This window comes from Sinohyriopsis cumingii, chromosome 7 (assembly GCF_028554795.1).
Source record: "Sinohyriopsis cumingii isolate HCF-2022 chromosome 7, ASM2855479v2, whole genome shotgun sequence".
NCBI classification, from domain to species: domain Eukaryota; kingdom Metazoa; phylum Mollusca; class Bivalvia; order Unionida; family Unionidae; genus Sinohyriopsis; species Sinohyriopsis cumingii.
In genome coordinates, this window is record NC_142967.1 from 110,028,207 (window position 1) to 110,100,295 (window position 72,089).

Here is a 72,089-nt window from a genome sequence, read left to right on the forward strand (position 1 = left end):
GTCTCTTCCATCGTTGTGTTCGGTTTGAGAGTGAAATGAATAGTGAAAGGACAAGACACACACCCTTTTTATATACGCTGGTTTGCCATGACTATAAATTAGTCTATGGTGTTTAAACTTGAGTCACTTGACGTTTTGCACTCAAGATGAAACGATCCTATTCATTCGAGAAGAAAGAAGAAGAAAGTAAGAGGCAGAAACGTGATCTATCGCCTCGTACCAGGGCTGACGTCTTGGCACAAATTCATGCCAGTGATTTTGAAGAGGACATGAGTGAACCAGAATCCGAACCCTCTAAACAAAGTTCACCACCCTTAGTCAACGACTGAAAAGTACTATTCCATTCGAGAGACGGAAAAGCGCTCCTCTAGAAAATTTAGAACCACGGCTTACACCTACACAGTGAAGTTTAAAGTTTTCAAGTCCGACGTACCATTGGAGAAAGCAGAAGGGTTTATCACCGAGATGTGGGATTCTTTGCTCACCGCACTCAAGCGACAATGTCAACCCAAAGAAGACGATCGCTTGACACTATCCATAGATCACGACAGCTTGAAATCCCTTGTTTGGATCGAGTTTAGCAGACCCGCAGAACTAACCCCTTCCAAAGTCATGGGCAAGGTTCAACACGTACAACAATCTAATGACCAGTTTGACATCACCGACGGTAAAGACACACTGAAAAATGGCCCACGTCCCTCCTCCTCAAGGGACCGGACAACGCAATAAGGTGTTATTGGTGAACGACCTTCGCAACACCAAAAAGAGTCTCGTCCAAATTCACAATTCTCAAGACCAGATGTGTTTAGCCCGAGCCATCGTGGTGGGACGAACCTATGCCAACAAGAACGACACGGTAGAATGGAAAAGAGCCTGGAAAACTATTCAACGATCCGACCGAGCCAAACAACGAAACGAAGCAGAACTCCTGTTACAACAAGCCGGACTGTCCAAAGACACACCCTGTGGCATTCTTGAGATGCAGAAATTGCAAGATGTCCTAGCTCCACTCTACACCTTGAAAGTGCACCCTCAAGAAATGCGCGGACCTCTGTTGTTTCGAGGGAAAGACTTTAAGGACGTAAAATACATTCATGTCTATTATCACGATGACCATTTCGATACCATTGCCACTATCACTGGATTCCTGGGATACAGTTATTACTGTGAGAAATGTGACTATGGCTATAACAATCGAGAGCAACACAAACATTGCGGATGGAAATGCCCAGGATGTTTGGCCTCTCCACCCTGTCTGAGCGAAGGACAAGAAAGAGTACATTGTCCTGCTTGTCTGCGCGCGTTTGTCAGCCCTACCTGTTACCAACAACATCTGAAGACGCAAGGTTCACAGCAGAAATGTGCTTGTCAGCTGCTGAGATTGTGCCCTACGTGTCGACAAGGCCTACGTACCAACAGTACCAAGACACACGTATGTTCAGGAAAAAAAAAATGTCACATTTGTCACCACATCGTGGACCTGCAACACGAATGCTACGTGCAAAAATACCAACCCCAACCAGAGAAAGAGGACGGTCACAAGAAGAAAGGCAATTTCATCTTTTTCGATTTCGAATGCATGCAAGAAACTGGCATTCACATTCCTAATTTCTGCGTGGCTCATCGAGCGTGCGAGAAGTGCATTCAAGAACCTATCTTCAGTCATTGCCCTCACTGCAGCATGAATCCCGGAGGGCGTGAAAAAATCTTTCGAGGACCGAACACGTTAGCCGATTTTGCCCAATGGGTCTTAGATCCCATCGACAAGACCTGGAGCCCAGAGGACATCGAACTTTACGGAGATTGTCATCGTCATGCCACAGTGATGGCTCACAATTTCTCCGGATACGATGGACAGTTTCTTCTCAGATACTATACGGAACAAGGCACCGAACGTCCTAAAGTCACTTTAAACGGAGCCAAAATCATTTTCATGCAAGTGGGACAAGTACAGTTTAAAGATTCGATGAGCTATTTGGCCATGCCTTTGAGTCGAATGCCTTAAACGTTTGGAATGACAGAAATGGCTAAAGGGTACTTTCCACACTTTTTCAATACGGAAGCCAATCAACACGCCGTTCTATCCCATTTGCCTGAGGCTCACTATTACGACCCCGACAACATGCATACCGAACAACGAGAAGCTTTCTACGCTTGGTACCAGACTCACGCCTTAGACCCTTTCGACTTTCAGGAAGAAATGCTAAAGTATTGTCGTTCCGACGTGGACATTTCACGGCGTTACTGTGGAAAATTTCGAGAACTGTTCATGGAACACGGAGGGGTCGATCCTTTGAAAGAAGCTTGCACCATTGCCAAAGCCTGTTCCTTAGTGTATCGACAACGATTCATGCCTGAAAACACCGTGGCTGTCATCAGTCCTCAAACGACCCACTATGTCAAACGTCAATACTCGATCAAAGCCCTACGTTGGTTACATTACTTGTGCGACAAGGAAGACAAATGGATTCAGCATGCCCGCAACGGAGGAGGCGAAAAGACCATCGGAACGTATTCGGTCGATGGCTGGGACTTAGAAAACCCCAAGATCGTGTACGAGTTTAACGGTTGCTTATTTCACGGATGTCCCGTCTGTTACCCTGACCGTAGCACTAAAAATCAGTTTTTACAACGAACCATGGAAGACTTGTACCAGGACACTTGTCAGCGACGCCTAAAGTTAGAACAGCAAGGATACCAAGTGGTGGAAATGTGGGAACACGAGTACGATCACCGTATGAAAACCGATCCCGAGTTTAAACGTGCCGTGGAAAGTTACAAGCTGATGGACCCCCTAAACCCGAGGGATAGTTTGTACGGAGGAAGGACCAATGCCACCTGTTTGCTGTACCAAGCCGACGAAGAGAAAGGAGAAGAAATCAAATATTTGGACGTGTGCTCGCCGTATCCTTACGTGTGCAAATATTGTCGCTTTCCTGCAGGGCAACCACAATTGTTGACGGAACACATCGACCTGAAAAACATTCGACAATACGAAGGTTTGATCAAGTGTAAAGTTTTGCCTCCCACGAACCTATACCATCCCGTCTTCCCTCACCATTGCCAAGGCAAACTGATGTTTCCTTTGTGCCGTACTTGTGCCGAAACGTGCAACCAAGACCAACCTTGTCAGCACACCCAGGAAGAACGGGCCTTGACGGGAACCTGGGTCAGCGTAGAATTGTTCAAAGCTCTGAACATGGGATACCAACTGTTTGAAGTGTACGAAATTTGCCACTTTCATAAGACACAACAATACCACAAGGGTGACCCCAGTCAGAAAGGCATTTTCGCCGACTACGTGGATGCCTTTTTGAAACTGAAGCAAGAAGCCAGCGGCTATCCTTCCTGGTGTCACACTTCCGAAGACGAAAAGACATTCAAAGAGAAATACTATGAACAAGAAGGCATCTCTTTAGACCACATCGAGAGGCGATCGTTTACCAAAGTGATGTTAAATTGCTTGTGGGGTAAAATGGCACAACGACCGTGTTTACCCAAGACGGAATATTTGACAGAACCTTCCCGCTACTTCCAGATGATTCACGACAAAACCAAATACATGAAACACGTGGACGTCGTTCGCGAGGATTTGATCTTGGTCAATTACGAAGAGGATCTGGACTTTGTACAAGACGACCCCTTTGGAAATGTCATCATTGCGGCTTGCGTGACAGCTCATGCTCGCTTAAAATTGTACGAAGCTTTAGAACTGTTAGGGGAACGTGTCCTGTACTTTGACACGGACAGTTGCATTTACATCCATCACCCGAGTCAACAGCACCCTGACATCGAAGGAGACCGTTTAGGAGCCTGGACAGACGAGCATCCCGACGACAAGATTCTAAGTTTCGTCAGTGGTGGTCCCAAAAATTACGGCTACGAATACCGGGACCTACAAGGATAAGTGCACACGACGTGCAAAGTGAAAGGACTGACTCTGAATTATCGTACCAGTCGTGTGGTGAACTTTGGGGTATTGAAAGAAGCCTTGCAATCGGGAGAGGATGGAAACTGTAAAGTGACCACCTATCAACCCAACAAGATTGTACGTTTACCCATTCACCACATCGTCAGTCGACCCTTGGAAAAAGTCTATCAAATCGTGTACCAGAAGCGAGTGCGACTTTCCAATCATTTCACCTTACCGTATGGACACGTCGGTATTGGTCTGTATATAAAAAGGAACCCTAGGCAAGATCGATAGTTCATTGTGACTACCAAGACCGTGCGAACAAGATGAATACTTTCTGAGAAACACAAAACAAGTTTAGACAGGCACAATTCAAGTGTGGGGCTTCTGAATTGAATGCGATTGTGAGCCTTGCGACTTTTCAACCTGTGTTAGTGACGGTGCTAGAAGAACCCGTCACCCAGGACAGGACTGTCGTGGACAGGCCTGAAAGACCCTTTCGGGAGGACACTTGTGTGACCTTACCCCCTATAGAACTGGTCAGAACATTACCCAAAACATGTTGTACAGACACTTGTGTTTATTCCATGTTGATGTTTATCATGTGCCTTTTATCCTTGTACTTAAGGCTTTGGCTTTTATGTATTTTTTTTTTTTTTTTTTTTGTCTTTCGTATTCATGTTTGAAACATTCAATAAACGTGTTTTGAAAAAAGTATATAAACTCTCGTCTTGTTTGTTTTCGTGTCACAAGTGACATTCCAGACACTATGGCTACCTCTGCTGTCTCTGCTCCCTCTTCCTCTACTGTCAAAGTCATCGACGAACACTTAGATCGTGCCAGTTGGGAGGCTTTGTATCTTCGCCATCCCTTTAACATGCTCATTGCAGGACCTAGGGGTTCAGGCAAAACCGAATTCGTCAAACGTTTGATCGAACATAAACATCATTTGATCGATCGACCTCCTCAGCGGATCGTGTGGTGTTACAAAGAGTGGCAATCGGCGTACAGCCTCTTGCGAGAAAGTCAAGGCGATTCCATCGTGTTTATGGAAGGCATTCCTAAAGAAGACGACGGTATCGTCTCTGACTCCCGTCAAACCCATTTTTTCATTTTTGACGATATGTTAGGAGAAGACGAAGAAGAAATTAAACTGTGGTTCACGCGCAAAGGGCATCATCGTAATGCCAGTGTCGTTTACATCACCCAAAATTTGTTTCAACAAAGTAAAGCCCATCGCACCATCAGTCTCAATGCGCATTACGTGGTCTTGTTTAAAAGCCCTCGACATATATCACAAGTGCAAGTCTTAGCCAAACAGTTAGGGACACCTTGGCTGACTCAGGCGTACGACGATGCCACTCAAACTCCACACGCCTATTTACTCGTCGATTTGAAACCTACGACCACCGAGGATTTGCGATTTCGTACCCACTTGTTTCACCACTGGTGCCAAGACGGAGGGCCTGTCGTGTACACGTCTCCGTCCTCGACTTAATTTCACTCCACAAAAAAAATCTATAAAAACCTCAGACCCTTTTCGTCTGTCTCACACACATTTTGAACATGACGTCCCTTCAGTCGCATCTTCCCGTCAAATTGATTCGTGCCTTGTATGGCATCAGTCGAGAAAAAAATCCACAAATACGAGCTCGTGTCTTAGAAGCTAGTCTCAAAGAAGTCTTACGATGGTTCACGGTGACGGCACGTCAAGTACTCCAAGGAATCATTTAGATTCCTCATCAAACCAAACGCTTTTTTAATCGAAACAAAGTCACTTTGACCCAACTGGCCGATCCCCGCATCGACACTCAAACCAAAAAACAAATCATTTTGAAACCTGGAGGGAGCGGTACTCTAGGAGGGATCATCATTCGCTCTCTCTTAAGATGGGATCCTAATGCCCCCAAACTTCTCCCCAAGAAAAAAGTCAAACGAAGCTCCAAGACGAAGAAAAAGACCAGGTCCCCAAGGAGAACTTCTCCAGTGGAGGGACCCTCCTCTGACCAGACGCCACCCCGGAAAAAGAAAAGAAGCCCCCAGAAAAAGAAAAGTCCACAGAAGAAAACTAGTCGCAAGAGAGGCACTTCGGCCAGGACGCAACTTTCCACTCGCAAACCACGACCTGCCACGGCGGTGACTGCGTCTCCGGCAGCCTCACGTTCATCCACTTCTCCGTTGATGACACCAAGAACTGAAGAGTACTTGGAGACGTTGATCGCACCATGAACATCTCCGTTGATGACCCCAAAAAGAACTTCCCCAGTGGCAGGACCCTCCAATTTAGTGGCAGTGGCTGCTGCTCACAAAGTACCTTCTTCCAAAATCAAAGTCCAAGAAAGATCGGGCATGTTACAAAGTTTACTGGATTTGTCCAAGCAAGAACTGGCTCGATTTAGTCCGTTGCGTACCTCTGCACGACGTGTCATGCCTGTCCTCAAACTGATCCGACGTAAAGACAATCAGTGGCGACGCGTTCCAGTATAAAAAAGGTCTGTGACTAAGTAGGGGTATCAGTGTTTTTGGCGCTGAAGACTCAAAGATGTCACCCTCCAGAAAACATCCCTCTTCTAAACAGCCCTTAGGAAAGAAAACAAAAGGTCTGCCTTCTCGTTTAGTTAAACATGGGGACATGTTATCTGTCCTGTCCAAAGCTTCTCCACCCCTACGAAAAAAATCATTCGATCGGCCTCCAAAGAGGTCATCGACACCATGTGCGAATGCTGTTTGAACGTCTTGAAAGGCATGATCCCTTTATCCAAACACCAGAAACAATGCTTAGGTAAACATCGTCACGTTCTTCGCCAAATGGTTCAAAAGAAAATTGCCATTCGTCAAAAGAAGAAGATGTTGGTCCAACGTGGAGGCATTTTACCCCTCTTGTTAGGTCCCTTACTGAAAGGACTCTTGGGAACCATGTTGGGAGGACTGGTGGGAGCAAGATAAAAAGGCCCTCGGAAGTCCCAAGATCTCAGAATCGACCCTGACAACCCCATGGAAGGACGAAAACTAGCTTTAATGCCTTACAAACGATGGATGGAATACCATCGGTGGCAAGAACAACGCACCCCGCATTTACCTCCCAATCCCCATTTGAGCGAGATGTCCCAGTTACAACACGAATTGCAGTCCTTGATGGATCGCCAAGATTTGTCCGAAACAGAAAAATCGCAAAAGTACGGTCAACTCTTGCAACGACTGCAACTCTTTCACCAGAAAGCTTTAGACGAAACAGCTCTACACACTCTGAAAGATTTTAAGACCTTGATGAAAAGTCCAGCACCATCACCAGTACCACCACTACCAGTGACCAAGACAGAAAATGGAGAAGAAGAAGAAGAAGAAGAAGAAGAAGAAGGGTTTCAAACTTCACCAGAAAAAGTACGCAAGTTAACAACAACACCTACCTCCAGAATTGGATGGATTAAAAAGATGATGGCCACCCCTTCTTCATCACAAGAGAAAAAGAAAGTGAAGACAGAAGTGAAACAAGAACCGATATCTCCCGCTCAGACATCCTCCTCTTCAACACCTATTGCCGGTCGCACATGCAAAGCATCGCAATCCAAGAAAGTATCCCAAGAGAAAAAGAGTAGCATCCTCCAAGAGTGGGTGTCTTATTAACACACAAACACAAAAAAAAAATGGAAAAAGTCTTAGCCAGCATTTACTACGATCCCTCTCATCCTGCAGGTTACGCAGGAGTTCAAAAATTGTATCGTGCTGCCAAAACTCGATTGAAAAGTCTCAGTTTACCTCAAGTGCAACGAAGATTACAAGAACAAGCTACCTACACTTTACACAAACCCATTCGACGCAAGTTTGCCAGAAGTCGCACCCGAGTGGAAGGCATCGATCATCAATGGCAAGCCGATTTAGCCGATGTCTCTCATTTGGCCAGCTGCAATCGTGGCTACAAATATTTGTTTTGTGTCATCGACGTTTTTTCCAAATTTGCCTGGGTCGTGCCCTTGACTTCCAAATCGAGCAGCGAGTTAGTGCGAGCCCTGCAACGAGTGTTGAAACAAAGTGGCCGTCACCCTCTTCGATTGTAAACGGACAAAGGCACCGAATTTCTGAACCAAGCTTTCCAAAAAGAATTAAAGAAACGTGACATTCATTTCTTTTACCACCGAGAATCCCGAAACCAAAGCCAGCATTGTGGAACGTTTTCAACGCACTTTGAAAGAACGCATGTGGAAATATTTTACGCATCACCACACTCTGAAGTACATCGACATCTTACCGCACCTGGTGCAAGCGTACAACCAATCTTACCATCGAAGCATCGGACGTGCCCCGCAAGAAGTGACTCCCGAGAACGAAGTGTTGGTGTTTGAGCGCCTGTTTGGTACGTCCCCGACGAGGGCTGTCCCCAAGAAAAGTGGAGAGTTGGCCGTAGGAGATTGGGTGCGCATTCGCAAAACCAAACGCACTTTCGACAAAGGTTACTTACCTAACTGGACGACCGAATTGTTTCGTGTCACTCGACGAGTGCATGGCCGACATCCTGCCGTCTATAAATTGGAAGACATGAACGGAGAAGTGCTCAAAGGAATGTTTTATTTGCCCGAGTTACAACGTGTCACCAAAAAAGAAGACGACGTGTATGACATCGAAAGCATTCTCGAACGCAGAACCCGTAAAGTGGGCGAACGACGTGTCAAAGAAATCAAGGTACGTTGGAAAGGATATCCACCCAGTTTTGATTCTTGGATCGACGCTTCGCAAGTCATCGACTATAAAAAGAAGTGACCATCATGCCCTTTCACATAGACGCAGCTACGTCGACCACTCCTTCACCCAGTTCTTCTGTGCAAGATTTACAAAATCAACCTTTGTGGGTGTGGTGTGGAGAACGTGTACCTAAAACACAAATCGTCTTTTTCTGCCAAATCTTCGTGGTGTATTGTGTCATCGGGGCAGCCATTGCCAATTTGAGTTTGCAACAAGGAGACAAACAATTGTGGACCATTTTATTGAGCAGTTGCATCGGTTACCTGCTTCCCAATCCCTCCCTGAAATTCTCTTCCAACGGGAACCACGGGAACCTTGTGTCCAGTGCCAGTGACAGTCACCACTCCAACCACAACCAGAACCCCATTTTGAGCGGAGACACGCCTCTGACGTCCAGTAACCCCTTGGATAGCCACAGAACTCTGGAATTATGAGTCACCAAAACCAATTTTACTTAACCTTACCCAGTGACAGTTCCATGGAGGTGTTTCCCCACAACACGTTGTGCTGTTACACGGCCAAATTACCTCAGGCCATCCCCTTAGATCACGAAGCCCATTGGGAAGTGGCTTTGGTAGAAATGATTCACCCAACACAAATCAAAAACATCACTGAAACTCAAAACACTTTTGACGTCAAAATTCTGGACCCAACAGTGCAGCAAACCATGACGACCACTTCTCAACATAAATCACTTCCCAAGACTCAACAGTGACACTTCTCCTCCTTTTAACATTTATCACATTAAAATTAACTCAGGCCATTATTTTAGTGGTCAACATCTGGTGGAGGCCATCACTGACAAATTCTATGCAGCATTTGACAAAGTTCTGACCGGACTAAAAAAACTTGTCACCATTGAGTACCACAAACTGTCTCACTGTCTACTCATCAAATTTGAAAGTGAGGAAAAAAGTATACGTATTAAATTTTGCCCTGGATTGTATGACATTTTGGGTGGAGACCTCAATATGGTCACGGATAAGCAGACCAAAAAAATTGAGAAAGCAGAGATTGACAACAACGGGCATTTTGCAAGGTATTTTCGTTACCCGGTAGAACTGAACCAAGGACTGAATTTGATCTTCGTGTACTCCGATGTGGTAGAGTACAACGTGGTGGGACACACCTCCGTGCCGTTACTGCGTGTCATTCCTTTCAAAGTAAATTCTGCCACGGTAACTCACGAGGAAGGTGGAAACACTTATCACGTCCACCGCGAATTTGTACATCCTCACTATTTGCCTGTCAGGAAGTCGTATTTGGACACGGTCAACATTGCTATAAAAGGAGATTTGGGACAAAATATTCCATTCACCAAAGGAAAAGTCACGGTGAAACTCCATTTTCGAAAACGGTTCTCTCACGACTCGGAAGTCATGTATCCAGTGTACCGAGGGGTTGCTCGACAGCGAGGACACGGTTTAGGAGATATCTTAAAATCCGCCTTTCGTTCGGTGGCTCCGGTGTTGAAACCGATGGTGACACGCGGATTGCACGCCTTGAAAGATGCGGCACTGACGCAAGGCAAAGAATTTCTCCAAAATGTCATCATCGACAAACAAAACCCTAAAGAAGCTTTCATGACGGCAGGCAAAAATGTCTTGCTGCAAATGGGTAAAGACCTTTTGGGCCAACGAGACACACCTATAAATGCCCTGCACGCTACCGAGTCGCATTCAGCAAGGACAAGGCAGAAAGAGACGACGAAGAAAACACCCTTTCACCAGACTTCACACTTCTAAAACTAGAAAGGCCAAGAAAAGAAGAACCGTTCGAGACTTAGACGTTTTCGATTATTGAGACACAGCAACAAAAAAATGATGCACCGAGAGTCATGCGCCTGTTCCAAGATGAACTCCCTCATCGCAAACCTCAAGACCATCAAGCTTATGTCATCAACACGGACGACAGTCACCTCCCAGGAACCCACTGGGTAGCCGTCTACTTTCCTCAAGAAGGATGTGTGGAATATTTCGATTCGTATGGATTGCCCCCTTTGGAAGACGATATCATCGACTTTATGAGAAGAAATGCTCAAACCACCCGATTCAATAATGTGAAATTACAAGGCACAGATTCCTTGGTGTGTGGACAGTACTGTGTGTATTTTCTGCATCATTGCAGCCTGGGTTATTCCTTAGAACATTTAGTGACTCATTTTGATCCTCGTTCTTCTTCTAGAAACGATGTGAAAGTAGATAGATGGTTTTGTGACCATTATGCTTATCTTTTGTCTCAAGCTAGGAAACATAGTGTCCATCAATGGCCTAATGACTTCCAACAGTGGAAATCACAACGTTGTCAGCCCTGTTTAAAGTAGAGTGTGAATTGAACAAAAAATGTTTGTGATTAGAAAAAAATGTTTGATGTTATAGGGTTGGATTACTGTTAAAAAATGTTAGAGTTGTTGGTTAGTGTTAAGTGATTTTTGAATAAAAAATGTTGTGTTTTGAAAAAAATGCCTTTGTCTTTTGTTTGGCTATAAGAATGTTTGATTCATGCTCTTTGACTTCTTACTATCAATCTCATGACACTCATTGAACGTTGCGGCTCGAAAACCGTGGAGGGATGTTTTCCTTCACGTCCGCGCTTTGACTTTAAGAACCAGGGTAGTTTCCAGTCTAACCATCCATTGTCGACTCATCCTCCTACGAAGATGTGCTCCAAACTAGCTAAGCTAAACGAAGCCTACGTGAATTTGCATAGGGTCAGACAGAGTCTGATACCGAAGCCAGAAGAGATAGAGAATGTGAGAATGTTAAAAGTTACTGAAGACCTGATAGAAGAGCTCTTCAGAGAAGAAGTGAACAGGGAGAAAGAAGAATGGACAGAGAAATAGACTTCAGAGACAGCAGCAGAAACAGCAACAACAACAGCAGCAGCAACCTGAACCTGACAGAGGCTTTGTCGATTGTCGTATCGACACCAGAGTTCTTCTTCTCTTTTCGAAGAAGCAGACCTATCGCCAGAAAGTCTATTCTCAGAGGACATCGCATTCTTAGAAACTAAAAGATTGCCATAGCAAACAAAAAAAGACAAAAAAAACAGCCCTTTTCAGGGCTACCAAATACTCTAGAAAAGAAATAACCATCGATTTGCCAATGTGTGTAGGTAGAGTAGTGTGAATATAAACACTAGCTCTTTTTTATAGTGTGAGGGTATGTGTTTGTGTATAGGATTGTGTGTTTGTAAGTGCTCACGTACATTGGTGTGGATAGTAGATTAAGATCATGTCTTTTTTTTTTGTTTTGGTGTTTGAGGTGTGGGGAGAGTAGATTTGGGGTTGGATTACTTTGCGTATGTGGATAGTATATTGAAGTGATTAATGAAAAATTTTTTTAGAATAGTGATGAGCAGTATAAAAAAGTGAGTGAGTGTTTCTTTTAGGTCCGCGCGTTGTTTGGTCATGATCTAGGTAAGATCAATTTTATGTTTTTAGGGGGGATGTTTTCCTTCACGTCTGCGCTTTCACTATAAACTGAGACTCGCTGGGCAGTCTAGCTACCCTGTTCATTCGTTGACAAAACAATGAATACCAGAATTGTGAAACTGCTAGAACTCCAGATGCACCTGCAATATGCCAGGCGCAATACTGAATGAACTGGCCGCGGAGGCCATTGTCGAAGAAGCAAGGATGAAAGAGGAGGAGGAAAGAAGAAAAAAAGAAGAGGAGGAGAGAAGAAACAAAGAAGAGGAGAGAGGAAATTTCAGAATCCCAGAGACAGAAAATTGGGATTCTGAAGCCACATATCCCGCCTCTGCACTCCCAAGAAGAAAGGTGAAAGGAGACTGGGGAAGAAGATGCGTGTGTGGCGCCAGGCCAGGAAGGTGCCAGCATTAGATAGGTGCATCTGGAGTTTAAAAAAAACCCAACAGCCCTTTTCAGGGCTACCCAATACTCTAGAAAAGAAATAACCATCAATTTGCCAATGTGTGTAGGTAGAGTAGTGTGAATATAAACACTGACTCTTTTTAGTGTGAGGGTATGTGTTTGTGTGTTTGTGTGAATAGTAGATTATGGGTTTGTTTATTGTTTCTTAGCATATGTGGAGAGTATAGTTAGGGTTTTGTAACCGCTCACGTACGACTGTGTGGATAGTAGATTATGGATTTTGTTTTAATGATTTGCGTGTGTAAATAGTAGATTTGGGGTTTGTTTATTGTTGCTTCACTTATGTGGATAGTATATTATATGAAATGAGAAAAGTAGGGATGTTTTCCTTCACGTCCGCGCGTTGTTTGGTCATGATCTAGGTAAGATCAATTTTATGTCTTAGGGGGATGTTTTCCATCACGTCCGCGCTTTTAGTATAAAACTAACAGTGTTTGCCATTGGAGCCCATTCTACGGAATAAGCAAACAAGAAGATGCCAGCAGCTTCAGCTTTGTATAACAACCTTATGGGAAGTTAGTATTGGATGGTGGATGGATTCAATGTAGCAGAAAGGCTTGAACAGGAATGGAGGCATGCAGTGACAAAAGACTTCGTCTCAAGACAAGTAACCAGCCTCCACTTAGCCATCAATATTGTAAAAGAAATGATAGAGGATGAGGAGAAGAGAATCAGAGGTTTAATTAACCCACCGTATGTGAAAGTGGGCAAGTTGAAAGAAGTCATAGTTTATCTGACGAGTGTAAGGTGTTTTTTTAGAAGACATTGTAGAATGGACAGATTGGTCTTTTGTGAAGTGGGGCTTAGACAAGCTTAAGAAAGCGGAAGAAGTAATGAGGAATGTGCTGACCGAAGAGGTCAAGAAGATCAAAGAAAAGTGGTCAAAGGAAAGAAAAGAAGAAGAAAATAGAAAGAAAAAGGAAGAACTAGAAAAACTAAACTCAAACTGGATGAAAATCCAAGAGAAGTTCCGAGCCATGGGTCACCCGGACTGGATGCCGGAAACAGAAAAGAAGAAAGGAATGATGGAACAAATAAGAGGATGAAGGAAGAAGTTAAGGAGTTAGAAGAAGAAGAAGAAGAAGAAGAAGAAGAAAAAACCCAAAGGCCCTTTTCAGGGCCACCCACATTTCTCGAAAAGAGAATGACTTTCGATTGCCTACCCCTTTTTAATTTTTTTAAAAAAAAAAAATCCCATGTTCAATTCCCCTTGTCCCTAAAGTAGTTTTTTTTTTTTCTAACATGTTCAATTCCCCTTTGTCCCTAGACAAACCCAAACTCTATTCCCATGTTCAATTCCCCTTGTCCCTAGACAGACCCAAACTCTATTCCCCATGTTCAATTGCCTCTGTCCCTAGAATCATTATTTTTTTTCCATTGTTCGAATGCCTTTGTTGCTAAAATGGATATTTCCTTTTTTTTCTTTTCTCCAATGTTAAATTCCATTGTCGCTAATCTTACCCAGGTTTTTTTTGCCCATGTTAAATTTCCATTGTCGCTAATCTTACCCAGGGTGGTTAATGTTAAATTTCCATTGTCGCTAATCTTACCCAGGGGGGTGTTTTTAATGCTAATTCCCATTGTCGCTAATCTCACCCCATTCACTACTTACATAGTTTTTTTCCCTAACATTTTATTTCCATCCTGGCAGGTTGCCGCATCTCCTGGCCTTGTACTTTAGTAAGATTTATATTGAGGTTTTTTAGCTGTCAAATTTTATTTTAAGGTTTGTTGATTAATTGATTTTACATATCTGAGTGTACTGGCCCTGTGTCAGATCCTTTGTTATTTAACTCATTTTTTATTTCCTCCTCATTTATATTTATGTTGTTTGTTTCATCATTGTCTGTTCCCATTTTTGTTTCATCTATATCTATTATAATGTCATTTTCATTGTCATTGTCATTTTCTTTTTCTGTCCTTTCCATCATCCGTTTCATGTGTGTCTGTATCTGTTAGAAATGTCTCCCCCTTCTTTTTCTTGATTCCTATTATTGTGGTTTCCACCAGCGGAATCACTGTTTGGGATGTTTTGTTCCCATTGTCCATTTCCTGCGTTAGTGTTGTTTTACATGTCTGTGCGGAGCTAAAGGCAGATGTTTTTTCCCCATCTCTTTATTTCTTAATTTAGGCATCGGTGTGGACATAAGAGGAATCAAGCCAATTAGACCCACCAGACCTTTTTCTGCTGCGGTAATTCTTTTTCCTCTTCATCTTGGGAACTTCCCTCTTCCCCTGTAGGTTATGGTAGAACGAATTTTTCTCCAGAATGTTCTCCTTTTTCTTTGTGGTCTGTACCTTCCCTGCTTTATTGGGACTTAGGAAGTTCTCCCATTCCAAGTCTTTTTGGAAAGTGTTTTCCTTATCTCCCAGTATTGCAGTAAAGTGGATACTGGGGATTTGGATGTTGTAAGTGCCTTCCATAGTGAGCTCCATGCTGTCTGTATGTTTTGCATCTATGTTGGCTGTACCTGTACTAGGCGCTTGTGTTCCATAGGGTTCTTCCCCGTTTAAGTTTTGGTTTTCCCCTGAATCTGACTTGTCTATGATAGGTATTTGCTCCTCGTTTTTGTTTTGTGTTATTTTGTTTTGTGGTAAGCTATCCATTTTACTTTGTTCAATTAGCTTATTTATCTCTAACTGTCTTGCTTCGTTCATCCCAAGCTTTCTTCTTCATTCATTTTAGTGCATTTGCTTGCTGCCTTACTTTTGTATGTTGCCGCTATTGGCTGATTCTCGAAGTCTTTTGGACCGTGGCCAGTTTGTTTGCATCGGGGCATATTCTATCTAGCTCACATCCCCTAGAAGTATGCTGAAATGTGCTTAGCCTCGTCTTTAAGAACTGTGATAACTCGCACTCCTGATTTTACATTTCTGAAGCCCCACACAGTTGCCATTTTACTGGCTTTGACTTTTTAGGCTTTTTTTCTCCATCTCTCTGCTATCACTCTCGAGAGGTAGTACAGAGACAAAGATGTCTGTCACCGTGGCCTCGACCTCTCTGATTTTTTGTGGTGCATTATCTACTTCAGCCTTTAGACTTTAATATCATATTGGTCAAGGATCAGTTTTTCTTGACTTTTGGGATCTATGATAAATGTATGCATCTCTCCATTCTGTAGGCCATCGATTGTACTTGTGTCTATCCCTTGGGTTTTTAAGGCCATTAAGATTTCTGATAGTCACGGACAATCTTTAAAATTCCCAAAATTTTCGATCTGGCATCCCTGGGTGTGGTAGGCTAAAAGCCTTTGGTTTTCTCCACCACCCCCCTCTAAGTTTATTTGAAAAAAAGCATTTATCGGTTGAGCGGTATTTTTCACCGCTTGTGGCATTGAGTCCATGACTGAGGAGTAGAGCTCACTACTAAACTGAAAATGTATAGGATCTTAATAGTCCTCATTGAATTTAGTAGGCTCACTTATACCATTTTTTGCTTTAGCACACAGCTGTGAAGTATTACCTGGGTAGGCAATATTGAATAAACACAATTTAGCAACATGCAGTATTAAAGAAAGAAAAAAAAAGCAAAAGACAACAAAAAGGGAAAAGAAACAAGAAAAGTGAGATCGGTTATATAATAGGGGTGCACAACCCGTGGCCCAGATCTGGCCCGCGAACGCGTTCTCTCTGGCCTTCAGGACAAATTAAAACAACACAGAAATCTGGCCTGTGAACAGTAATTATATTAAAGAAATTAGTGTTTGTGCCCTCGAATGGTATTAGGAAATGCAATCTGGCCCTTGGCCAAAAAAAGGTTGAGCACCAATGTTATAGAATAAGAAATGAAAGGGCGTGCAGGTGTGTTTAACTTACAATCCTAGACTTACGCGCCGACTGTTTTGTTTGTGCCTTGGCTGGTCAATATTTGACAGACCTTACTTCTCAAGAATTAGTGTCAGATTTGGTACTGCTTGCAATGAAATTTCCAGAATTAACAAGTTAAGATGGCACTCAAAAGTTTCATATTTTGCATAGGGATAGAATTTTAAAGAAAAAGAATTCCCCGGCTTTCCTCACTGGTTATACTGACTATTTAAAAAAGATCTTGTATATCTTATGTATAGTTCAAAGATCCTTTAATTCCTTTTATTTAGGCGTATGATTGATGGGTGTAATATGGGTTATAGAGTATATAGCTTGGTCTTACTCCAGATGTGCACCTTTCAAAAAAGTGCTAGCTCCACTTGGTCATTTTCACTTCCTGAACTTCTGAGGTAAATTGTATCAAAAAGAGCCAATAACTTTTTTTTAATACATTTTATATATTTGGTAATTCATTCATTGCACTTTCTGAAGCTGGTAATGTCTAGTCTGGCAAAATTCATTTTCCGTATTTTAATAGCTGCTACGGACAGTGTAACTTTAGACTACTTCATGCTGATTTTTTCAGCACAAGGGAGCAGTCATTTTAGTTAGTACTATGCTTAGATCATGTACAATTTCCAAAAGTATAATATCCACCGAAATGTCAGCCACATTAAAGTAGCATAGAGGTATGCCAACATTCTCTCCACTGTGCATGGTTTATATGCAAACATCTTCACTTTACATACGTCACTCTTTCAAAAAGTACATAATATCTGGTGAGCACCCCTTTAAAGAGAACATAGGTATTATTATTTAATGATTTAATTTTGATTGTATGGTTGAAACATACAAGTCACAAGCATCAAAACAGTTCTTTTGCATATTTCTCCTGTATCTCCCCTGCCGAACAGTATTTATTAGTGCCATAATCTCTAACAAGTCCTGCCCCCCCACCTCCTTATGATAAAAAGTGTGCTATTTTAAAAATGTACATTACATTTTGTCAATACAGCAACCAATGTTATGTTGAAAGACAGGAACATGAAACTAGCCAGAATTATTCCTGAGATGTCAGCAATAAATTTTAGTTTGAAAAGGGATGGAACAGAGGAAGTTCATAAAGGTCAAAAGGTAAAATATTTACATATTGTTTAATATGGAAGAAGCGAAATTGCTTTTTCATCATTTATTTTTTTAATTTCATTCAAACAAATGAAAAAAAAATATTTGCACTATATGTTTCTTTTACTTAATGCAACAGTTTTAAATTTAAGTTGACTCTATTCCTATAATCTAAGACTTCTAATTTCCCCATAATTAAGGTCACTACTCACATAAACATGCCTCATGGCAAACTATGTAAGCAAGAGCAAAATTATCATAATTAGCTTATTTTCATGCTTAACATCAATATGAATGTACCATTTTATATAGAACATTATACATAATGATACTACAATAAGAAAAATAATTACATACATTTTTATGTTTCTTTTAAGGTGGCGCTCTACAGTTTCATATTTTGCACAGGGTTAGAAATTTAAAGAAAAAGAATTTCCCCGGCTTTCCTCACTGGTTATACTGGCTATTTAAAAAGACCTTGTATATCTTAGGTATAATACAAAGAACCTTCAATTCCCTTTTTGATTATGACTGATGGGTGTAATATAGGTTATAGAGTATATAGCCTGGCCTTACTCCATATGTGCACCTTTCAAAAAAGTGCTAGCTCCACTTGGTCATTTTCACTTCCTGAACTTCAGAGGTAAATTGTATAAAAAAAAGAGCTAATAACTTTTTTTTTACATTTTACATATTTGGTAATTCATTCATTGCACTTTCAGAAGCTGCTATTGTCTAGTCTGGCAAAATTCATTTTCCCCATTCTGCTATGGATAGTGTACTTTAGACTAATTCAGGCTGATTTTTTGAGCACAAGGGAGTAGTCATTTTAGTTAGCAGTGTGCTTAGATCATGTACAATTTCCAAAAGTACAATAACCAAAGAAATGTCAGCCACATTAGATTAAAGTAGCATAGAGTTATGCCAACATTCTCTCCACTGTGCATATTTTAAATGCAAACAGCTTCACCTTACATACATCACTCCTAAAAAGTACATAACTGGTGAGCACCCCCTAAATTGTGACAGTCTGATTTTGAAAATGGATCCTCTTTGAAACTGAGGCTGCATTTTGTTTTTGACTCAGATATGTTCTATGCAGATCTGAATTCGTTGTTGTTGTTGTAGTGTTTAACACCATTTTCAGCACAAAATAGGCTATACATGGCGGCCAGTATAATTGATGGGGGAAGAACCCTGGAAAACCCCGGAAAGAACCACCGACCCAAGCTACTGGCAGGCTTTCTCACATACCCACGTTAGCCAGGCCTGAGACTCGAACCCACGCAGACAGAGGTGAGGTAGCAGTGATCTGGAACGGTGAGCACTTTAGACTACTCGGATACTCAGGGCCCCTCTAAATTTGTAAACTTGTCCCAAGGCTAAAAGCAAAGGAAGTAACTGCCACTTAGATCTCAATGGTGAAATAGGTCTCTTGCAGAAAACCACATTTCTTCTTGCGTGATTTTATTATTTGACCTCTTTGTAATAAAAAATCATGAATCTTAACTCCTTACAGATAGCTTGCAGAATAGGATATCTCTCTCTCTCTCTCTTTCAGAAAACAATAATTATATACATTTTAAGTTTTTATCTAGTATAGAAAGAACTGCCAATGATTTTTTTTCTTCTGGCAGCAGATATTAGTATTAATAATAATAATAATGATAATATTTCACCAATTTTTCCTTCTGGCAGCAGATAATAAAAACAATTTTAATAATAATCATTATCATTGTATCACTTTATTTACAACAACACTTACAATAATAACAGGGACACATAATATATATGATGATAGCAAAAGCTTAAGAACAATTGAATTTTATCAATAATGGTTGGTTTTTCCCTCTTTTTTGATAAAAAAATCTTATTATTTAAGCATTGATATTGTATGGAAATGTATGATGACAAGAAATAAAATCATCCATTTACTTAGCTTGCATCTGTAAATAATGGAGTTGTTTATTATTATTATAAGTTTTGATATTTACTACATTAAAGAATGTATAAATCTGATAATATTAAATATAAGAAAATGTAATTGCTCGAAATTAAATAATCTGCATTATTAAATTAACTGAGGTCATCTTCAGCATAACATTATTTCCTGTATATTTGCTGTCTTAAATTGTTTAAAAGTTATTCACAGTTTATATGTATATAACATGCAATGAACGAAATTTCTCTAAGAAATTGGATCTGGAGATAAAAGGAAGCTTCTGAATTGTGCAAACACGCAATAAGTGTAAGCTTGCAGACACTGGTAAGAAAATGACCAGAAATGGTGCCATGCTTGAGCAAGCTAACAAATATTTATTTGCAAGCTTATTTGGATGATACAAGCTTGCTGCAACCTTGTGGCCAGCTAATTGCAAGGATGCATTTTGGTTTGGGACAAATGACCCTTACAATCTACATTCATGAACAAATGTTAAACACACAATATAGACGTAAATAACAATATACAAATGAAGTTGATTTATACAAGGAATTTATCATGCATGATTTGGATATAGATGTAGATATATATAAAAAACTTCATTTAAAAATGTGATGATTAATGACAGGTAGAGAAAATTTTTATATTTTACAAAAAGGAAATTTTACTACCTAGAACTGTTGATTGGGAAAACGGTGAATGTGAATTTGTGAAGAAATCAGGAGGGAAAACACCTAGCTATAACAAGTCAGATGAATTCGCACGAGTGTGAAAAGAATCTCTCAATGCAGTTACACCAACAGCTAATCAAAGGTATAAAAACTGATTTAAATTAAATAGAATGGATTTTTTTTTTGTGTTGTTGTTGTAGGGTTTAACGCCATTTTTCAGCACGCGATAGGCTATACATGGCGGCCAGTATTAATGTTGGAGGAAGAAACCGGAAAATCCCTGGAAAGAACCACCGACCCTCGAGAAGCTACTGGCAAGCTTTCTCACATATCCACATTGGCCGAATCCGAGACTCGAACCCACGCAGACAGAGGTGAGATGACAGTGATCCGTAACGGAGAGCACTTTAGACTACTCGGCCACTCGGGGCCCCAAAATGGAATGGAAACGCTTACTGAGCAAGTAGCCAAGATTTTAACAGATGAGAAAAATTAACTTCCAGATTCATTTCTCTAAAATAAGAACCATAATTATTAAAGCTGTAAATAAAAGTTAGATCCAAGGAATACTTACTTATCAATATAGAATATAAATGTGAGATATAAAAATGACATTTCAAAAAAAGAAAAAAGAATCAAAAACAGAAAATTATGATGTACTACCAAGATGAAAAACAAAGAAAGTAACATAAAACAAATAAATGTATTTATCAGCCTATTTAGCTTAGATATGGTGACTTGCATCCCACAATATAAGCAATGTAATAGTGGTAGGTAATGTACTACTGCTATTGTAAATAGCTGTTTACTGGTATAATATTTATAATTCAGGTACTCTTATATTAAAACCAAGTTTCAATGTACTAAAATATATCAATGCCAACCCACAAAAGGTATAAGCATAATTACTGCTGTGATAAGTGGCCAAAAACCTGTAATTTGGGCATAAAAAGTGTAATCTATATATTACATGCCGGAATTACAGCACCTATGAAAAAGATACATTTTCACTAATAACCTGGTTATGAAGCAATTGTTAAAATTCTTGACAAAAAGAGCAATATCCATATGGAGTATAAACACAAAATATACTGAAAAATGATTGATGTTGAGCACTTAATTCAAATAGTGTACATGTGTAACTTCTGCTGAATTATTTTGAACTGGAATTCTGCAATGAGCATGATCATGTGCTCCGAGTGCTGTATTACATTACTCTCATATTTCAGTGTTGATTTGTCCTTTTCCCTAACCTGATATGTTTTGAAGTTTGAAAATTTTGTGCCAAAAGTGTAATAATTATGCCAAAAGTGTAATGGTTGGCATGTATGAGAATGTGATGTGTTATAGACAAGTGATACTTTGTTAAATGCAAACTGGATAACGACATGTGTGAATTGCAAGTAGCGATATATACACCTTGACATTCCATTACTGGTTCTAGACAATAATGTAACTTGATCCTAAACATGCTCAGAACCAGCATCTAATATAAAATCTGAGTTCGTCATATATATTTCATGCATGGGATGATTCATTTTTAATTCAAGGAAATTCATGTACAGCACTCTTCTTAAAATGGTAATACATTTTTTCAAGAACCTTTTCATTTGCTCATGCTAGATGTGTCTTAACAAGAGAGTTTCCACTGAGAAGTATACTTGATCCAATCCTGTGGAATCCCATGGTCAGTCTAGCAGCTGCAAATGTAGGTGGCCACCACTTTCACTGCAAAATTTCAGAATCGTAGATCAAATAGTTCGTCTGAAGAACACCACTGTAAAGCTATGCAAGTGCTTCTTCTTGAGCTATAAAAACCTCCTTCTACTTGACAAATCAAAAGACCTTGTTTCAACAAATAGTCATCATCCTGAAGTTTCATAAGTCAAAATTTTTCCTTATACTAAAAACAAACAAGAATTGCATCCTGTCATGGGATATACATAAAGCAACACTTTGAGTATGTTGTCTTTTTCTTATATTGTGACACTTTAGCATGCCTTGTATTTTGCATGCACGTTTTAAAACATTTAACTTGCACAGCTTCGAATTATTCATCTACTTTTTGAGTATTGACGTCCATAAACAATCCAGAGAACTTTTCAATATGTAATTCAGTATGTTACCATTAGACCCACCATTGTTAATTATTTATACTGTAAATATAATGTATACGATATTACCTGTATGCTATGCACTATTTGCTCTCAATGCTTTGCTGCTGTACTAAGTACTGAACTTGTCACTTTTTTATTTAAGATATAATGCCCCCATAAGTATGTCATGGATATTCAAGTCCATATTAAACTATTTTAAACTGTGCTCTGCATTTGCATAAAATTTCATGAGGGAAATGTAAGACATGCAAACCATAAATCTTCAAAATGGCTTTCAGCTTTCTTCAATAAATCAAAAATGATTAAAAGAATAACTGACAACTTGATCAGAGACATCTTCAATCACAGCACATGTTCTTCCTCTGTGCAAACATTCTTGTATTGTTCATTGCTGATCACTCCTTGTTGACCTAAAATTCAGACAAACAGGACAAAGTTTAGTTCCTTTTCATATGTGTGTACACTACTGTGCAATGGTGATTGCTAATATTAAATCTGGGTCTTTTCTAGGGTGACTTGGGCTGATCATTTTGGGAAAGAATTTGACCAATTGGTAACACAATTCATAAGGGCACATTTTTAGTCTACATTTAAAGCTGATGTCTAATAAATGTCAATGTCCGTGCAGGTACAGGTAATTTCTTTTTCTGGCACCAAGATAAGATAGAAAAGCTTGAAAAGACAGAACCATGAAACAACAAGCTTCAAGCTGATTTTGATTCCAGAAATACAGAGAACTGAACTAAATTATAGGTGAAATAATACTTCTGGTCTAGTTTATGTACTCTTCTGTGCCTTATCACAAAACCAATTATGACAAGTGCAGATCAAATGGAATAAATTCCACATATGATGCCAGGTGTCATAAGATACTGAACCAAATAACAAATTAGCCTTAGATCTAACCAAGAAGATACAAATTTTTGTTGTTGTTGTTGTAGGGGGTTTAACGCCATTTTTCGGCATATGATAGGCTATACATAGTGGCCAGTATTAATGGTAGAGCAAGAACCCAGGAAAACCCTGGAAAGAACCACCCACCCACAAGAAGCTACTGGCAAGCTTTCTCACATACCCACATTGTCTGCGTGGGTTTGAGTCTTGGATTCAGCCAGAGATGAGATGGTACTGATCCATAACGGAGAGCGCTTTGGGCCCCAGATACAAATTAAAACATTATGTCCAGTTGGACCTGTGATTGTGCACCTGACTGGTCACAGACAAGAGCTGATGGAATGGTCTGCTGTCTGTCTGTTGGTTTGCAAACGTTTGTTTTGATCACTATTCCTCCTAAACTACTCGATGGACTTCCATGAAATTTAATAACCACACACATTCATCCCATAGTCTAGTTGGCGGTGTAAGAAAATGATGTTACTCTGACATCCAGTAGAGTCCAGGGCAGTCATCTTGAAAATCTTGTTATTACTGATCAGATGATTAAATCAACATGGGGTATACAATAAACGACTTATGAATTCTAGTTGGTCCTAAATAAAGATGGTGCCATTCTGATGTAGAATACAGTCACCACAGCAGCCATCTTTAATATCTTGCTATTGCTACTCCACCTATTGGTTGGTAAAATCAAATTTTCTCTAAAAGTCTTCTACATGGTCCTAAATGAAAATGGTGCCAATCTGACATCCAATCTTGCTGCTTCAACCGCCATACTGAACGTTTTGTTATCCATCCTGAAAATCTTATTACTGCATCTCCTTCTCCTAATTGCAGAAATATATTCACATCAAAATAGTTTTCACTAAAAGACTTATGTCAAGTTGGTCATACAAAATGGGTGCCAATCTGATATCCAATATGGTCATCAAAACAATTATCTTGAAATTCTTGTTGTCACTGCTCCTACATGGATGGTCCAATCAACATGGGATTTTTACTAAAAGACTTGAGATGCTATCTAGTCTGTCAAAAATGAACACAGTACCTATCTGATGTCCATTATGGCCACCAGAGTGGCCACCTTGAAACTATCATTATTGTTATATTTTCTAAATATATGGTCATACCAACATGGAATTTTCAGTAAACGACTTCTTGTGATGTCTAGCTGGTCCGAAACAAAACTGTGCCAATCTTACATCTAATATGGCACCAAAGTAATCATCTTAAAAAATGTATCACAACCGTACCTGAACAAAAAGTCATATTAACATGGGGATTTCATCTGATGACCTTTTATGATGTTCAATTGGTCTTAACTGAGAATGGTGCCAATCTGACAAGCAATATAGCTGCCATACAGTGGCCATCATGAAAACCTTGTTGCAACTTCAGAATGGAAAGCCATATCTTAAAAGTATTGTTATCTCTACTTCTCACAAATAAATGGCTTTATTAACATTGGATTTTCAGCAGTAGAATTATTATGATACCTAGTTAATCATATAGGAAAATGGTGCCAATCATACATCCAATAATGCTGAAATGACTGTTTAAAAATCTTCCTGTTATTAACTATCCCCCTTTAGTCGATGATTATTATGACAAGGGGATTTCACTAAAACACTTCTAATGGTGTCTGCTTTCTTATTAATGAAAATGTTGCCAAGCTGACATCCAATATGTGCACCACAGCAGTTGATTTGAAAATATTGTTGTCGCTAAGGAATATCAGAGATAGTCTGAACACCTGCTAGTTAAAAGGAAGATATGGTCTTCTCACCCAGTCAAGCATCAGTCTCTTCGTGGGACTCTTGTTTTGGATATCCACTAGCTAGGCATATGAATAGCATAGAGAAACAAGAGTCCCTCAAAGGAAGTGATGATCCAATGTCCAATTTTTTGTTGTTGAGGAATTCATAATAAATCTATATCTTCTTTTTAAATTAAGTAAGCAGAAGCCATCTCTAATATTCCTGAGAAGTAGTGATAAAAAGATTTTCACAATTCACAATTCCACTGGGGTGGGCTGACAGTCATTGCATGTAAGTGCATAAGACCTTCATGTGAGATAGATAACGTTACTGCATTCTAATATGGACTGAGATAACATGTACTGCATTCTAATATGGACTGAGATAACATTACTGCATTCTAATATGGACTGAGATAACATTTACTGCATTCTAATATGGACTGAGATAATGAGAGAACACTTACTGCATTGTAATATGGACTGAGAAATGCAAAAAGATTAAGTTGTTATATTTTCATGTAAAATCGGTTTCTAGCTATATATAAAGCTTATTTGTACATGTATTTTATTAGATTCACACAGCCACATATATCTATAATCTGTTTAACAAAAGCTCTAAACTACTGGATTTAAAAAAAAAAATGCATCTTCCATATCTTTGTAACAAAATATATCTGCAGAAATGAGAGAGAGAGAGAGAGAGAGAGAGAGAGAGAGAGAAACAGAGAGAGAGAAACAGAGACACAGAAAGAGAGATATAAAGATCAATGATTATGCATCATAACCCATAGGTTTATCCACAGACTAAGAAAGTTATATTATTAGTAGACAATATAGCAAGGTTAAGAACTTGCTGCAAATTATCTTCATTTTATGGAATTCATCTACTGACAAAATGCTGAAATGAACTTGTACTACAACTTTCATGCAAAATAAAAACATAAATTGCTGCTCAGTAATGCTGTGTATTTTTAAAAAGAATATTTAATTAATTAGGTAATTAACATTAAATCATTATGCTTTTCTCCTTTTCTAATTATTTCCAGTTTGGTTCTATATTCCAACATAGTCATTATTTACATAAATGAACACAAGCTTCAGAAAAGGAATAGTTTGAAAGTTAGATCAGCCAATATTGCTGCAATAAAAAAATTAACCCAATGACAGTATTTGGAATTAACCTAGAATTAATACCAAAGGTTTCCCACCTCCAGTTCAGAGAAGATAAAGAAGTTCCACCATGATTGCCTGTTTAAAGCCATTAAAAATTTGAAGCCACATATTAGGAGAAACTGATGAAAGAACAATTAGAGATAGATTATATATCCTTGGTAAATATATGTCTTAGAAGTTTGGGGTGATACACAATGTGTATCTGATAGACATGTGTTCAATTTAGGCATAGTACTGTATGGTCACACTGCAATGACCAGTTGTTGTTGTTGTAGGGTTTAGCACCATTTTTCAGCACCTGATAAGCTTTACATGGTGTCAGTATTAACTGTGGAGGAAGTATCCGGGACAACCAAGGAAAGAACTGCCGACCTATAAGAAGCTACTGGCAAGCTTTCTTACATATGTACATTGGCTGAACCCGAGACTTGAACCCACAATGACAGGTGAGATGGCAGTGATCCGTAACGGTGAGTACTTTAGACCACTCAGGGCCCCTCATCTGACCGGAAAGGAAAACCAGGAATCATTGACAAGTCCAGTTTCTTTTAAACTTTATAAAGATTCTGTTACATGATGTGAGGCCCTAAAGTGCTATCCTGTACCGATAACTGCAATCACACCTCTGGGTTTAAGTCTCAGGATTGGCCAATGTGGGTTTGTGAGAAAACTGCCAGTAGCTTCGTCCAGATTGGTGTTTTCTCAGACCCTTCCTCCACCAAATATACTGACAACCATGTATAGCCTATCTTGCAATGAGAAATGGCATTAACCCACCCCCCCGGGGCCAAACAAAACAAACTGTTACGTGATATATGTATATAGTACATATGACCTGTCCTGAGTCTAAAACTTTGGAAATCCCTATGAACTGCCTGGTCCACCTGTTGTTTACACATTTTGTGTTATAATTTGTTTGTGTGTGTGTGTGTGTGTGTGTGTGATTTTGATTTTTAATGTAGCTTTAACAATTTTGCCATCATCATCGCTACAATGTCTGCAGTGTGACAGTTTATAGTGATCCTGACATCAGCCTGACTAGTCCTAATACTAGCCTCTTAATGGTGAGCACCTTGCGAGGCAGCTATTAGTACCATTTTTAAAAGTTTACTGTATGACTCGGCCGGTATAATTTTTGTAATAAATATATAATTATAACTATGATTTTATCTTCTAAACAATAAGAAATTTCTAGAAGATTATTTCCCATTAGGTATCAATTTTTCATTAGAAAATGCTAGTTGTGAGGACTATATTATCGTAAAAATTATTCATTCATGCTTTAACGTATGAACAGAATCAAGTCATCATTGTTTTCTACAGTATTTGATTTGGAATTATCCAAATTATTTTTCCTCTGGAAATATAGAATGGTGATAAAAAATGAATGTAGTATTGTTGGACAGAGACATTCATTGGGATTTAAGGTGAATTCAAACCTGGAATTATATTAATGCGATTCAACAAAATACTGTTGGTGCAAAATCACAATATGGGCCACCATAGGCACATCAACACCTTCTGCATACATATGCCAACCCTAAGAGAGGTTTAAGCATAATTTTAGCTAATACAAGGGGTAACAAAGTGCAATCTGAGCACAAAAAGTGTATTCTTTATAAGGTACCAATGTTAGTATCCCTACTTCACTGAGATTACGAATTCACAGCCAAATATGTATCTGTTTATTTTTACTATTAACCTGGATCTGTAGGTCAAAATACTTGGGACAATAAGCAAATTCCGTGTGGATTAAAACAAGAATACCAAAACAAAGCATACTGAAAAATTATTTATATTCAACACTCACTAGTCTACATGTCTAACTTTTGCCTAATCATGAGGAGGTCTACAAATGATGAAATGCTCAACCCGAGCGCTGTATTGCATCCCTCACGTATACTTTTCTTATATACAAATTTATAATGCTGTGCTGATTTGTCCTTTCTCTGATCTGAGTTTAAAAAGACCCATCTGCTCAAAGAAGTTTCAGCCACAAGTAACACCGTAAGCCTGTTTGCTGAAAAAAGCAGTTGCCATTTCCTTTAAAAGTACAGACTAGTCTGCTACCTAACTCGAATGCCAACATAATCAATCAGCAAGGTTAGTTTCAAATGAAAGAAACATGATTTTTTTTATTGAAAATGGGTCAATTACAGTTGCTATATATAGAAAATTACATCTAGGTCTATGCTTAACAAATTAGCTCTATTCTCACTCAGCAGTCTTTCTTCTTAGAATATTCTCAAGTTTTTAAGATGAGTGGAATTAAAAAGATATAAATATAAATGACAAACACATCTATTGCTTAATTTTTATTTTTATTTTTAATGTACCTGTAAAGCATGCTCCATACACAGGTGAGCGTAAGAAATAATTTGGTGAAAAAAAGTGTAATGATTATGCCCAAAGCATAATGGTTGGCATGTATGCTGCATTTCATTTGGATACATGTATCTACTAAATTTTATTCAGGACTTTAATTATTAGGACTTGTGTCCATAATTAGGATTATTTGGGATTTAATTAACAATAGCGTAAGTTCTTTTTTAATACATTTTCAGTAGAAAAAATGATTTATTCAAATTTATAAAGCTTACTGTTCTTCACTTGTTTCTATTACTTATTTTAAGACCACAGAGTGTAATACCTCTAAAAATTAGAGCAAGATTATATCTGTCAACCTATCTGAATGGCAGACATTTTTTTTTAAAAAGACCACACCCCTATCCAGCCCAATCAGTATGCACGGAAGATTATTCTGTGTTTTCTTTCTGTTCATAAATATACAACAGTGATACAAAAAGTAGTTCATTCATTATCAGGACCACAACATGATAGAAGCATCGTGAGCACACACCATGTGCCTGGCACCAGACACAGTCATGAAGTAATGAATGAATATCATGTCTTAAGGGCACTATCTTCAGTTGGCACGAACAAGAAACCTGGTAGAGACATCTGGTTCATAACTGATGTGATCGATCATGCATTTGTTAATATTTGTGTTTTGATTATCAATGGAATAATTGATTATGCATAAGAGAGGTCAAAATTGAAGAGAAAAAAAGTGAAATCCATAGAATGCGGAAGCTGGATTCTGGATGACAGTACAACTGTTATCAGATCCTACCATTAGAATTAAACTTGTTGTTGTTGTAGGGTTTAACGCCATTTTTCAGCACACAACAGGCTATACATGGCAGCCAGTATTAATGGTAGAGGAAGAACCCGGAAAGAACCACCGACCAACAAGAAGCTACTGACAAGCTTTCTCACATACCCACATGAGCCGAAATCCGAGACTCAAACCCACGCAGACAGAAGTGAAATGGCAGAGATCCATAATGGAGAGTGCTTTAGACCACTTGGCCACTCAGGGCCCCAGATCCAAATCAAAACATGATGTCCAGTTGGACCTGAGATTGTGCACCTGACTGTTAAGTTTATCAGATCCTACCATTAGAAGTAAACTACAAAGTAATATATAAATTTTTAAAAAAACCTGTCAAAACAGAAAATGTAACTGTAATCTGGCAGCAAATACATATAAAAATACCTGGTATAATTAATGTATGGTGCAGGTGCATAATATTAAAATATTCAACTCACTTAAGTGACATATACATAGATGAAAGTCAATAAGTTGGAGAGTAACCTCATTCTCAGCTGAGCTTTTTTCAACATGGCTGTGCGACACTTTTAACATAAATTATTATGTATCATGTTTATTTAGGACAAACTACTAATGATAACAAGTCTTTTTAGGAAACTTCATTGCATTATGTCAACCCATTCATGAGCAGTAGCTACTGCAAAAATATCAAAATGCTAGTCATACCGGATGTCAGCTCAGCATCATTTTCATTTCAGCTTGACACCATAAAAAAATGTCTGGTAAAAACCTCATGTTCATGTTCCAGTTAGGAGTAGCAACAAGATTTTCATGTTTGATCAGCATCATTTTCACTTTCGACCAACTAGTCAGCATAAAAAATATTGTAGTGATGACAATACTGATATGGCCATCCATCTAGGAGTAACAATAACATGATTTTCAAAATGGAAACAATGACGGCCATAGTGGAGATCCTGCTGGTACTACTTTAATTTAGGACCAAGAAATCCTATAATAAGAACCCTGCAATCCTCTTGTCTACCATATTTACCATATATATTGGGACACAATAAAATATTTAATATTTTTCCCATTGTAAAACTTCTTATAAGCTAGGTCAAATATCCAGAGCCTTAAGAAACAAAACAAATTTTTATGTTAAATTTGCACCCCTCCTCGTCACTGCATGTTGCAAAGAAAACAGATAAACAAAATGCTTATTTGATAATAAAATCAAATAAAACAATCTTGTTTTGTTATCATTTATTCCAAATTTATTTCATCATGAGCATTAAAAAAACTTTATCCACAACTCTGTATATGTAGTGTATGGATTCGTACTGTATTGTGAATCACTTACGTCAGAAAACACAAAATACACTACTGATTGACTTTAATATGGAGAAATGAATCATGTTTGGCTGTACTCAAAAGTTAGAATATGTTGTCCAGCTGAAAACTAGATCCAACAAAATTGCAAACAAGAGATAGAGAGCAAGGGGGGGGGGGGGAGAATATCAACCAACTGCTTGAAGACACCTGCCATTCAAGCATGACACGGTGTTAGGTACAACATAACCAAGATTGTATTATATCCAGGTTAACTATGTGACAGTATCTCACAAATAAATATCAATATCTGAAAATACACATATGACAATCTTTTCTCTACACGGGTTACAGAATGTATTATTAAAGCAGGTTATTGCTGTGTATACTATTTACCCTGTAAACATCAATGCCTGTTTATATCAATTATGATTACAGATGGCAAGCAAATAAGCTCATCATTTGAACATACCAGCACGATATTTATTACCAAGCAAGCTGACTTCAGAAGCCAACTTTGGATTCTTTTAAGTGTGTCACTTTTTTTGTAAAAAGGCGGCCAACATAGAGCAGCTAGCTTTGGTTCCTTTTTACCAGTATTCAATATATTTTTTGAAAACAATAGAAACAATGAAAAAGTTTTTAAGTGACACAATCTGGAACTTCATGCATGATCAAGTGTCCCCCGGAAGTTTTCGAGAAGAAAATTAAATCTTTCCATGAATTCATGTAGGCCAGAAGAGAAAATGATTTCTCCAACAATATAATCTGCAGTATTGGTGACTTCTAGGATGGACTGATGTCAAAAATTCAAATTATAATGTTGTTGAATTTTTGTTTATTAGATGGCACATAGAATCTCATGTAGAAACAGAAAATCAGTGAATTCATTTTCACATCCATGCGACTTGAAGAAAATTGGTGCTTGGTTATTGCGTGTGTTACAGTGTGACATAAACTAGTTTGAACATACAAAACAAGACCACAGTTTAAGACCTTTGCTATAATTCAAATAGTAGAAATATTTGGAGGAAAATGTTTTACTACTACCCATGTAATTTCTTGTGTGTGTGTGTGTGTGTGTGTGTGTGTGTGTGTTTGTGTGTGTGTGTGTAAATCATATTTTGAAAATATATGTGAATGGTATTAAGTTTTTCTTTTTTAGCTGCACTCAATATGATGGATGGTGTCAATGTTACATTTGACAGTTGCAGCGCTACATGTGACCAGCCGAATAAATGAAGAAGGTGGCAGAAAAACACATCACAACTGTGTAATTTTAAATGTATTTTATTTTTTCAAACTCAGTGGAACACTCTACTGGCCATATGGGCCATACCAAGATGGCCAAGAATGTCAGCATGCACATATTTCCCATCCTTTTGGCAGAGATACCACACCTCAAGATCATCTTCCTGGACCTGAAGCACCTGCAATATGTGGCTCAAGCATGGATCTTACCCATAACCATGTTCATCAAAAATGTTGATAACATAACCTGTACCAAGTATAATCACAATTTTACCAAACATTCAATGCATAAAATGCTAACAAACTCAGCATGTTAGAGTCAAGATCACCTCATGCTCATACAATGTACATAGCTACTCATCCAACATTTCGATTACGCAGCACTCCGTTGCTATAAGGTCCTTCATTATAAAACATAGCTCCTGTTTTAAGGCATGCATAGCCATGGATCTCATATCGCTATGTGGTAATGAAATTACATGCATCGTGAACTTTATCATAAAGCAATCTCACTATGAGGTGATATACTCTATGGTTCCCATGGATAACATTATAATGAAGGAGTAATGTATCAAGCACTTCATAATAAGGTATTCCCACTATAAGGCAGTATACTACATGACTTCCACAGACAGCATTATAATGATAGAGCACAGTCATAATCTTGTTCATACTAAAGCTCATTGCACATCTTAACCCTTGTTAGTAAGGAAGCTATACATTTATGGGTGACATCACCCAGCTATGTATGCAGGAAGCATATATTTATGGTCAAACGTCACCTAGCTGTGTGTGGATGCCATATTTTTATGGCACAGGACAGTGACGTCTACGGATGTCCAATCAAGGCCATCCATTGATCGTGTGCTAATAACAGGGAGAAAGCATATGTAATTGCCTCTAAGATCATGGCTCTGCATCACTGTAACAAAATCAGTGAAACAAATATTCAAACCGACTTATTTGGCCAGGAAAGTCTGTTGTCAACAGTGGATGTTTTTGTAAACAATATGGTGGTTGTTAAGCAGTTGAAGTCTTGCAGCTGTCCCATAACCAGTTACCGCTGATTACTGTATATATGTATGGGACAGTATACACTATATTTAATTTGATAGAACAGATTACATTATATTTGATGTTTTGGGTCAAAAATTACTTTTCCACCCTATTTCTCTATTTGGTTCCTATGGTAACCATGAACACATCAATTTCACCGACATTTTTAGTACTAGCAGACTGCATGTATATATGCCTTATTCTGTACAATTTCACTGCAATCTGTTTATAAATAATAGTTCTGAAGCTGTGATATGGCATGCACAGACGGTGCAGTTAGAAAAAAATCAGCACTGGTTTCAAGGTCAAGCAAAACAACAAAGCACTACCAGGGTTAATAAAACAAGCCTTTTCAATTGTCTGATAAAAATGTATATAGAAACCCAAGAATGTTATAGACTGCTGCTTTCCTACTAAATAGGAGCTTGATAAAAATGAGTAGACACATTTCAGGCAATGAAATGGCCATGCACATCAATATGAAAAAGACTAAAACTTACCTTTCTTCTTGCAAGCCGCTGTTCTTTTACATGCCAAAACAACAAGACAAATAACGACACAGACACAACTGATAATGATAGCTATGACAAATGTGAGATCTAGAGTGCCTGAACTGCTGTCACCTTCAGAAGAATCTTTCGAAGACTCTGGAAAAGAAACAGATTGTATTATTTGAGATCAATTTCTTCATCTATCACTAACTGAATGTATCTGTATAGTACCTTTTATACATCTATAGGTATACCAGCAGTATCTACAACTATATCTTGGGGGGCCCCCGATTGGCCAAGTGGTCTAAAGTGCTCACCGTTACGGATCACTGCCATCTCACCTCTGTCTGTGTGAGTTCAAGTCTCAGACTCAGCTAACGTTGATACATGAGAAAGCCTACCAGTAGCTTCTCATGGGTTGGTGATTCTTCCCGGGCTTTTCCAGGGTTCTTCCTCCACCAATTATACAGGCTGCCATGTATAGCCTATCTTGTGCTTAAAAATGGCATTAAACTCTACAACAACAACTGTATCTTGTATATCTACATTTACATGTGGGTTTTTTTATCTCTCTTTAGAGAATAATATGTTTAAGCATTATAACCAAAACTAAAGCTATCAGTCATAAGTGCATTGCAATGAACCCTGCTAATTTCAATTTGCTTCATGGGACATGAACAAGTGATAAAATATTGACATTCCTGACTTTGTAAATGATGACATGAAATGCTTAAAATCTACTACCCCCCTACTAGCAATATCCAGGTAAAGATATTCACCAGACCAACACCATTCTATCCAAAGCGAGTAGATGAAAAAAAAAAAAAAAAAAAAAAAAAAACCCTAATAGGTAAATTTAGGTCTATGACACAATGCTCACATCAAAACTGCTTTAATATGTTAAATGCTTCTTAAGGCATGGAAATTAAAAGCAATGTCCCATAAAAATATAGAAAATTGATTGACAAGGGTTATAACTATGCCCTAAATGGGGTAGAAAAGAGAAAACCTGTGAAAGACATGTATCTGTCTATTAAGAGACAATGTGCTTACAATATTCCATCAGAATGTGTTGAATGCTTCTTGGGCTACACTGATCACAATCAACATTCCAAATCTCTATATTAGAACAAGAATTTGCAATGGCAAATGTGTATGTGTTTGGATTTTTAATATACCTTTAACAATGATGCTTATCTGTTGCAGTTCCAACCCCCCAAATGACTTTGGTTACCTGCTATGAGATGCACGAGTCCTATGGCAATCACCTTCCTGTCCATCTATTCTCACATTTTGTGACCACCACAGCCTTGCAGTCCTTACCATTTAATGCTGGTTAAATGAACTGCCTATTATATAGAGTGCATTTTAAAGGTTTTAAGGACTGATTCTGACATATATTGACTTTTTTCAGTAAATTTTAAATCATCTCTGTGGCAGATCCTTTTAACCAGCATCACTTGGTAACTATTCACCATATTAGCAATCTGTTGTTTATATTGTTTCACAGACTTAGGGGAGACTTTTATGGGGTTAGTCTTGTCTGCACAAAGTAGAATTCTACTTAAATGTTAAAACTTTCTTCATCCAAGATCCCTGGGGTTTAATTATTATTGATTTCAACCTGATTAAGTACATAACTTTTTAAGGTCATATAACTGTAAAGGCCTCTGCTATTATAATGCCAATTCAATACTGAATGTCTTTTGTTGACAGCATTTAAGAGCCATCTTTAATTACCAGACTGGGGATGTATGATGCTGAAAGTTTATTATAATACAGAAAATAATTAGTAGGATATTTATCATTAGATTATTAAAAATGCCAAATTAGGCACATTTGAGTTATGTTTTCTTAACATGAGTAGTGTCATAATAGTTTTGGATTTTTCTTACATTGCTAGGTCACAGCCTTTCTCCCATGACTTCTGCCTATTGAGCCAGCAAGCCACATACACTGTGTGCAACCCATGGATTTTTAGCATTAACAATTAATGAATGTAAAGTGGCTCAAGCAAGCATCCAGAGTCACACATGATAGATGTAGAGCAGTAGCCAGCAAAACCGCCATTGCCACTCTACTCCACTCACATCCTCAACCATAATTCTCTTCCCATTACTGTCACTTAATCTGAGTCATTGTTGAGTGGCTTCATTTATAGCTTTACCCACCATCAGCCAGCATAGTTTCTGCTGATGGTGGCATAACAGCTTTTCATTGTGCTTGTGTCAGTAATCACCTTAGTCAATCTTGAACATAATAAGCCGCTTGTATTTAACCCAGCTTTTTATCTAATCCACAGCAGCATTTTTATACCGTCAACAACTTGCATTCAACATGTCTAGCAACTGGTGCAATGTGTTAAGACAATCTCGCAAGCACATTTGGTGTACCTGTAAACAATCCACGAATGTCACCAAGGCCAGTTCCATAATATGTCGCATAAATGGTGTTTCTTGCATTAACAATGTGCACGGGTTTCACATGTCCATGTACGATGTCACGGATGAGCAACTGCTGACTTTTGGTGCATTGTTCCTGCACAAACTGATCCCACAAATGTTTCCAATCAAGCCTTGAAGTCATTATGGTCATATAGTCCACAAAGGCCTTCTGTTTGCTTTGGCTGTTGCTCCTGTGTGGGTGCAGGTGCTACACATTTTTGTTGCATTTCTTGTTGTATTTGTTCTATTTTTTTTTTTGTGTTTGTTGAAATTCTGTTGTTTGTTGCTGTTGTCTTAATTCTCCTAGTGTTTTTGTAAGTAGTGATGCACCTTTTGCATGGCTTAGTTACATGTGTATCTTCTACATGCTGTTGCACATGTGCAGATGTTTTGGATGCATGTTTTTGGAGTACAAGTGCATCAAATTCTGTCATTTCTCAGATGCATTGTTCCTCAATTTCACACTGCAGATCTTCCTCTGTAGGATATTCATGGTCTGGGTCTGGGTCTCTAAAGAATTGTTGTGGTTGTAACTGCATTACTGGTATGTGCAGTTCCATAAATTCTTCTGCCCAAAAATGCATATAATATGAGCCAACTGATCACTGGTACATTGTGGTTTTAAGTAAACTCCCTGAATACCCTTTTAGACCGTTTAATGTCCATGTGTTTATCATGTGTGTTTGATGGCATTTTTATCATGTACTCTCTACAGCTGCTGGGTTTGCAAATTGTGACACATACACAATTTGTGAAGATCGCCTGGCGAGCTACTTCATTCAAGTATTGAACCAATGTTTGCATATGTGACTGGTACTCTGATGGCTCACCTGTTATCCTGACAACTACCTCTCTAACGTCTTCATCAAGTACACTAGTGCTATTTTCAAGTACACCAATGGCTTCTCCAATTTCACCAACGTCTTTGACTTCCTAAATCAGTTACTCTTGTTTTTTATTTATATCCTTGTTGCATTTAGCTAATTTATGAACTGGACCTGGTTCTTCTTCTGTTCTAGTTTAAGTTAGTGTTGCTACTTGTTTCAGTTATGCTTGTTGCATTTTTAATATCCTCAGCACATTCCACAATTTCCTTTGTGGGTTTAATTAGAGGTGCAATTGTTTGTTCAAAACCCATCGTGAGATCTTCTCATGCAGTTTGTCTTTAACACTTTTATGACCTGCAATAATACTATGAATTAATTCCTGGTATTCATGAGCAGCTTTACAGAGTTGCTTCTCATACTCTTCTATGACAGGCAGGCATTTTATATAATTATTATGACTGCTTAGAATTATTGTGCGAGACATTGTGTGCAATGCATTTGCATCTAAACCAGCACAATATTTTCCCCCATGGTTAAAAATTAGTCAAATCATTAAATATAGTTTATTGTAAACTATACAAATGCAAGTGTGGTTGGAGACACACCAAGACTAAAGAATATTTGTAAGGCCATGCGCATCAATGTCTTGAAATATCAAGATGTTATAGCTGTCATGGATCACTTTAGAAACATGTGCATACCATTGAGTAAAATAGAGTACATGTGTTTTTGTGTCGACCTCATGAACATATTTGTATGGAACTCATTTGGTGCTCAAGCATCACACCATCATATACTGGAAGATTATATTTATCGGAATCCGAATGGTAGGTGCTTCATCAATGGATGAAAAGAAATCAATGGTGGCACTGCCACTCTTGTTTCTGAATATTTTTTGAAAATTCTTTAAAACAAATATAACATGGTTGATCATCAGCCAATGGCACAGTCATATACAATTAATCCCACTCAAGTCATTTTAAAATCACATTCATCAACAGTTTTTTTCCTGATCCAGCAAGGCCTATGGTTAGTGCATGAACTGAGTTCGAAAATATATCAACATGCTTGGATGGTTTAGGTGTTGCTTATGTGGAAAAGTCACTGATGGAAAAATCTTTAACATCTTCAGGTTGTTTCCTTTTTTCCTAAAGTCACTGAATAATACAATAAAAAACAGACTCATGTCTTTATATTGTGTGCACAAAAACATGTACCACAAGAAGTTTATGTTTACAGAATCTCTGGTGTCGTACATGCTATCAGTGGAAATAAAACTTTAAAAAATATTGGCAGTAATAACAAAATCTGCATGAATAAAATTACCGGTAAGGTCATGAAGTAAATACCCCGGTGAAAAACACATCCCTGGATACAATTACTGTCAACCCTGTACATGGCTTGATATATGACTTGATTCTAATAACCAACTACTAGTAAACTGTATTGATGCTGCATGTTACAGACATGACCTTATTTATAGAACATAAATTATGTTGCATAAGTTAATGTAAATTCATTTGCAAATGCAGATAAAACAAATTCCAAGTTATTATCAACCCAAAATAACTCAAATGGCCCATTTCTGAGTATTTTGCCAACTCCAATATGACCAGATCTTGTACATCAAATGTCTTGGAGCGTTGGTAAGTTTCTTCAATAGCTTTTTATCGTTGCTTTTAGAAATTGCTTCTGAAAGTTGCTTTCAGTGTTTGTGATGCTAGAGTGGTTTTCATAGCTTCCAAGTAAGGAAAGATACGGATATGAAGCTGACTCTGAAAAAAAAGTCTACTAGAGGAGTCAAATCCACTGAATGTTTGGATTAACTCAGCATATATGTTTATTGCAAGCACCCAAATGATACATACTGCACCCTATGAATATTCTGGTTAGAACTCGATAAATGTAACTCACGATCGGTTTAGTTATGACTCAGTCACATGATTGTTTCAAGTGGTGGCGGAAAGTTCCCGGGTTTTTCCCCGACTTTCACCAATATTTGGGAAAGTCCAGGACTTTTCATAGTTGGGAATTTTATTTTTTCATTTCTCCTAACTTTTTCCCAATTTCCCGGTAGCATTGGAACCCTGCATCCAACATTTGACATGGGTTTGCCTGTGTTGGTGGACTGAAACTAAAGAGATCTTCAGTTTTACTCTGTATACCCAACCAAGGACCCCAATCAATTAAAAATATTGCAATGCTGGATACGTTTAGTTTTGGTTATTTTTATGATTTTCATGTAAAATTCCCTTCACACGGTGTTAATGTTTTGATACCGGTCCATATATAACCACAAATTGTGATGTGCATAAAATTATGCGGCATAACTGGTTTTATGATATTAGAATATCTAACAAGATGTGGCCCAGGTTGAACTGAGATTGCTCAACCTGCTGAAATCTGACAAATAGTCAAACCACAAATGGCTAAAATGTCTGTGTCAGTTTAATGCATTTGAAATTTATCCCAATGTTTTGGATAGTGCATTGGTTTCCAAATTTCTTAAGAATTTAGATCTTTGTCTATATAAGAAATGGTCTATCCAGAATTATTTTTTTCTCCATAATAAATACGTATTTAAACACAGCTGAACCCAACAAGACTTTTAACCCTGATAAAACAGTCAATGCTCCAAACACAAAAACATAATTCAAATAACCATCCTATACTGCAGATGTGAAGCATAGATATTCAAAGAGTATTCCCATAGAAGTATTTAGGAATTATATTGTTGGGTGATGCTACTTGGCACATACATCAAGCATGTCTGAAAAAGACTTTGGAGAAAGTTAACATTTTTTAAGAATTTGAAAACAGGTTGGATTCGTTGTCATTTGAAATGAATAAATAAATCATATATACATCCCATGCTTGACTATGCTGATCATTTCTGGGATAATTGTACTATGCAAGAAAAAAAGAATCATTGGGAAAAATAAATTTGGTGGCTGTGAGTATAGTAACACACGCTACCAAGAATGCAGCTCACACACTATTATATTAGGAAACCAGTTGGGATAGCCTGAATATTCAATGTTATAACCATAAATTAATGATGAAATTAATATACAAACATTTATGTCAGTGCAAACCTTTACAAAATGTATCAAAACATTTTTCAAATTAACATACAGGTCACAACCACACACATATATATATATTCCATCTTTTCTTACTATGATATGACCTATGAATTAATTACATTACTAGTACTGATGATGTATATATTTACATTTGTCATTAGATATTTATTGGGGGCCCTGAGTAGCCGAGTGGTCTAAAGCACTCACCGCTCTGGATCATTGCCATCTCACCTCCGTCTGTGTGGGTTCGTGTCCAAGGCTCGGCTAGCGTGGGTACGTGGGAAAGCCTGCCAGTAGCTTCTCGTGGGTCGGTGGTTCTTCCCTGGGTTTTCCAGGGTTCTTCCTCCACCAGTTATACTGGCCGCCATGTATAGCCTATGTTGTGCTGAAAAATGGCATTAAACCCTAGAACAAGACATTTATTGATTGTTAAAATTTGTCAGTAATGGTGGGTGGAGACAGTTTTCAACAAGCTTCTGGCTTTCTATCGAATCTACATATATTGTATTGTTATAAATGATACTTGAAAATGTTTTCTTGAATAAATAATGTTCGAACAGAACTAATGCATGACCATATTGACAATATTGACTACATTTATGGTACTGTCAATAATAAAAGGATATTACAAGACTTAATGACTGTAAACAAGATATCCAGACAATCTGAATAAATATATTATAGTAAAAACAAAGTCCTAAATAACTTGTATATACATGTACTCCTTCTGAATGCAGTAGATCACAAGAATCAGTGTCTAAAATGATGGTAATTCCATAATTAAAATATACAGCCTAGTGATATGTAAATGGACATATATTCATATAACTAGACTTAGCAAATAAACTCAAATGTACTGTTAATTATTGCTGAATTATAGTACAGTCACTACAAGAGTAAATATGACTGCAAAATGTAAAATGACTACACCAGAGGTCTCGCTAAGATTTTAAACTAAGAGTCCAGGACTCCTATTTCAGGAAAAAAAGGAGTCCCACCAGCAAATGTTGCAGTTCCCTTACCAGAAGCATATTGGGCATACCAAAAGTGGCTAAATTTCCAGATGATTAGAACCAGTGGTTGCCAATGAGTTTAATTTTCTAACTTCTTTACACCATTGACATATAACTCTTGTTTGTCCATTCAAGTGAGAGTGAATTATGTCAGGCCAAGGAACCATCTTACTCAATGCACTAAGCTAAGCATCACACATAAGTGTTCCATGTGAAATTCAGTTCTAGCAACTTCTAGCAATCTGCTGAATCTCGTTACAATCTTTGCCAATTCGCCCCAAGATAAATATCCAAATTTGAAAATAGCATTTTGTCTAACTCTCAACCTGTCTTGATTTCAAGATCACATGCACTGCTTATTTGGCTACACTTGGAAATGAACACAATAATGAAAGGTAAAGTTGTTCGTTTGATGTACTCTGACACAAAAGTACATCACTTGGTCTTTCTACATCTGCATTCAGTCATCATAAATATCAGTGCATTTTCCGAACACTTTGCAGCTAGTCAAGTCTTTGAACTTGCCGCCAAGCTATTGGGTCATGTTCTTCAGATATACTCTTACAATGACAACATGTACATTTGGGGGTCTTTCAGCCATTGAATTTTTTCACTGTAAATATCAGCACACCTAAAATGATCATTTTATCAACACATTTTCCCACTCTTGAATTTGCAGTCCGGCAAATGTGTGCACAAGGAGGACTCCTGTACGAGTGATTTTCTGCATCTTATGTAAAATGATTGTGTCCAAACAATCGTGATTAAGCGTTTCTGAGACCTCTGCTGCACTATATACAATTATTACATATTATGCAATGAATATGTACATGCAAGCGAAATTCTTTCTTGAAGATAAGTGTTTTACCAGAACAAAGTGATGAAACTGAAGAAGAGTAACATGGATGAAAAAAAAGGAAATTCTGTTGTTGTAACTTATATGAAGACTGACCAGTTATGAACACTGGAATGCAGTTTCTGTTGTATTATCGGTATTTTTAACACATTCTATAGTATGCAGCTAAGTGAGCTTTCCTTTTCATTGACAGCTCAGTAGGTACTGTACCAGTGATCCTTGGATTATGAGCTCTACCAAGACTATAAAAGATTATACAGCTGAAAATGTCCTATATAAAGACTGCCCAATGCACACATTGGAATAAAGACTTTACTTCCTTCTATAAAAAATAAGCAACATCTAATCATCAACAGTCTATGTATAAACTACTGCATACTCATACCTAATGTTTACATAATAATGGAAGAGAGTAGGACAATGGTTTGAAGACAATTTCTATAGCACTGCTAATGACTGGCTGCATTAAATCAAATTTAAAACTAAGTAGTTACAGTCCATGGGATCAATAGGATAAGCCATAGGTTAATCAAACCAAGAATGTATTACTCATTGGTCAGTTTGATTCCAAACTGGTGACCATGATAAGGTTTATTAAGGGTTAAATAGGTAAAGCTATGCATTGCTGTCAGTGACCTACAAGCAAGGCATTACCTTGCCAAACTCAATGGTGGCAGAGGTTCATTAAAAATCATGTATGCAATTGCAATCTTCTGACAGAACACAGGTCGTCAATAGACAAGCTTGTTGGGGCACCCACAAAATAAATTTAAATTTCAAAGATAATTTTTTAATGTGAAATGTTTTAAATAAATTCAGACCCAGGATATATTATATTATCGTGTGCATGCATGCTCAGCCATTTAACATCATCATCATCAGCAAGGTGAAGAGCCTGCAGTCCATCGGGGAACTTTGTCAGTGGACAGTTCATCATAATGTGTGGCATGGTCTGCAGAGTTTGACAGCAACAAGTATTCACTGGCCTTGCCCCATCAGACAAGGTTGACTGCACAAAGATCCTGTCCATAGATGATGTGGAAGCCAGGAGGGCTGACAGATGGCTCATCTATGAGGGAGTGGTTGAGTACATCTGCTGAAGACCACTCATCACTATGCCGAAATAACTGTCATATCATCCAGCAACGAGCCTAACCAGATTGGACATCTTGAAGTCATGCAGACTGCTGGATGTGAGGTGATGTTCATGTACAGCAGAAGTTTCTCAATGGCATATTGTGGCTGCTTCCTAGCAACACAGCTGTGGAGGAGGAATCTTGCTGACCTCCAGCAGCCATGGTAAAGGAGTACAATGTAGTGTTCCAGAGATTATGCGCATTGTTGTGTTGAGCTGGACATCAATTAATTTGGGATGATCTAGCCCAGACAGGAATGCAAAACACGGCTGACAAATAACAATGGGCCAGTGCTGATGTCTTGAGTGTCTGAGCACTAGCGTCCCAGGTTGAGCCAGCCAGTTTGTGGAGTAGCTTGTTTCAAGTGCTAAGTTTTGACGCAGTTTTCTATAGGTGGTTGCAGAATGTCAGTGATCCGTCCAGAATCACACCAAGGTATGTTGGTTTTGGGTCGTATTCTACTTGCTGCCCAGTGAGGAGGATGCAAAGATCACAGTTCGCATTTGAAAGTTAACTGGAGACTGGCTTTGTTGTGCTTGCCTGTAGACGCCATTTCAAGTCCGTCATATCCTCCAGGTCCTTGTTCAGTACCTCCTCAAGTTCAGGAAATGAGCGACTGTGATGTTTTACCCCAACCCCTTGTATTATACATGTATTTATAAGTCTGTAAGTGGAGCCAGGTAAGCTTTGTTTTTCCAAGTACCTAAGTTGGCTAATCCTCTTACGTAACCCAGTCTTTGTTTGAGCTCTTGAGTGGAAATCTGGTGGGAATCTTTGTACATGGGAACACGTGACGTAGACAACTTCAAAGAGCCGGAAGCCGACAATGGTAGGCTGGACAGTACATGGGGACACACAGACTGACATTTTTATGATTGACAGTTCGATCAAATGACCAGAGTCCGTCGCCATCCAATCGGGATGCGTTGTAGGTGGGACTTGATTCGAGAAACTGGCATAAGACTTGTACAAGCCTGAAATTCGTCAGTTGGTGTTTAAGAGTCGCAGTGACACACACTCCGTTAGCCATTCGTAAAAATTGGCGAAATTTAGGAAATTCATGAAATAGCTTCGATCAGGTAAGTTTGATGTTACGTTGATTCTGCTTGATACGACTGCTGTTAATTGAAGAGAATTTGTCGTATGTATACATTTTACTTGTATTGAAGTATGAATAGTTAATTATGACCTTAATATTTTGCATTTTTTTTTCATGACTTTAGCTAGTACTTTTGTTTACGATTGATTACGATGTTGATTCGTTGCATCATTATTCATAATGTTACTATGTACACCTTATTTGTGAGGCGAAAATGTTCTCTTCTTTCGCTAGTAATATGTGTGCATATTATTTCGTGGATTATTACGTTTACGCCCTTTTGAAAGGACGATTTGTATTTGTGAAGAATTGTATTGCTCGCTAGCCGCTATAAGAATTAATATTGTAATTCTTTGCGTAGTTATATTTTGGTAGACAAGAAATTTGTTTACGTAATGATAGATTTTGCCATTGAGTAACGGATTGCCGTTTATCACCATTTGAATGTGAATATTGTGGATTTGGTACGCTTGTGTAGGAAATATATATAAATATATATAAATATATAGATAGTCATATTACTAATCGTAGTAATATTTTAGTACAATCATATTTGAAATATTTTGTATGTATATACTGATAGGGCTCAGTATGTAGATATTTGAATCCTTTGTGTGATTGTGTTATGGCGCCAGTTTTGTAAGCGGCGGAAGTGTATGGGAATTTCGATGTGTGCGCATGCGCGACCCAAATGTCCCGCCTTAAACTGATGGTTCAGTTCAGTGACGTAGTGTGAGGGAAGATTTTTATAACCCTATGCTAATGCATTATACCTTTCAACAGGAAGCTTTCGGGGGACGAAAGAATTTCAGAGAATTTCGGGGGACGAGAGAAGTTCAGAGAATTTCGGGTGACGGTGAGAGATACCGAGTGAATTTCGGGTGACCTCAAGGGATACCGTCAAGGGTTCCGGATACTAGAAGAGGAACTGGAAGTCAAGATAACGGCAAGGAACAAGGATTATAGAAGAGGAAGCGGAAGTGGAGATCACGAAAGGAGAGAAAGACAAGGGAACGAAGAGATTTAGATGAGTAGCACTCAAGAAGGGAAAAATCTCCTCACACTGTGAACTCAAATGATGATCAAAGGGATCATTGGGTGAAAGAGAGACATTGATTACTTTAAATTCTTTTAAATTTCATTTATTAAATTGTTATTGTTTAAATGTATTTCTTTTAATTTAACTGTCGGCATTGCTGACTGGGGGCTCGTAGCCATAAATATATTTAGTCAATAAATAATATAGTGTCCAGAATTAACCTTCTGAATAAGGACCAGGGGAACTTCTCATAATTCGTTAAAGTCTATAAGAAGAACCCCACCCCTAGACAACCACTACACCCCCACAGCGACTTTGAGTCCCAAGAGCAATGTCATCTGCATATATGAACTTGCGTGACTGTGTTACAGGTAAGTCATTGATATATACATTGAACAGGCTTGGCAAAAGAACAGACCCTTGTGGGAATACATTAGTCTGACGCCTCCATGAGCTGCAGTTCTCTCTGATGTGCACTCTGAAGCACCTGTCACGAAGTAACAGTTTGATAGTCTCAACTATCCAGCATGGCACTACTCTGGAAATGTTCAACAATAGCCCTGCATGCCAGACTTTGTCATATGCCACTGTTAGATCAAGGAAAACAACTCCAGTTACAAGGTTACTCTGTAAACCATTTTAAACATAATGAGGGCAAGGACATGGACGCAAGTGCTACATCCACACCTGAAATCTGCCTGTTCAACGGTTATGATATTCCCCAAGTCTGGACCGATTCTTTCTAATATAAGGCACTCCAATACCTTAAAAACAGGCTGAAAGCGAGGAGATCTGCTGATAACTTGCCACATTGTGGGGGTCTTTGCCAGGCTTTGGGATGACAATAATCTTTGCCTGGTGCCACAAAGTCAGCATGCACTTTTCCCTAACAACCCTGGTATAAAAAGCGACGAGCAATTGCTTTGCCTTCTGGCCAAGATGCTTCAAGAACTCAAGCAGGATGTTGCTATATCCTGCTGCTTTGCTTGATTTGATGCTGCATAGCATTGTTTCAAGTTCTGTTGTTGTAAATGCTACTGGAGTATATTGATCAAGTTCATCTCATTTCTGATGACAGTATTGTCACCACTCATCTCATATATGACGTCGATGCTGTTTTTCCAGGGGTGTTTTTGCCACTTGCAATATGTGGCTAGCTACAGCATTTTGTTTGACAACAGGGTGAGCTTGAATTGTTGGTTTCTGAATGGTGCAAAATCTCTGAATCAAGCTCAAGCATTTCCCTCTGAAGAATGTCAAGTTGAGTGATCCTGTAGTTTCCTCTCAGCGAGTGCACCTGCCAGTGTCCAGGAATTCAACCAGGTGATCTGCTATGTCTGGGTCTCCAGATGCTTCATATGCCTTGAGAAGAGTCTGACATTTTTCATCCAAACAGGATGTATTGACTGAATGACAACCACGAGGGACAGATTGACTGGCTGCCTTGAAAATGGCCCTTTGGAAGCGGTGGTAGGATTCCTTGATTGAGATGCAGCGATAAAATATAGTGACTATGCTATACTCCAGTATGTCAGTGTACTTTGTCCAATCTGCTGTGTGGAAGTTTCACCGCTGCTGTGAAGAACTGTGTATGGATAAGTATTGGTCTATGCTGACTGTGTGGGAAGTCATCTAGAACAGTTTGGCATACTGGCTGAGGATGGTCACCAATCTTAACATGCGGGTCTCTCAGCAGCCAAACAAACCATCATCAGACCCAGGATAAGCAACCCATTTATGTTATGACTCTAAACTATGTAACAGAAAAAAGCAAAACCAACAAGTTAAAATCAACAAATCAAGTTTTTTCTCCAAGTTACAAAGTAAAGATGTAAGATGAACTAAGAGTATTGTGAATTAAAAGACAAATAATCCTAAAAGTTCCATCACAAGTCCAAAAATGTAGGGCATTCCAAATGAATTCCAATACTGAATGTACTGATATACCAACAGTCTTGAATAAGACGATGTGTCAACAGTTCTGGTGAATCACATTTATATCATCCAAAATGTCTCTGAATTAGTTCACAATAATCCAAGAATGGTGATTTGGTCTAAAAATATCAATGAACACATTCTAATTCCAATAAATAATTTTATATAAAGATTCCTCTCAAATTATATCTGAACATAACAGTAAGCATATTCCAGAGGCTAAACTTCAGGTGTAATTCAGTTTTTAATCAGAACTTTATATAAAAACCTAAGAAACAACAAAATTACCAGGATGTGGGTCAGAAGTTTGCTTCCAAAACATTCTAAATTTTGTAAACATGGCTAGCCTTTGAAGTTAAATATCAGTAAACAACTGAATCATGGACAAAGAACAAACAAAATAATTGAATATATATAACATTACTCTTTCTCACTGGGGAAGAAGATTGTGTTATGGGTATGATTCTCAAAGTAAGCTTCACTCAAAGTTTGATATGGAAATTCAGATATCAAACAATGAACACAAGAGAGATCCTACCTCAGCATTAATGTGTGAGAGACTGGTCTTTGTCGCTCAAAGTATCTGTCTTGATCAGTTCTGAAAGATGTGTCTAACCTTATTTTTGAGTCCATTAGTGTTAGCAGGGACTTCTAAAGCACATGATGGTGGATTCTTATCAACCTTTCTCTTCAAAGACACAGAATCTGCAACTGAGGATCACTGAAATTCCTAATGCAACAATTACAAATAAATTACCTCTTGTTATCATAAACCTTGGAAATGAATTGACTTTAGGCATGCGTGATGCATTGGCAGCCTAGGTAAAAAAAACGGGTCATAGCAGATAGATACCGGATGAGCCAGCCTGAAAGGTAGAAGATTTTATATGTGCTGTGCATCAAGTACCCACTGTGCTGCATCGCTCCTATTTGGTAATTCTCTGGGATTGCTGACCAACGGGTCAAGGAGATCTCTAAAGCAATGAGGCAACAGGGGAACTAAGAGGATAAGGAAGATAATTGTTTGGATGTGGAAACAAACCCTCCCATCTGCTGGGGTGGCCTTGTCAACCCCTGTCCCTGACTGGTTTTGCTAGCATCATAATTCATCTGAGGGTATAATATGGGTTGATTAGTTTGTTCAACTAATCACTTTGTTATGTCAGTGTGAGGTTTATATACCCTTTCGTCGCTGGTGCAGAATGTATAGTTACTAGTAAGTCATGTAACTTGTATTGTCGCGACTTAAATTTGTAGTATCCAGGTTCTGAAATAAACCATTGTCTTGTAGCCGTTTTTTGGATACATAGAACCACATTTCTCTATATTCTCATAGATGAAAGATTCTCTCTACTACTACTTGCTTCCTGTACATTTTTAAAGAAAATTTCCAGCTTTTCAGTTTTTTATACCAGGATGAAATTCATTTTTTTTAAAATTTTCATATGTGACCATATTTTAATAGAATAAAAGAACATTTTAGCTTAGAAAATGTGCATTTTTCAAAACAAAAGATGTTTTTATTTCATGACTCTCATATAACATTTGAATCAGACATATGACCATGTAATCTACCAGAAAATATATCACAAGAAATATGTATGATTACTAAAAATTCATGTAAAAGTAGTATGTTAGTTCATTTCAAATTAAGGAATAAAAATATTAACTTTGCTGAACTGCATTATGGTGGCATGAGGAAGCTAAAATAGAATGAACAACTGTAAAAGTTTTGTTTTCCGTTTATACATGTACCTAAAGAAATCAGAATAATCAGTTGTAAATCAATATAGCAATGTCTTAAGTAGAATATCTATTAACTGCCAATTATGGAAAAAATGTGTTTTTTGTCAGCAAATTCAAAACCCTTAAGAAGGCTGTGGTATATGTACCACTTGAAATATACGTGCATAATATACAAAGTAAACATTTCCTGTTGTTTTTTTTTGAAAAGGAAATCCCCAAAATAAATGCAATGTTTTGAGATCTTATCCCATCAAGAAACAAAGTTTTTTATCCTTGAATAAATAAAACCAGAACCTAACATTTTTTAAGCATCTTATACTCCTTAAGATGATTTGGTTGAAAAAATCAATCACTTTTTAAGACTTAATTATAAAATGATCCATTTAAATTTTGACAACAAAAAAAAGCATTCAAATTAACCACATATATATTACAGTAATAAAAGTTATTGATTTGTGTGTGTGTGTGTGTGTGTGCAAAATCTACTTATGTCTGCTTGTAATCCAATAAAATACTTCCCAAAACTGTACTGATACTCACAGGAGCTGTTATCATTTCTTAAAATTTATATAAGGCTAATACTGGGGACAACACTTCTCCCATTTCTCCTGTGACCTATTTAAGAATCGACACTAATATTTCAAGTTACACATTACATAGTGTAATTGTTTAGCACTAATGTTCAATTCTGAGATTTGACAATATTTACTACTTAAAATATGACTTACTACTCTGTCTACCAGGACTGGCGTTATCTAATCCAAGTTTCCTTTAACCCTTCCCACCCCATTTTTGTTATTTGGACATTATATTGCATGTGGGGCCAGAGTTCAATTGCCTATCAAAAAGTTGGAATTTGCCCATAAAATGTGCTGTTGGAATAGGGTTGTTGCTTTAACAGCAGGCCTAGCAAACTTAAAAGATGTTATACTGAATCACACCTGCATGAAATCAATATAAAATATGATTTTTTTTATTGAAAAATTGCAAGTACATGTATTATAATTGTTATGTCTTTAATCTGCTGACAGACAAGTCAACATTACAGCGTTGATGAAATTCAACCTGGCTCTCACCATTTGCATTGCTAGACACATGACTATACATATCCTGCAACCTACATGACCAAGACATAAGAAGCCAATAATCACATATCAACAATAAACTCCGTTCCAAAAATGTGAAAATATCAAATGAAAGTCATATTCTTTTCATAAAAACATGAAACACCACATAATTCTCAACATACTCCAAGAACAAGGACCAGAAACCTGTTGCTGTTGCAGCAGCCTGGATATAGCCATATTCATCAAGCAGGGAGCATATATCAAAATGGTAGTCACGTGATACATCAAAATCATTGTTCACATGTGCTCAATTCTTGACGAATCTCTCTCTCTCCAAACTGATGCAACAGTGATAGGTTCTGGTAATTGTTTTGTGCATAAGGATGTTGAGAGCTATGATTCCTTTCTGTATTTCACAAACTATGTAACTTTCATTTAATATTTTTGAATACTTATACAACATTGGTAAATTAAAGATTAAAGAGACGACAGTTATAATTTCTCAGGGAAAAAAATTCATTTTCATATAGATTTCAAGCAGGTGTGACTTAACGTAACAATGTTTAAGTTTGATTTGCCTGCTTGTAAGTGGCTACCCAACACTGCACTTTGGCGGTGAATTCCAAGTTTTCGATACTTAGGCAATTGACTCTGACCCAACCCGAATGATTTATAGCAACCTATTATGGTCATAACTCAATAAATTTAACTCAAGATTAATGCAGTTATGAGCAATTTTACATAATTGTTTGTCATCAAGTCAAACAATTCCCTGATTTGTCTTGACCTTCATCATATTTTTCAAACTTCCACAACTTTTTACAGTTGGGAAACAATATAGCATTTCTCACGGTTTTCTCCAGATTTTCCATTAGTGCGGAAACCCTGTATAGAGACCATTCCATAAGGATTGCAAGAACATTTCTCTTGCCCTGAAGGTGATGGTGACTAAGAGTGGTCCTTCAAATAGCTGCCCAATGGGGGAGGTTCCAAATTTCCAAGCTGAAAAAAGATGTATGAGTGCCCCTGTAGAATTAAATGTGTTGTCTGTAGTAACTATGGCACAGTGGTATGTTATGTGGTTGATAAATGCATAAAGTACCAGAAAAAAGCCAGTGTTTCTCAACTGTTAATATCAAAAGTGCCATGCACCTCTGACCACAGGCCCTGCATAACTACACCTTTAGGCCCTAAATGAGCTCCCAATTTTGAATCTGAGGGATCAGTGTTAAGGAAGTGTGAGGTTCTGAAGTATGAATTGGAACTCAGATCAGAAACCTGTTCTGATCTTCCTTCCACTGCCTCTAATAGTGATGAAATTTGGATCCTATGGTTGTTGATGTGTTGTGATTTGGATTTTAACAGAGCTTTAATAATTTTTCAGTCATACTGCTATGATGTCTGCAATGTGGCAGTTTATAGTGATGTCTAGCACTGGGGCATCATGGCACAGACATGTAGCATGATTTCCCACCCAGTCACATTAACCTGACACCAGGCTGACCTGTCCTAACACTAACCTCTTAATGCTGAGCACCAAGTGAGGCAGCTGTAAGTACCATTTTTATAATTCTTTAGTATGACTCAGCCGGGGATTGAACCCATGCCCTTCTGCATCCAAGGCAGATGCTCTAACCACAAAGCCATTGAAGCGGTCACAACTCTATGGTCTTTACCTTCACCTCATGCAAGCGCCTTTGGACACCTCTACTCCAGTCGCATGGATGTGCCTTTTGCCGTCTGCTGTAAACATTAGCCATTTTAAGCCGGTTTTCATAGCACCACCTTCGGGGAAAACCCTCTATTAAATACTACATTCATTTCTGCAAATGACAATTAAGTCAGATCACGCAGTCACTGTTTATGCTCTGGTCGATATCTGCTATTTAAAGTAACTGGTTCATAATCTCCACTCTCCAAAATGAAGGTCATGGATTTCATTCAGTACTTACGAACTTTTCACTATTAGAATCACAACTATGAAAGCTTCAATAACTCAGGTAAAGCTTCTGATATTGATGTAGGCAGCAATTAGTTTTTATAAATATTCTAATTCAGATGACTCAGTGATGTAGACACAGACAAAAAACTTGTAAACTTCGAGTATGAGAAATGGCAGCTACGGTTGGTCACGCAGTCTGACTTGACGGTGAACAAGTTCTCTCAAGATTTTAAAGCACATAAAAAATTCTTCTGTGAAAAATAATTACACAGCTATAACAATCAGACTTCACTCTTAAATTTTTCCACATATAATAGATGTGTACAAAAAATGTAAAATGGTTAAAATTGCTGTTAAACGTAACATACACTACATTGCCTAACAGTTAACAGGCAGACCTATGCTTATGGAGTCGAATAGGTAACAAGTGTTTTATTTATAGCACGCTGCACTTTGTAACTATGCTCTATGTGGTAAAGGGTTAAACTAAGAATCAGAAAAAGTGAAAAACAACTAGTTTTGTAAAATTAAAAATAACTTTTAAAGTATGGTGAATCAAATCCGGAATAGTCCTAAAAGTTCTATCACAAGCCCAAAAGTATCAAATCTTCCAATGAGTTCCAGTAATAATCCAAATGAACTTCACTCTACTGCACTGTCGTGCCAATAGTCTTTATGTATCATTATGATATATTCCAAAATGACTTTAAATGAATTCACATTAATTTAATACAGTTCCTTAATCCAAAAGTCTGAACAAATGTAATTGCAATGAATAAATGAAACAAATAAATAAATCCAATCAAATTATCACAACTATTTGTCTCTTCTAAGACTGATGATAATGCTAGGAATAATTAACTTCCAATAAACTGTCTCTTACATAAAAAACTGAGATGCAATACAGAAAGCAAAATGAGGCTTCAATGAATTATTCTGAAACTGCAAGGTCAAATAATTGACCGAATTTCTAGTGTCCAACCAATCAGGAATTAAATCAGCCTGATTTTTCAAGAACTCATGTCCTAAAGTGAAATCACATGATGTTTATCTGAGTGAAAAGTACAGCTCACTCCATTGAAACTATGTACTGTGTATGCTCAAACAAAATTACCTCATCCTGAAGCAAGATATATATATATATATATATATATATATATATATATATATATATATATATATAATTAGTTATTTAATGTGTTATTTACCAAACGATAGTTTTTATCTATAATCATAAAAAATTAACATACATAATATAGATATCCATATAATGTCCCTAGTTCACTAGATGCAACAACCTTAATGGGTTCTAAGTCCACTTATACTCTAAATCCCTTGAAAGTGGGGTAGAGACATGTAGATCTTCTCATCCAGTCTTGTTATGACAGCAAACATGTGACAGTCTGTTGGAATGAATGCAGACTGTACCTTTCACATGTGAGAAACTAATCCCTATGTAAATAAAATTTGAAAACAGATGAGATCTGACCTCTCCTGACTGGGCACTTAGGCCTAATCAAGTCACTCTCTCCCAACAGAGAGAAAAATGATGTCTGAGGATGCTGTGCATCAACCAGTTGTCGAAGAACTGGACAATGGGAAGCTCTAAGAGCCTTAAATTAGCTGCTGTCACCTTGGTGAAAGCTATGGTAGTAGAACTAGGTCAAAATACTAAACGATCTCCTCTCCCAGGTAAAAACTACAGAAATTTCCCCATGGGCTAGGAAAGTGGAGAGGTAAAATTAAGCATAATGGACACATCCCAGTTGTTCAGTCTGATGGCATTCTTGACTGAAGTGTGTATCTCCATCCTGACCTGCTCTTCTAAAAAGAATTTGTTCATAGTGGAAAGACTGATGATGAGTCAAAACTTTCCCATCTCTTTAAAATTAAGAAAATCTGTTATGTTATTCTCCCTCTATACCCTACCCTTCATTCAAAGGGTGTTTACCTCTTCCCTTGGATACAAAAGTGGGGACTGGAACAACAAAATGGGGGCCACTGAAAGAGGTTGAGGTTGCAGAAAGAAAAAAAAACCACCTGGTAAACCTCCATTATGGTGGAAAGACCCACAAATTATTGAAGAGGTATCACCAGGCTGCTGTAAAAAGCTTAACCTGGCATCTACTGGGATACTAGGAATTGGGGAATTTAGCAGTAGAGAATGTGGCACCATAGAGATGACTGCCTCCCTCCTTAGGGATAAAAGTCAATATAATTTCTCCCCGATACATCTGGTCACCTTGTGAATGTGAATGATGGATGGGAAGGTTTTTAAACTAGAACAGATTTTAGTCCAATGGTTTCACCCATTTAAAACGCTTAGGAGAGAGAGCTGTGAACCCTCAACCCATTTAGCCTGGTAATGCAGTCATGAACCAGCACTGATGATCCTTCAAATCATGCGGCCACCGATGGGATTAGCTCTCTGAATAGCAAAGTATACAATTCTTTAGCTATGATCCAGCAAAACCTTCGAATTTTCAAAGGAAGCATTCCTACAGACTCTGAGATGAATGGGCTCTGCAGACAGCTTCCACCAGTCTCTTCAAGGTAAATGAAGGCAAACATTCCTACTTCAACAGGTTTAAGGAAGCAGCCAGGAAAAGATCAGCGTGCAAGTCTATTTTAAACAGTGTCTGTACCATCAGGTATGTTGCATCAAGGACATTGACAGAGAGACAGACCCAGGTCACTCCAAATCCCTAACTGTGAAGCACCCAAGTTCAAGATGAAGGACTTAAAGGTACAAGCACATGTGTGGACCCTGTGCTGGAGGCAAAAGGATAGAAGGGAAAGGGGAAGAAACCCAAGTAACCCTTCTACTTCCCAGCCCCTTTCAGGCCTCTATACAATTTTTGGATCATCTTCCTCACCACTAATGAATATGAAGTACATTCCTATTTTGGGCAAAATGGAAACAGAAAAGGGGTCATCAAATGGATCAAGTCATCCAAAATGATCAAGTCATCCAAAATCAATGAACTGAAGACTGATGTCCAATGCCCAGCATATGTCAACTGATGCTTAACACTCCATGATCAGTGATATGAGAACATAAATGTCAGATTGGTATTGCCCAAAGTATTGTGCTTGCTCATGGAAACCCAGTCAATGCAACTTCATACATCACCCAGTGTTTGGTACCTAGTGTACAATGCCCAGTGCTTGTTACCTGGTGAAAAACATACTATGACTGTTACTAGACACATTTCCCAGTGCACGATGCCCAATAACTGTGACCAGAGATAGTCCTTCAATGACAGTAAATATAATTCTTAGTCCCTTGCACCCATTACCTAGTGACCCGTGTCTGGTTCCCAGTGTCAAATTTTCACTGACTCTCACCAGACACATTATCTGGTGTTTAGTATTCAATATCCAGTACCAAGTGACTGGTGACTAATAATTAACTGGCTAGATCAAGGGTCTCAAACACGTGACCCGCAGACCGCATGTGGCCTGCCAAGCTGTATCCTGTGGCTCGCAAAATGATTGGCGTCACAAGGTGTCATGAGAGATAGCGAAGGTAGTGTGTCCCTTTGGGTCATCGAAAATACCCTCATGTGGCCCTTGAGGTGGTTTGAGTTTGAGACCCCTGGGTTAGATGATGTAGACTTTAATGGAGAGTCTTAATGGGAATTCAACTTAAGTGAATAAGATCTTGCTTTAATTCAACGTTTATTACTATGAAAACTATGCTTACCTTGTGCCGTGAGCTCACTGTTTAGGGCTGGCAATTTCCATGAGAGGAAGCTGGTTACTTCCTAACTTAATACAATTCTCTCAATGAAGCTGACAAGTGTCCTACACCGGAAACTATCATAGCCTCCTCATAGGAATAGAAAAGTTCATCCAGTGTAAGAAGCAAGATCCTTCTTTCTAGCCTTGCCAGCCCAGCAACTTGTCCATCAAGTGTCAAACCTTGCTGGACAAGAAACAACAAATATGGAAGCTGCCCATATGTACATGCTTGTCCCACACTAAAGTTTTATGGCCATATTTTCCAACAACTTCAGGTTATATTTTCCAACAACTGTCAGTCCAAAAACACAATAAAAAAGAACCAGAAAAATAAAAGTACAAGAAATACTTACCTGAAATCAATTACTTTTGAGTGATGAAACACAACAAGCAATGCTTTGCTAGCAATATACTTATAACCATCGAATCAACAAAAATTGGCACAGATATGAAATAATAAAGGAACAACCAGGGAGAAAACAAAAAATACATCATAGAAAAGAATATGATTGGTGGAAAAGATAACACAATTTGAGTGCCCAAGAGACACATGGAGTCTAGAGAAGAGAAGGATTATATTCCAACTGTCAGATATGCTTGATGGTATTAGACAAGGATCATGCTACTTTTCATTCTTGACCTCCAATTATGAATTGGAGATAAGAATGTCCCTAGACTGTAGACTTGTTCCAGGAAAAGATATAGCAATGCAATAATAGTGCATTATGTATTACTAACATAAAACTACAGTATGCAGCTTGCTGTGTGCTCTTTCCGTATAAAAGAACTGAGTGCAATCACTGAAGCAAGCAAAGAGTTTATTTTACAGATGGTTTACCATTTAGCTGCTCTAGTTATCTGTAAGTATATATTGTTGTGTAGAGATAATATGACAATGTCATGGTACATAAGACATTTTGAAATTTCTGCTTGCAGCAAAGACTGACATAACATAGTCTCATGAACATGCATGCCAGCACATAAGCATTGCTGGTGCACATAAAAATGAATACAGCAATATGATTCTGCACTTGACACTTTCTTAGCCAAATGAGCCATGAAACCCTTCATACCCCACCTAAAGTAACAGAAGACAATAATACAATGCTATATCAAGATGACAGCATGCCAACTGTCAATCAGGCAAATTAAGTGTCCTGTCTTTTACAGATTTTAGGTATTTCACGTATGCCTCAAAATGGCTGAAATATCTTCAAGAATTAATATACACCATGTTGTATCACAGAACAATAAAAGAGCATTATATAACATTATTTCATATACAGTGATTCTTTAGGCATATACATTCAGAGTTTTTAAATAAATGCTGAATGAAGAGTGGAATAGAAGCCATTGAATTCTAACATGCATTGTAATAAAAATTCTTCATTCCTTACCAAATACACTGATAATGATCTCTGCCTTTATTCGATCTGGTGCTGGATCTAGAAATGTGCAGGACCACGTTACATTATTGTCTAGCATCTGTAATTGACTAATTGTCAAGGTGTATATGTTACTCTCTGCACTACATGTGTGAGTTATCCGATGTGGATCAAAGGAAGCATTAACGATTGAGAACACATCACATTTTGGTACAATAGGATCTGGCAGCAATGTCAGCATATCCGAATTGGAACCATTATACCAGTAAATAGCCGTTTCATTTCCCTTCCCAATGTATTGACAGCTGAGGGTCACTGAAGAACCTACCAATGATGAGTTAGCACTAGAAGAAATTTCTGCATTCTTGCACACTGTAAATAGAAAACAGTATATTGCCTTAAGTTATGTGCAGTTTGAATATTAATTACATGGCAGCCTTCTTATTATTAGATTTATGTAGAATGTATTCTTATACTGTGTATTGTACTCTATATTGATAGTACTAAATAAAATCTGCATACCAAAAAACTGAAGTGGGGTCCTGTAAAATGTATGACATATCCATACAATATCATAATCTTTATTCCCCAATTGTGTTGACCTCCTAATACAAAATATATATTCTGACTCATCTTTGCTGAAAAGCATCATACATACATTTATTCTCTGAATTGATACTGTATCATTTAATGTCTGCAATTTAATTATATTATACAAAATTTCAAAGCAGCTGCCATGCAGCTAATTTGTTTTCATCTGTATATATTGGTCTCAGTATGCTAATGTTTTTATTAGATTTTTTTCATTTCTTATAATGGCCTGAGTATGGTAATACCTGTTTAAAAAAAAAAATTTATGAAGAATTTATCTTTACACTAAATAAACCATATGCACCAAAACAATGAGCACCACATTATTTTCATTGGCGGACTAGTCATACTAGCCTGATAAGAAGTAGCCCCCAAAAAACAACAAATAGGCCTATGATATTTACGTATTAGTGGTACTTGCAGAATCACGCATACAAGTGTCGTAAAACGGATTTCCAGTTTCAACGCCATTTCAGTGAGGCATAATGTCAACGTTTCGACTTTTCAAACATGGTCCAATCGGTGAGGTTTTACTGGAGGGTATGACTAAAATGCGAAAAGTTACGAAAGATTGCGGAAAGCTACGAAAAGTCACACAAACGAAAAATTACAAAAATATGAAAAATAGCAAAACTTAATGTAAGCTAGGACGAGAAAAGTTGCTTTTAATTTATTATATTATTTAAGCTTCTTTGTTCCCAAAAGCTATACTATATCTAAAATTACATTAACTGTTTACAAATGATTTCCTTTATTTGATAATGTTTCAGAAGAAATGTTCTTTCCACAACTGCATCGAAAGGTTAATATCGTTACCGAAATCCAAATTTCCATCGCTCAGAGTTACAACAAAGTCATTTTCTCGACATCTTTTAAATTAAAACAAGTAAATAATAGCAAAGATTTTCCTTATCTTCATTTGCATAAGTGTAAATATTAGGACAGAATTTTTTAGTACAAGTAACAAGATTGAAATTTTCTCTAAATTGTATTAAGAGTAAGTTTTGATTAAATTGTATTAGAAGTAAATTGATAAATCATATTGGAAGTAATCTTCTACTTAAATATATTGAGATTTAATCCATTTATTCGTGTTACAATTATATACTACTATTCAACAATGATTACGCTATTATGATTAAGTACGAACCGTCTTATACAAAACATTACTTGTATCTCAGACTCAGCAGAAAGAGAGTACATTCATCAGGTTATAAAAATAGCGAACTAGACAGATTCCAAAAATTCTTATGGAGGGCAAATGTGCTGATCTTGCAGAAGTACTTACGTAATAATGTACATAGACCTAGACAATAATCTGTAAGAGACTACGAAGCCTCGCTTTGAGATTCTGGCCAAACGCAAGAGCTAAAGAACACGCCATATTTGGCGTTGTCTTAAGAAAGCGGGTATATTAAGCCCAGCCGCGGGTCGACACCAGTTTTGCTGGCCAGAAGCTCAAATAGACTTTTGTCTTTACAGGTAGGATTATGATCTATGTATAATTTTTCATAGTATAAGAATTTTTAGTGTTAAGATGTTAACCTAACATCAGTATGTTTAAACATTAGATTATTTAAATATTTTCTTGCTATTCCTTAATATAATGTATCGGAAAGTTTAATTGTTTGAAGAACTTATATTTACTTATAACTATATTATTGATTTTAGTAAAAGCAACGTTTGCTACCAACTTCATACTCAGTAATAGTTAATTTAGAAATAAAATACTCTTTATATAATAGAGTTTAATATGTTGACTTTTTAGAATAAATTCAGTAAAATATATTTCAATTACGGTATTAGTCTGAAATATTGAATTTTAGATTCTTTTGCTATTGTGAATTTATTAGATATTTAATTATCTGTATTACATTCTAAACGAGAGTTATTATACAAGTATGAGGTTGGTAAGTGAAAGAATATCGTAGTTTAATATGTATTTCTTATATTCGAAAATTGAACTTGTTGTAGTTTGATATTGAAATGTAAGTTTATATGTTGAGTATTTCAATAAAGTTTTGCTGGCCAGAAGCTCAAGCAGGCTCTGTCTTTTGCAGCTCGATCCCGAGTACCTTCAATTCCCCAAGAATGTAGTCACGTCTTCATCATCGAGTGACACTACATCAAATGACTTGAACTTCCTTCCTTTCTTCTCTCTCTCTCTCTCTCTCTCTCTCTCTCTCTCTCTCTCGGAATTGAGAAACGGATTGACTTAGAGTTTACGAAACAATTCTTCACGTAAAACCTGATGAAGAAAATCTCTTACGTAAAATAAATATATATTTCGAAACTGCTCTTTACAGTTTGCGTTTCGCACTTGGCTTAGTTGATGGTGTTCTAGACCTTTCTGCCCGCTTTCTTCGAAATTGGTTCGGCTTCCGACCTGCAGATGGAGTTCTGGTTGCAGTTCTTCTGCCTGTCTTTTGAGTACATCATATTTGGATGGTCTTTACCGCAGTCAGTGAGAATTTTTTTTTCCTCTTATTATCCCGCTGTTCTTCCGTCATTCTGGCCCAGTGATCAATGTCGACAAGGTGGTGTAAATATATTTCACTGAGGCGATAATTACACATGTTTCTCAGGGAACGACATATCTCTTCCTGCTCAGTGATCACTAATTGATGAAGCAGCTTGACAAACTTTGGTAATTCAGCTAGCTTCCATAGATGTTGACCGGATCTATGACGTGTTTTTTAAGCATTGGATACAATCTTTATCAAAGTACTTGAGGTACTTTCTTTCGCAGGCATGAGAGTCTTTGTCATCGATGATGGAACGTCATTGGTTAAGTCTTTCTTGGTGGGTGTCAACGTCTGTTTTTTGTACAAGACCATTTGAGCCAAACATTAAATCAAGAACTTCCAGGCGATCTTTTAATGGAAACCCAATTATGTCTTCCATTTGTCTGTTTGCGCTTTGCTTTAGATGACAATTACAAAGAACGTGTGTGCTACCAGGCAAATAGCGTTTTATAGCGGTTTTGAATGCCAATTTCTCATCTGTGCCGATAGTCAGTAACTGGAGCTGGTTGACTATCAAGTTGTCAGCTGCGTCATGAAGGAATGCAGAATATGCCTTGGTGCTGGAGTTGGTATGGATAAAAGTTGGGCCGAACACAATCAGATGGTCATATGTAGATCTCTTTATAACGGATAAGTCTTTGAAAACTGTCGGAGTCACGTGAAAATCACTAAGGTTATAGGTCTTGTCCATTCCAAGAACGCTACCGCCTTCAATACAGCAGAACCTCCTCTTAATGTCTGTGATCTGTTGTTCGTTGTAAAGAGTCACGACTGGGTTTTGTAAGCCAATCATATGTTTCACAGTTTTGACGAATTTGCTTGTTTTGGTCATTTCTTCCACGCAAACAATATGGTCGGCGATGTTCGCTGATTTGGATGGGCTGTGCTTTGTTCTTGCTATTGAATGTTTAATATTTCGGAGTTGTTTCTCGCCTCTTGGTTGCTGGTAATCGTCATTTCTTTCAGACTGTATCATTCTTTTTACTTCCTTCACCCTTTTGTGCTCTAGTTCGTTTGTTAATCTTTCTCTAACAGAAGGCTTGGTTCTAATGTATATAACGTTTTGCTATGGATGTTTCACGGATGCATGATATGTTCGGGACGAGAATTTTCCAATGTATTCGGCAAACGCGATGTTGGTTGCAATATCCGATAGGAGATTATCAGCTTTCTGGAACCACGTTATCCGCCGCTTGAACTGATCAGGTCCTGACGGAGAGCTGTTTAGGGTTTTGTAAATTATATGAACGTGTATGATCTCGTCTGCTAATGGTTGTAGTTGTAATGGCTCGTAGATACGCTTTTTGTTGATGTTTCTCTCGACGTAGTACACATCTTGCCGTTTAACAATCATCAAGAGAGCGCCATTTCTTTCAATAAATGTTGTGGATGGTGACGCACACTTGGCCTTAGCGCCACAGTCGTCCAAAACTCGGACCTTTTCCCCGAAGTACGTTTCATAATGTTGTCGACATTAGTGATAATAAAATACATGCCGTCTTTTCTTCCAGATGGGATCTCCTGTAGAACAACCTTAGGATCTTTCATCACGTCCATGACAGATTTGAGATCCATGAACTTCTTTAAAGGACCTGGCACGAAAACATCAAAGTATAATTCGTCGCCTTTTTCAGAATCAGTTGCACTGATGTATGTTTGTGAACTGAGTATTTGTTCAAAGTGTATGTCAGGAACATGAGCATCTAGTGATTTTCTTCCTTTTTTTTTTCTTTTTTTTTTTTTGAGATGACTATTTTTGTATTGTAGATAAATTTGGAACGTACGTGCAATCGTCATTTGATTCATAATCATACATTTGCTGTGAGCACGTATGCCTCTGTTTGTCTTCTATTTTTGAAGATGATTGGGATGGTGGAATTTGAATGTCTTCCATAGCAGGCTCCTCCAACCATGTTGTAGATCCCAACTGATTTTCACAGATACTTTCATTTTGAGTCTTTTCCGCCATTTTGGGGGATTTGGGTGAGGCATTGATCGCAATATATTCCGATGTCAACTCTACGCGCTCGGACGTTTGAGTCAGTGATACCAGAGGTACAAAGTGGTTGGGAATCCACAGTGCTTTTCTTTTCTTGATGAAGCCGTTCTTGTTTGCAGTATTTGTGTTTGTCCACATGATGGTTATGGTTGGTTTCTCTGGATCACAGAACACTGGAGTAAATACACGATTCAGTTTGACAAAGCTATAATCCTTCGACCCATTCATTGCAGGGAACACGGATTCTACTTTCAAATTTAACAAATTTGACAAGGCCATCATACAAAAAACTGATACAGGCTTTCCTAGAGTTGGACATTCCAGACATTCATCATGAAAGTCAGGCGAGCACATTAAAAAGCCTGAATACATGGTATGTTTCTGAATTTTGTCTTTGTTTAGGACAAGTTCGATGCTGCATTTTCATTGATTTAAAGAGACATCACATAATTAACACAGCCTTACAACAGAAATTAATAAGTTAGGTAAGATGAAAAAGTCACTTACCTCACAGTAAATACAGTCCGTCTTACAATCCAGAGAACAAACAGAACAAGTATACTTCTTCGACATTTTCTCAGCGAACGCAAAGTACACATAAAAATCAAGAATAGACATACCGCAATATATAATTTTTAATCTAGAATTTTATACGCAACAGTTATCATTACTTTTTAGTTTCAATACAAACTATGGATTGGTGAAGATATTCTTCTTTGATGTCACTGTTCAGACATGGTCACAAATCTGTAACTCAATAATTAATTGTAAGATAGTTACCGCATTCACAACGAACTATCATGAACAAAATAGTGTTAAGACTTGTCAGCAGCATCTCTGGATAATCGCCGTGAATTTTATAAGAAATAATCGCTATATTTTAATTGTTTATATGTACAATAAATTTGGGTTCATCGGCTCGTCTTTGCGTTCACCTACCACCGCCATGGTCATACGTGGTAAAAATGATTTCTTATATTTTATTTGCTTTATATCATACCTGATTCATTTCTTTGCATGGCCTGCATGTAAAATCGATTTCCCCTCTGTTACTTACAGCCTTCCTGTACGCCAGCAAGGATATTCCTAGAATAAATAGTTTAGTATATAATCTTCTTAAGTACATGTTTGCGATTCATACTCTGTAGGATGTACAATTACAACATGTAAAGGACAAAACAGTCATACGAGATGTAATTGAACACATGAAGCTAAATATCGCCATCATTAGCAAAGAATTGTCTTAACTGTTTTAAATAAAGATAATTTTCTTAACTAAAGAACTGTTTCTTATTTGTGTGTGTGTATGTGTGTGTGTGTGTGTGTGCTCTGTGTTGTAAAAGTCAGCAATAGGCAAAATTCTTATTGATAAGTTTATTAGCAATGGCCTGCACCGCCATCTTTATATGTTTCATTGTAGTTTTTGTGACTTCAAGAAAAGGTCGAGTACGTAATAATAATAAATGTGTTTGGTCGTGCTCCCCTATTTCCAATTGAAATTTTCCACATAGAAGTGAATATGAAGATTTTCACACATGTACATTATATATATATTTTTAAAGTTAGTGCATAAGCCTGTGTTTTAAGCATTACGATTGTTTCACATACTATGGCTGACTGTAGCCAATAATAAGGGTAAAACGCATATATGTTATCAAATATGGTTGATATTGGTGGCAATATTGTATATTACCTTTACAGCTTAAGCATTGTCTTATTAATATGAAACTTTATAATTTAGTAAAACAATGCTAAAATTAAAATAAACGGATTGTAATAAAGTTAGCATACGCAAAAATCCATTAACACCAGCAGCAGAAAGGGCGAATCCCACAAACTATTTCGCTTAACAGAGCCTTCTATCGAGAACATTTTAGATAGAGCGGTTCTTTTCACAAAATAAACCCTCCATTCAATAAACATGACAAAATAGGCTTTCTCTGCTGACTTGAAGGGTTATCTCATGAAAATATCTACCTATACAACTATTTCTGCTAATACAAGGGTTTATCTTGCAAAAACACTCGGTATTGTTCCGCCCTCTCTGCTGCTCTGTGTTACATAAATCACGTCTGTGTTTTTGTGTCTGCCCCTGGAAAATATCCTGGTAGGGTTTGCCTGTCGTCGCCCTCTCTGCTGCTCTCTAGCTAAAAATCGTATCTAACCCAACTCGATACCGTGTTCGAGGATCATGTAAATTTATCGTTACAAATCCATGTGGTTTTGCCTGAGCACGACTAAAGAAATGTCTAAACTTATTTATATCCATATCGCCGCTGCACCAAGTCTGATGTATATTTCGTAACGTGTGTGTGTCAACGCCGTTGAACAACGCAAGAATGTAACAGTTGTCTCTGAATACTTTCGGGATTTGTGTATATCGTTGAGTTACATAAATCACATCCACGTTTTTATGTCTGCGGCGTGAAAATATCCTTGCAGGATTTGATTGTTTGTCCAATATCACATCATCGTACACGACTAAATTATTGATGCTCCCGTCAGTATCATCGATACTTGGTGATTCATCAATACTAGTAATAAATTCAATAACATCATCACCGTCATTTATCGATTTTGCATTCTCGTTAAAATCTTTTAGCACGCTGTAGCATCGCTGATCGTCCACAGATGGTGAGCAGCAGAGAGGGTGAACAGACCATAGAATTCCGACAAAAGAATAAAAAACAAACAAAATAAAATCATCTCGTAGAAAGGTCCAGATTTTTACAAATGAACTTTTCCTTGAGATGTTTTATTTCTGTAATGACCGATTATACTAATGAAACCCCAGTTCGAAATAGTAGCTGAAAAAATAAAGTACTCTACGTGTTTATTTATTTTTTTTTTTGTTTATTTTTTTGACGACCACCGTTGGTAGGTACCCTCTCTGCTGCTATTAATTTACCACCATACCAAGTTTGATGAATATTTCTCAACGCGTTCTCGCTGTCGTTTCTCCTCATCTGTTTCATCTTTATTTGTTTCATCTTTATTTGTTCTATGTTTCAAGTAATATTCAAGTTCTGATGGTGGTTTTTCTATTTTTGGATTTATGTTCTTTCTTTTTCTGTAATATATCATCAAACTTCTGTATCGATCTCCACCGCAATTTTTGCAAATCTGATATAATCCTCTAACGCCGTTGTTACAACCAACACAACTTCGTGGACCAGCATGAGGACTTTTCTTTATAAGATAAATATGTTTTTTACAATATTCTCCACGGCATTTTTTATCACATTTGTTAGTGGTTCCTTGACGCAGCCACACACAGTTGTTCATTATATGAATGATATCTTTTTAGTTAAATTTACACCTCTTCTGCTGATATTAATTAAAAGATTGTTATATTAAAAAATAATGGTACATTCGGAATCTCATACTGCAAGAATAGTTCGAGAACGATTAGAAGCAATTAAAAAATTTCTTCCTGTCAGAGACTCATTCAGAAAAAATCTGCAAGCGCAGCAAGAAGCTCAAGTTGAGTACGAAGAAGAAACTAAAAAACTGTTTAAGCCCGTCACTGCAGTCATCAAAGAAGATCTTCTTCCGGTATCAAAACAAACTGCAGCGCAGACTGAAAAAATAGCAAGAAGAACTAAACAGACAAAGAAGATTTTACGAGATCTTCCAACTAATATAGCTGCGGCTCAACCTCCACCTGTTGGTGAGGAAATACTTGAAGAAATTGGAAAACTTCGTACTGATCTCGCCGACGTTCAAAAAGAACACGTATCTAAACCCAAACCAGAAGGAGAAAACTTAGAATTAATTGCAAGATTTAACGAAGGAGTTGTTGATGTTATTAGAAATACTGAAAGAGAAAAATTACCTGAGATGATATTAAATAATATATTTGATAAATCTAGTATTTTAAAACCCCATTATGAAAAAACAAATGATGATAATTTCATTAAATGGATATATCGCTTATATTACAACAAAAAACAAGCTAGAGGTCTAGAATACGAAAGTCTTGATAGAGAAGAAAAAAGACTTTATATGGAGAGACTGAAACAACTGGAACAAGAAAAATTCTCCCAGTATCATCTTCCTCCACCATTGCAACAAATAGAACAACATCAATCTTCTTCGTCGCAGCAAAGGTTGAAGTCGGAACTTAAAAAGGCTGAAGAGCTACTTAAAAAATCAGCAGAAAGATCACCCTTAAGACTATTTAAGAAAACAACAGAAAAAAGAGAACAGATATTGGCAGAAAGGGATGATGATGATCCTCCGAGCGCTGTTGGAAGTGGTTTTCTGACTACATCGGAAGAAAACAATTTTGTTTGTCCTGATAATATCATCAATGACGTGTCACGGTTAAAAGTTCTCATAGGAGGAAAACGTGCCGGAAATAATTCACCAGAAATAATTAATGAAGCAGCTGATATTTGCCAGCGATTATTTCGCGGCGGCATCATGGATATCGGCATTTACCGAGAACTTATCGATGAACTTGTTGATGACTAGTTGTGAGATAAATGGTAAATAAAAATAAGATGATAATACATAATAATCATCGAAAACCTGTACAGGTCAGAGCGGTAAACTCACGATTACCAATCTATAGAGCTACTTACGGAGATGGACTTGGTGATGTTATTCAGGGATTATTTACAAGGATAGCTCCAAAAGTAGCACCTGTTGCAAAACAATTATCGATGGAGGCTATTGATATTGTTCGTGATAAAGCTCCTGGTGCAATTGTCAATGTTGCAGGTAAGGCGTTCTCGGCGATCAAAGAAAGACTAGCACGATTATTGCGACGAAAACGACAACCACCAGTAAAATTACCAAGTACTGAGGTGATGCCTGCAGATGTCAGTACAATAATAAATCAAGCTGCAAATCAAAAACTAGCAGCGTTAGCAGATCAAGGACTCGGTGAATCTGGAAATAATATCTCAAGTTTGATATCCGGAAGTGGAATTTCCTGAACGCGGTAATCAACGTGTTAGACGAAAAATAATTATAATAAAATGTTCAAGCGCGTATCCGACACAGCATTTGACATGGAAGCACCCGTCCTTAAGGATGAATCGGTACGTGATTATCAGTTTTATTCTTATGACGCACGAGAACCAGATCGACGTGGAAGAACTGAGCTACAAGTTCATTACACAAGTAGATACTTTTTTGCTTTTCTTGAGGTAGAAGGTAGAGTTGTAAGAACAAACGATGCTAATTATGCAGATGCGATAAAAGTTGGTTTTGTCAACAACGGGATTAAGGCATTATTTAGTAGCGCCACTTACATGATCGATGGAAAATATATTGAATCAATTCAGAAAGATGTCGACGTTGCTACAACAATAATAGGATTAGCAAGATATTCTGATGATTATACAAGATCAGCAGGTCCTACAATGATGTTTGTGAAAGATAATACTGGTCACCCTGAAATCGATCCGTATAATATAAGACAACCAAGAAATCGTGCCAATAACGCTGATGCTGATGTGGCGCCAGTGGTTCATGGTTCTAATGAAAATTTCAACTTGGGATTTGCAGCGCGTAAAAATATGTTGCTAGGAGCCGATAGAAGATTTTCATGTACAATTCCACTATCGCATATTTTTGGATTTTGTAGGAATGTTAGAAAGGTTATTTTTGGAGCTAGACACACGGTTGTTCTTGTGAGAAAAGGTGATGATAATGATGCTCTATGGAGACCCGCTGGTGATGCTGGTAAAGTAGTATTATCGAAACTTTCACTGTGGATGCCGGTAATGACTCCAACGATCGCAGAAGAACAAAAGTTGATTTCTTTCATGGACACTGGTGGTAAGTTCTTGTTGTCATGGTTAACAACAAGCACGGATAGCATGCAAACTAACGTTAACGGTCAGTTTACATGGCATATAGCATCACAACAGGGTGTTTCTGCACCACGACATATTTTTATTGCTTTTCAGAACTATGATCGATTAGGTAATCAAGAACGTACTCACATGATATTTGACAAACTAGGTATCACAGATATTTCCTTACGGATAAATGGGCAACAAGAACCAACAGAGAACATACAACTAAATTTTGAACAGAATCATATAGGACGTGCATATCATCGTTTGATGTCATTTATGGGACGTGATCAAAATGTTGATACTGGGTTGCAAATATCTCAACATGATTTCAGAACTTTATATCCGATTTATTATTTTTCATTAGAACATCTTGATCTATCAAAACAATCTGTCGTTGATATACATCTCAAAGCAACATTAAATACCGGTGGTGTTGATTACAGAGCAATCGCGGTCATACTTAGCGATAAAGCCATGTTGCTTGAAGGTGGTAGTGGTCGAATGAGAGTCGTTGATGCACCAGTGGAAAATCTTTAATTATTCAGAAAAAAATATTATTTATATAAAAATATCGTATAGTCATGTTAATGTTACTCTGACTCCCGGTCAGGTCAAAAAGCTTCAATCAAAAACCGCCAACAAATGCGGAACTAAAATATCACTAAAACGAGAACAGATTGGTGGTGGTCCAAACAAATTATCGTTGACAAATAATCAGATTAAACATTTCAATAAAGCCCTAGAATCAAAAACCGGAGTTCAATTTCATCTCTCTCCGAGCGCCATCAAAGACATGGTTAAAATAGGTGGTATATTTCCACTTCTTGCGGCTATTCCAGCGTTAATAGCTGCTGCTGCTCCAGCCGTAGCAAAAGCAGCCGCGTTAGGTGCTGTTGGAACAGCTGCTGGAATGGCACTAAAGAAAGCAACTGGAAATGGATACAAAAAAAAGGGACGCGGCTTAAGATTGCCGGGATCTCGTTGGGGGAGAGGTCTAAGGCTTCCACGTTAGACGTTCAAGCATCAAATTTTGATTTACTTGATGCTGCTAAAAAATTAAAAATAAAAGCTTTTAGAGGTGTTTTTATGCGAGATCAATTACCGAAACAACCAAACAAACTCGAAACAGGTATTATTAATCTTGACGAACGTTCCGGACCCGGTACTCATTGGGTATCGTACGCGGTTGATCCACGTGGAATCGTTTATTTTGATTCGTACGGGTTAGCTCCACCCGTTGAATTTATCAAGTATGTTGCACCACTTCATAAAAAAGTTTGGTATTCAAAGCTACCCACATAAACAATGACAGATCCGCCAATATGCGGCCGTGAAGTAATTAATGTACTCGACGCTATATCAAAATCATCCAAATCACCACATAAAGTTGTGCATGATTATACAAGTAACCGATTCGTTACGCGTAAAGCGTTTTAAACAACAGGTCTTATTATAATTGTTGATATTTACGGAAGATCTTCTACTAGTAAGAAAATAAAATCCGACGTTGATCTGTCGAAGTATGCGACTAAAGATGAACTTGCTGATATCATGAACCTGGCTGGAGTTGACCCAGATGAGGTTGTTATTTTTCAAGATCGATATGGTAAACTAAAAACCAGTAATATCAAATGGAATGATATAGTTCGACGAGTACTTGGTGCAGTTACGGATAATATTCCGGTGTTTACTGACGGTGGTAGAATCAGAGATTCAAGTATATCATTAGCAACAATTAGAAATGAAATTGCAAGAAGCGTTGCTAATCGTGTGAGAAATACCGGTGACACAATGACGGGTGAACTCAGCATGAACGGAAATAAAATAGTAGTTTTAAGAGATCCAACATCTGACGAAGACGCAGCAACAAAAAAATACGTCGACAACGTGGATGGAAAACTATCCACGCTGCGGGCCGAGTATGATGTTCACGTGGGCGCTTTTGCAAGATTTCGAAGAAATTTTCAAAAAACCGCAGAAGAATTCTTCGGCACTCCGCACACCATTGATATAAAACTCGCTGATATCAAAAGTAACCTAGACACGATCAAACAAACACAGCAAAACATCGTAGCGGGAATTCTGAGATTGTCAATAAAACCAATTTGATTAAAATTTCAGCTGGAATAACTCCCGGACATATCACATCGTATACACGGTATCATCGGGTTTTGCAACATGGTCACAGCAAAATAAAACTATCAAATATACCGCAACAGTCACTGGCGTGTACAGGCTGTCTGTGTTTAGTGCTGCAAAATTTGAAATATTTACAACGTTTCCATGGCGTCATTCCACCGACAGGTTTTCCGGGGTTGTATCTGTTATATTAAATAGCGGAAACGAGGAAATATTTATTCTGGAAGCAGCTGATGAGAAATTAACCGCAACATCTTACTGGTGGTGTTTGGAATTTGTAGCTGAAACACCTCAATTGGTTACTGCATAAAAATATATATGGACGGTGCACAATACAGGTACAATCAAGCACGTGAATGGCAGGCGGCGCTAAAAGATCAAGTCGATCAATATACAGTAAAAGTAAAAAAATACCGACGACGATTAGTTATCGTTGATGTGATTGTTTATTCAGTATCCGCTGTTGTTGCTGGAACCGGTGTAATATTATCAGCGTTGACAATGATGGCACCAGCAGCTGTAACTAGTTGTATTTCAGCAGCAACAACTATTGCAGGTGTGCTTAATATCATCGCAAAAAAGATATGTACTTGCACGAAAGAAAAATTATCCGATTACATAATAAAATTACACACAGCGACGGTAGCATATTCGAAATTATCCTCGTTGTTATCAGCGAGTCTTAGTGATGGAATTATATCTGATTTCGAATTTTCAATGATGACCAAAATATACGACGAAGGTAGCGGTATTAAAGATACAAGTATTAATAATGACAGAATTACTCCAGCAGATCGTGACCAACACAACTCCGCCAAAGATAACGATGATCTCGGTAAGTTCGTCTAATCCTGAATTTAGTGTTAATTTTCCTACTGCAATTCCAGTAAAAGAAATAGCACTAGCGCAATTACGGGTATATTACAGCTGGCCAAATATCAAATCAAAATCATTTCATGGTACACCAGCAAATAATTCGCTTGTATTTGCTAGTAAAAATAAACCCGATGGAACACCTGACTGGGTTGTTCTTGGAATACCAACTGGCAGTTACGAGATCGAACAAATCAATGATGAATTTGCGCGTAGAATAAAATCAATAACCGGAAAAGAAGCAAAAATATCAATTAATGTTTATGAACCGACCCTGTCCTCGACGGTTGAAATACATTCTCCCGATTACGTCGTTGATATTTATAAATCTTCAATCAGATCCGTACTAGGATGGCCTGAAATTCCCCCGGTGTATGAAGGACTACCAGAACCAACTCGGGATGATTTTACATCATCGAAAAGTTTTCGTCATAATATTAAAATGACTTATACAAGTTTCTGGTGGAATATAGAATAACGTGTATGGGATAAACGGGATCAATTTCATGTCGATGAAACCGGTGAGTACTACTGGCTCTTACACAACGTTGATGGCGGTAATTCATTTTACGATTTGAATATCAATAATGTCATTCATATCATAAATTCAGATCACGAAGAACAACTGGTTAATTTACGTATTCTTTTTCATGAATATTTGTCCGATGTGTCATCTATGCGTGAAGAAATTATTAAACGAGTAGAAATTTTAAATAATATAGCTGATACTATTGAATATTTTCATAATAGAATCATAAACCTGGTTTTCGAATCATCTGGCGATCATAGAAGATTTTTCGCAACCAAGTACAAAATATCCGAAGCTGACATTGTAACGTTTAAATTTCCTGATCATAATCCAGATAAATTAAGAAAATCTGTCAATGATGTCATTGATGAGTTTTTTCCTAAAATACTCGATGCATGGAGAAAACTAGCACCATATCCAACCGTTCTTAGATATGATAATGATCCACATGGCGGCGGGAGACACGTATCTCCGGGAATCGTTAATATAACGTCGACGGTCGCGGTTATCTAGTTTGTGACGTAATCGATGGCAGCTATCAAATAGATCTCGGAAGATCAAATCAGGCTCAACAAGGATACATCCTATACACATTTACACCACAAGTTCCCCCCGGAAGTTTAATCGTGCAAGAACCAACTAATCCTGTGTATCTGCGGTGTCACAATAATATGTTAACACGAATAAATTTTAAGCTCACAGACCATCTTAATCGCTTAATTGACATACGTGGAGAAGAACTTGTGATAAATCTGCATGTGAAATCTTAAATATTATGTAATGGAGTGTTTTTATACACTAAACACGGACACGAGGATTTCTTAACAGAGATCACACTCAAATTCGATCAACTTAAAAAAAAAAAATATTTTTTCATTACTGGTACAAATTAATCAGCCTTGCAAAAAAATTTATTCAGAAATATGTTTTTATTTTTTTTTTCTGAAAATTTAATTCTAGCCCATCAAAGATCTGCACGTGGTTAGCGTTGACAGGGACCCCAGTTACCAAAACTTTCAT

General features: G+C 37.7%; 1 protein-coding gene across 4 annotated transcripts; it reads right to left on the reverse strand.

Moving 5' to 3' along the window:
* Nucleotides 1–19,206: 19,206 nt before the first annotated feature.
* LOC149795926 (uncharacterized) lies at nucleotides 19,207–57,724 on the reverse strand. Of its 4 annotated transcripts, XM_089965849.1 has the most exons (5): nucleotides 57,596–57,724; nucleotides 56,613–56,972; nucleotides 33,291–33,437; nucleotides 22,527–22,617; nucleotides 19,207–21,818 (listed from the first exon to the last, which is right to left on the reverse strand). In XM_089965849.1, the coding sequence occupies exons 1-4, from the start codon at nucleotides 57,660–57,662 to the stop codon at nucleotides 22,550–22,552; spliced, it is 642 nt and encodes a 213-aa protein (XP_089821975.1). In that variant the 5' UTR covers nucleotides 57,663–57,724; the 3' UTR covers nucleotides 19,207–21,818; nucleotides 22,527–22,549. The 4 variants fall into 4 exon arrangements, with proteins under 4 accessions (XP_089821975.1, XP_089821976.1, XP_089821974.1 ...); XM_089965850.1 differs by lacking the exon at nucleotides 22,527–22,617; XM_089965848.1 differs by having other exon boundaries at nucleotides 19,207–22,617.
* Nucleotides 57,725–72,089: the final 14,365 nt, after the last annotated feature.

Coding starts and splice junctions, on each gene's coding strand:
- LOC149795926 (XM_089965849.1), bottom strand. CDS start 57,662: ATGGCGTTGAAACTGGAAATCCGTTTTACGACACTTGTATGCGTGATT. Junction 56,973..57,595: donor TCTGCAAGTACCACTAATAC/GTAAATATCATA, acceptor TTCTATTTACAG/TGTGCAAGAATGCAGAAATT. Junction 33,438..56,612: donor GATCATTATCAGTGTATTTG/GTAAGGAATGAA, acceptor TTTCTTTTCCAG/AGTCTTCGAAAGATTCTTCT.